The 72,089-nt window shown below is 38.2% G+C and overlaps 1 pseudogene; it reads left to right on the top strand.

Moving 5' to 3' along the window:
* The first annotated feature begins 40,346 nt into the window (after positions 1-40,346).
* LOC128050000 (peroxiredoxin-6-like) lies at positions 40,347-55,247 on the top strand (annotated as a pseudogene).
* The last annotated feature ends 16,842 nt before the right edge of the window (positions 55,248-72,089 follow it).

Raw genomic sequence — 72,089 nt, 5'->3', positions numbered from 1 at the left:
TTTGTCATGTGCCATGTTATTGCTGCAGACTTTGATTTAAAAATGGGAGATGGGGGATAAGATCGGGAGGAAGCTTATGAAAGGAAACACATACACCAGGCTTAGAACGCATATAATCTGAAAAATGGTGCAGGGGAATGTGGAATAGATGCAAGCAGTGAGGAAAACAAGAATGTCTGTAAGGTACAGAAAATAGCTGGTATTTCACTTTAGTTCTTCAGTCTTCAACAAGAATCTTTATCATGGACCCTGCAACCTGGAGATACATTGGAAAGGAATTCTGGAAAAGCTAGTTTAGCTCCTCCAAGGTGACATACTATGAAGTCATCATAGAGAAACTGTTTTGAGTACTAGTCTCAATAGAAAACCTGTCTTATGATAAAATTACAGAAACACAAAATACAATCTTATGAAATAAAGATTAAAATTTCTCTGTATCTTCATTCAATTTCCATAAAGATAACTGAACTCTACCTCTTCTTTTGTTCTTTGTCATTTGGCTAACAATTCATATTCCAAGAGAGTGAGGCCCTATGGGACACTTCCTGGTGTTCTTGTTTCTTGGGTCTCTGGACCTGATATACAAAATGCCTTCAAATTACAGAGTTGAGTCAACTATTTAATAACTCAGACTAAAGGCAAATATTTTCCTCTTTCTAACAGCACCACAATTTCCTTTGGAAACTCAAGTTTTCTCTATTAGTTAACATTTATCACATAATCTTGAGCATGCAGCTCCAGGAAGGTCAATCACAATAATACAATAATTCAAAATATAACCAATCATGAAGGCAATTGCTATATTAATTTTAATAATAGTTAATAAAAGAACCATAATATTACTTAATATTAAAAGAAGTCTTCATAAAAACCAGGCCTTCATATAACATTGTTATATGTATTAACTGGTACTCTATAGTTTATTTTTGTACTGTCAATTCTAGAATTGTAACAGATAACAAGGAGTCAATGCTGAAAGAAAATTATGGCTGGCACAGTAAATGAGCCTGAAAGAATAAATCCAGTGTAGCATAAAACATTGCCATAGACTTAGACAGCAATCAATACCAGTCCAATCTGGTCAAGAAGCTGAAAACACATGCTGTTTATATTTAATTCCATTCCACAAGTTTAATCTTCTGCCAAATATTGTTGCTTTGTTTGCAGATATAGAATTTGATAGTTATTTAGAGTTAGAGAAATTAACAATAGTGTATAGGAAAAATACTTTCAGAAACTATTTTTATTGGACTATACTTTGGAGAAAATGAAATAGAATATAATGATCTTACAAAGCAGTAATTTTCAAACTGTATCCATCCAATTGCTTGGGGGCCAAACACTTTTAGTGGGTCCATGAGATCAATACCCTTTCATAATAACATTAGGAAAAATAAATATTAACATTAGGAAAAATAGAATATTGAAATATAAAAGTATCTTTAAAAAATTCTTCAAACAGGTTTATCAGTTTTATTCCATATTTATATTCTATATCTATATATATTCCATATCTATAGTAAAGTCCATATCCATAGTAAAGTCAGTTCTTCAATTCTGGTAAGCCTTATTTTTATCCAATTTTATATGACTTATCACATCTCTCAACACTGTCACTTCAAACGTTTCCAGGTTTTTATAGTTCCCATCCACATATACCTACACATGCTTTATAGTAGACACCTACCCAGAGTAAAGTCTGAATTGTGGGAAACTGATCAGTCCTGGAAGTAGAAATGGGAGAATTGTCTTTTTAGTGACTGATTTCTTACTTCATAAGGATGAATATATTTTTAATTAAAGAAGTGGGTAAATACTGGGAAGCAAGTCCAAAATCTTCTAACTGGGTAGTAAAACAAAAAAGCAGTATGAAAAATTTAAAAAAAAAAAATCAGAAAGGATTGACTAAAAATCTAAGATATTGAGAAATAAGAGAGATGCAGTTTCAAATAGAATAGAAAGTTTACATGATCAAATGCTACAGAAAATTTGAAGAGGAATATAGATCTACTTATTTAGATTTTTCATTGTCATTAATTATACAAATTCTCCAACGTGGTAGTAAAATCTTTGTAGGAAACATGGTTGTCTAAAAGTATGAAAAATCTTGAGCTGGAAGAAGAGTTTTTATTTAACTCTTGCTCTTCTACTCAACTTTTAACAAACGGTGCAATATTTTTTGATGTTTCCTGCATATTCAAAATTTATAAAATAAACCTACTTTATTTATCAATTTGTGAAAAGTAAATTAATGTTATATTAAATATACTTTGTAAAAGATCATGTAATTTTAAGTAGATGTTTGTTTACAACACTATAACATTTTTGGCTTATTGGCTTCCTTTTCTTCCAATTTTCTATCCCCAGCCCATCTAGTACATCTTTAATTCAATTTTCCAAAGATGACAATGGCATAATCTTGTATCTTCAAGAGTTTATCAGAAATTTATAATTTTTAAAATGTCATCAGGATTACAAAAATGTAATTTACATCTATATAAGGAAATTGTACTAAAGCAACCTTCTGAAATCTTGAAACTGGAACAAAGAATGGGAAGTTAGAAGACAAGATGACATAAAAAAAAAAAACTATCAAAATCAGTGATAATTTATCAATCAGAACTTGACAAAAGATATATTTGACTGCAATGTAAATAATTTGTTTCGATTTGTCAGCTGCAACTTTTACCCTGTTAAGATTTTCAAAATCCTACTCATAAACACAGAGCATAAATTTTTGTCAACATTTTTTCTAAATGGTTATGAAAAATATTTCTAAGTGTCATTTGATATAACTTTCAGTTAAACAAAATATTACTGTTTATTGTCAATAATATATTTTGGAAGTAAATCTGAATAATTAATTGTTCTTATTAAATCAACATTTGGCACTGATTAAGAGAAAGTTAGCTTTAGGATTATCAGCCATTGTATGTATCTCTATATAATTTCCCAGACCCCTTCTCTATCACAGGGATTTTAAGGGCATAAATAAATCAATAGGTATCTATTTGGTGTAATGTTGACACACCCACACATTATATGCATAGCACATTTTGTGTGTTTAAAATCCTGCTTTTTCTAACTTCCCTTTCTCATGTTAGCCTCAGGCCTTCACAGTTGCTCTTCCTTTAACCTGTAATGCTCTTGATCATCAAATCTTTATGTGGTTCTCTGCATCACATGATTTAAGTCTCTGATAAAATATTACTTTCTCAAAACTTTCTCTCCTTACTCTCTCTATCAAAAACTTAAGTAGGGAGTACAGAACAAGTCAGCTTTTGCATAACAATTATTCATATGGTTAAAGCCAGCCAAGAGCTTTCTCTTGTACAAGATATATATGTTTAATTTCATTGCTCAATATTTGATGAATTTTAATATCCCCACCATTCCATTGCTCCCTGAATTATATTATATTTCTTAAGATAAATCTATTGTTGTTGTTTAGTCACTAAGTTGTGTCTGATTCTTTGTGACCCCATGGACAGTAGCACACCATGCTCTTCTGTCCTCCACTATCTCACCTCCACCAAAGTTTGCTAAAATTCATGTCCATTGAATCAATGATGCTATCTAACCATCTCTCCTTTAGTACCACCTTATTCTCTTGCCCTCAGTCTTCCCCAACATCAGGGTATTTTCCAATGAGTCTGTTCTTTGCATCAGGTGGTCAAAGTACTGAAGCTTCAGGAATGGTCTTTCCAGTGAATTCAGGGTTGATTCCCTTTAGGACTGACTGTTTTGATCTCCTTTAGTCCAAATCTCTCAAGTTTTTCCAGCACCGCCATTCAAAAACATCAACTCTTCAACGGTCAGCCATTTTTATGGCCCACTCTCACATCCATACATGACTACCGGAAAAACTATAGCTTTGAGTATACAGGCCTTTGTTGGCAAAGTGATGTATCTGCTTTTTAATATGCTGTTTAGGTTTGTCATAGAATTCCTTCCAAGGAGCTAGTGTCTTTTAATTTCAAAGCTGTAGCCACCATCCACAGTGATTTTGGAGCCCGAGAAAATAAAATCTATCACTGCTTCCACTTTTTCCCCTTCTATTTGCCATGAAATGATGGGACTGGATGCCATGATCTTATTTTTTTCAATGTTGAGGTTTAATCCAGCTTTTTCATTCTCCTCTTTCACCCTCATCTAAAGGATCTTTAGTTCTTCCCTTTCTATCATTAGAGTGATATCTTCTGCATATCTTAAGTTCTCCCAGCAATATTTATTCCAGTGTAGAATTCATCAAGCCTGATATTTTGTATGATACACTCTGCATGGAAGTTAAATAAGCAGGGACAATATATAGCCTTGTTGTACTCCTTTCCCAATTTGGAAACAGTCCATTATTCCATGTCTAGTTCTAACTGTTGCTCCTTGATTCTACAAGTTTCAAGAAACTTGACCATACATGTTTCTTGGGAGACAAGTAAGATGTTCTGGTACTGCCATTTTTAAAAGAATGTTCTATAGTTTGTTGTGATCCACAGAGTCAAACGTTTTAATGGAATAAATGAAGCAGAAGTAAATGTTTCTCTGGAATTGTCTTGCATTTTCTATGTTCCAATAGATGTTGTCAATTTGATCTCTGCTTGCAATGCCTTTTCTAAATCTGGCTTGTATATCTTGAAGTTCTTGGTTCATGTGCTACTGAAGCCAGCACTTGAAGGATTTTGAGTATTACCTTGCTAACATATAAAATGAGGACAACTGTATGGTAGTTTGAACATTCTTTGGCATTGCCCTTTTTTGAGATTGGAATGAAAATTGATCTTTTCCAGTTCTGTGGCCACGCCTATGTTTTCCAAATTTCCTGGCATATTGAGTGCAGCACTTTAACAGTATCATCTTTTAAGATTTAAAACAGCTCAGCTGGACTTTTAGGTTGTTTCTATGTCTTTGATATTGGAAATATTTGGTTTGACTATATTTATTTTTAATATTACTTAATATGTATAGAGTGAAATAACAGTATATAAATCAATATCAAATTAGCAAGCAACATTAAGTTTAACAGAATAACTACCAATCCATATCATATTTATTATCTCTTATTTCTCTGTAAATAAATTTCCTGATGTGTGTTTTCTCACATCCTCTTACCAAAACAATGCTTTGAATCCCAATTAATACAATAAATTTGTTATAAACACTAGAATTGCACTAAAGAAATGTATCTCAAATTATTTTGTAGTAATAGAGTAACCCTAAAATTTTAGTTACCGTTGCTATTTATAGTTGAGAAATGCTATTAATTCAGATGTTGAAATAATGCGTTTTGCATCCCCAAAAGTTCAGCATGGAGTTTGCCGATATAGAGGAACAAAATTATAAAATTATCTTTCAAGCATTTAGAATTGTTAAAGATTACAGAGTCATAGTCTTTTTAGAATCATGAAGCTGCTCAAGCAGAAGTAACAGGGTAAAGTATGATTGGTATTTTTCCATATTGCATATTCTGATGTGCTTTCCCTAACAATTTTTGTTTCAATTTTGAAAAAAGCATCAAAAAATAAGCAAAATCATATGATTTAATTGTTCAGAAACATTTAAGTTCTGAATTTTCAAAAAGAAAATATAACTTTTAAGTATTTTACATTAATTCATTTTAATTTATTTTTTGTTGAAGAAGCTATATTCTGATATATGAACTCAGGCAAATAGTTACATTAGTATTGCCTTGCAGAAAAGACATTCCACTTCTTCACTGGCCATCTTCGTTCCAGCCCTCCTGTGTATTCCCAATCAGTCTTTCCTCTTTTCTGAAGTCTGTTTGTTTCTTGCCGCACTTTCACAGATAATCGGAGATGACAAAGGGTTTTATTATTCACAGCACAGGAGCCAGCATAAGTTTCATGTTTACATCTTGTCCCTATGGCCTCAAGTCCCAGGAGGGTGATGGATAGCCACACCCAGTCAAATGTTGTATACACAGTGAAAAAATTCAAGCTTGGGAAACCCCAGTCTTAAAAAGTGACTGCTAGAAAATCTACACAACCTTTGCATAGAAGGAGATATTACTTTTATTTTTCCTGTTCAGGAAACAAAGTATTCTGCTCCAGATTGGACCACAATCTATATTGTACAGCTGTTTCCTATATAAACACCCTTGAAAAGTAGTCAGGAACAAATCAGATGCAAGACTTGAAAAACCCTGAGAGAACAATTATTAATACAAATTGTATCTGACATTCTCAAGAGGTAACACCTAGCCAAACATCTGAATGGCAGAGTCACTAATAATCATGGGCAAATATCTTAGGCAGTGAACACAACCACTGCAAATATTCTAAGTAAAAGAAGAATGTGGCAATTTAGGGCTGGGAGAGAAAGGGTAGAAGAAAGCCATTATAAGCCATGGGTGAAGTCTAATAAGTAAGGTCAGCTAGATAGGCAAGAGTCGGATTACATAGATTAAGGCTTCTCAGACTTTAATGTGCTCACAAATTACATGAGGGTGCATCTTGTTAAAATAGAGATTTTGATTAAGCAGATCTGAAATTCTGAATTTCTAACCTGCTTCCAGGAAATGTCTACCAGTGTTGTCAATCTGAGCAAGGTTATAAGTGAAAAGTGAAATTGTCAGCCAGTCAGTCATATCCAACTCTTCGTGATCCTGTGGACTGTATCTTGTCAGGCTCCTCTGTCCATGGGATTTTCCAGGCAAGAATACTGGAGTGGGTTATCATTTCCTTGGTTAGGGTTTGGGAAGACCCCCCGGGGGATCTTTCAAACCCGAGGGTTATCCAGGGTCTCTTGCATTGCAGCCTGATACTTTACTATCTGAGCCACCAGGGAATCCCAAGGGTATAAGAGCCTTTTGCAATGTTCAAATGAGAAATGATTGTAGTATGGAACAGTTTGGCTGTCAGAGGTAAAGAAAATTGGACCAATTTAGCATACATTATGATAATGGTGATCCTGATGGAATGGATATAGAGTGTAAAGGAAAGAGAGCTAAGACTTTTGAGCACTCAGTTCTGATGTACATGTGTGGAACTTGGGTGTTTCCCAATAAAAACAAGCATTGCTCTGATACTGATATCATGTCCTACAGTATAACTCAATTCTGACACTATCTACTTGAAGATAATGTCCTAATGTTACAGGTTAAGAGCTCAGTCGTACAAGACGACTCACCTTTCAGATGTAGATTGCAAAGTCAGGTTAACATTTGTGCTTTTGATGAACCCCTACTTCGGCTCAATTAATTTTCTAGAGGGGCTCAAAGAATTCACAGAAACATTTTACTTACTGGATAACCAGTTTATTATAGATGTATATAGCCCAGGAACAGCCAGATGGAATAGATGCACAGGGCAACATACCCTCTCTGAGCATGCCTCTCTTCACATGTTTCCATGTGTTCCCTGCCTGTAGGTTTTTCAATCTCTCTCCTTTGAGGGTTTTGTGGAGGCTTGGTTACCTAGGTATGGTTGATTAACCAAAGCATTGGCCTGTGGTGACTATACTCAGTCTCCAGATCATTTCTCCTTCCTAAAGGTTTTGGTTGGGGGGAAATTGGGACTATAAATTCCAGTCCCCACTTTTACATGGGTTCCAAGAGCCACTTCATTAACATGGCAAAAGATATCTTTTATGACTATCATCACTTAGAAAATTCCAGTGGCTTTGGAACTCTCTCTGATATAGGTACAAAGCCAAAATATAAATATTTTATTATAAATCACAAGCACTAGATATTTTTGGTTTACAGTCTATATAGATTGCAGCATAACTCTTTGAGGGAAAATAAAAGTGTACATAGGTGAAAGTGGGAATTAAGTATTCTAAGAATAAGTGTGAACTTACAAGGTGACTTCCCAGGTGGCACAAGTAGTAAAGAACAGGTTTGCCAATGCTGGAGACATAAGAGATGCAGGTTCAATCCCTGGGTTGGAAAGATCCCCTAAATGAGGGCATGGCAACTACTCCAGTATTCTGGCCCAGAGAATCCCATAGACAGAGGAGCCTGGTGGGCTACAGTCCATAAGATCACAAAGAGTCAGACACTACTGAGGTGACTTAGCACAGCACAGTATATGAACTTTCAAGACATGCAGGTATATATTAGTTAGGTAGCATAAAACTCAGGAGTGACAATGAGATGTCGTTAGCTTATAGCTGTTATATAAAACATAGAATTAGATTCCTCACCACCTAGGGAATTAAAAAGCAAATGGTGATTAATAACAAACTTAGGGGAGGTACATGAATGCAGATAACAGAAGATAGGGGTTTTTCCTTAAGTTCATTCAGAAAGATAATTATAAAAAAGAGTTGTAGTTAAATGGAGGAATAGTGAAAATGGAGAGTTTATTTTCTCCTGTTTCATAGGAGAAGACACTAAAACACATTGATGTGTAAGAGGATTGATCAAGTAACATGAGTGAAATTGATACTCTACAGAGTATTACAGAGACAATTAGAGATAAGTCCCCCAAATAGCAGAAGAAATCGGGATGTACAAATGCCCAAGAATTTGAAAGCAGGGGCAAATTGTTCATTCATAACAGGAAGGAAGGCAGCACTTATTTGCTATTAGTAAGCTGAGACATTGGTTTCTTATGATTTATCTTTTCTCATTCAAATATACAGCAGTGCCATTGTTTGAAGGAAAGAGTAGGAGACTCTTGAGGGTAAGAGGAAATGTGACCAGTTGCCCTGGAGAACAAGGAGGCAAATGGGAGGGAAATGTGGAGCATTACTGGGCAGTGTTGATTGATTTGACGTTTCTAGCCATTCATTTAAAGTAAGTCTGATCAATATTCCATGCTGTTGCTCTTTTTTATTGTTTTCCTAGGTATTTACTTGCGTACCTGGAGAAGAAAGTCAATTAGGTTTCCGCCAGGGATTAAAGTGAAGTAGGGAGAGAAAAGCAAAGGAATTAAAATGCTCACAAGATTTATACTTTATAATAGGATAGATTACCAACTCCAAATGGGATGAATAGAGAAGTTAGGACTTAAGGGGATTGGATTTACTGAGTGTACAAATTGAAGAAATTTAAATCAATGGAAGTTTAGTCAGGTAACTTATATTTCTTTTCTGACTATCTCCAGTCATGACACTTAACACTAGACTGTTACCAGAAAAAGCTGTAGCTACTTTTTACATGACTTCTGCCAAGATTTAAGTTAAAAGTCATTTTTTTCTTAGGTAATTTAGAACTAGTGAAAATCATGGAGTTACCATGAGGAATTAGCATAACATTCAAAAAATAATGTGAAATATATGGATTACTTACTTTGGTTACCACATTTCCATCCCAACAAGAGAGGGAGGTCTAGAAATTTTGAGGGGACATTTCACAAACACAAACAGAAAATACATTTATTAAAGAACACACAGGAGCCTCATTCACAGTCTAGCACTCAGCACTTATCAGAGAACCATCTATAAATCTGAACTACACCTTTCAGGTCATTAGGAAACAGTGCTCCATACAAGACAAAAGCCCTATGACCTCAAAATGAAATACAACTGCATCTGAAAACCATGAAATTTACATATTGTATTCCTGCCAATGTTAGAGATAGATACTGATACAGAATGTATGTAGGATTTGAGTGATGGATGTGCTTAGATAAGAGGAAAGGCAAATTAATTAACCTGTCAAATCCTTCTTCTCAAACAGCAAGAATGCAATAGATTCTTGCATAATTAAGTATTGATTCCCTATGTACTAAACATCTGTTTTCTTATCTTGATGTTCCCATTTGTGATTTCAGAGGAACTCATGAATTATAAATGATTTTTGCAAAGGTGGCAAATGGAGGCTGATGTACATTTGAAATATTAAACAATTCATCTTACTCTTAAAATTGTGCATATGATGGAAACAGAACATTCATGAAGTGTATCACATTTTTTACATTATCAACTAGATAACTTTTAGGCACAGAATTGGAAGTGGGTCTAAATTTATGACATCTTTAATGACATTTAATTAAACATATAAAATAAAAATAGTTTTATATAAAAATTTTGGCATACTAATATTGTATCATATCATTTAATATTAAGATAATTTTATGTAAAAACATGACAATTAAAATTACAAAAAATAATTGTCATAAAAATTTTCGTTTACTTAAATTTTCATTTTTATAAAAATACACTCATAATTCAACTATTGAATACATGTTTTACTTTTAAGCCTTTATGTCATGATAGAACAATGCTTATGATAGAAACATAATATGGAATTTGAATTCACAGGGGAAAATAAGCTTACGTGAACTAGTGAAGTAATCTATAAAAATCAAGATGCACATAAAATTTGTGAACTGAATCAATAGTTAAGTTCATGAGAATATATGTGAGCTCTCGCTTGGAGCTTTTGCCGTGAGTCTTAACAAATGTTAGAGGCCAGCCCAAGTTCCATTTTCCTCAGACTGTACATGGGGTCAGTTCTCCACAGGAAAACAACCTAGTCTCCTTGGCCCCGGAGCCAATTAAGATCCAGAGCCAAATGCATTAACCATTAAAGAGTTATTAACATTATATACATCCTGAAATTAGCATTTCTAATTCCTGACCTAAGTCAATGATTGTTATCTATGTATAAATATTAAAGTTGCAGAGAGAAGATAGTGGTTTGGGAAGGAAAAGAGTTGAACATAAGTCTAATAAAAGAGACTGGCTTCTGAAGGAGGTGGTCCCAAGATGACAGAGAAATAGGACATGGAGACCACTTTTTCCCCCACAAATTCATCAAAATATGATTTGAATGTGGAACAACTTCAACAAAAAAGCTTCTGAACACTAGCAGAGGACACCAGGAACCCAAAAAGGCAGACCATTATCTTTTAAAGGAGGTAGGACAAAATATAAAAGACAAAAAGAATGACAAAACAGTTAGGGATGGAGACCCATCCTGGGGAGGGAGTTGTGAAGGAGGAGAAGTTTCCACACAGCAGGAAACCCTTTCATAAGCAGGTCTGTGGGGAGTTTTGGAATCTCAGAGGTCAACAGAATAGGGAGAAAAGAAAAAACAAAACAAAACAGAATACACGCCTAACCACAACGGCCAGTGGAGAAGTAGCACAGATGCTCACATCTGCCACCAGCCAGCGGGGGCTGGGCAGGGAAACGTGGGCTGCATAATCAATGTTTAGAATAAGGACCAGGCCTGAATGCCCTGAGGACAATCTGAGGGAGCTAACGTGAGCTAACCCAAACTATGGGATTACCAGAGACAGAAAAAATAGAGAGAGAACTTTCCTGCAAAAGACTAACATGCAGCCTGGCCCACTCACAGAACAAAGGATTAAGCAAATACCAAAGGACAGCTAGCCAGCTGCATACAGGCCCCTCTCCTGCCCCCAAGGCTGAGAGGCAGGCATGCAACAGCCAGGGAGAAGGCAAGGAACAGCTGCAATATCAGCCCGAGAGATGGCATCTTCCACCAAACTGTGAACAGGCTCCCAGTTACTAACCTCGTCTTCCTGAGATCCTGGATGGTTGACATCTGCCAGGAGGGTTGCAGCCAGAGATCAGCTCCCCAGAGGAGACACATGGCACATCTGAGACGATGCTCTTGTAGTACACTCGGGAACCCAAGCAGCCGGGACCAGGGAGGTGATTGAAACACACAGCCCACCTGGGACAGTGTGCTCACCAAGCACCTGGTCACCTGAGCTGCTTGGACCTGGGAAGGGCACAAAATGCATGTCCAACAGAGTGTGTGCCCTTGTGGAGTACCCCTGAACCTGAGCAGCTTAGAACTGGGAAGTACACGAAATGCAGGGTCCACTTCTAACAGTCCCCTTGTAGAGCATCCTGGAGCCTGAGCAGTGTAGACCTGGGAAGCACATGCTGCCTTAAGCTGTGGCAAATCCAGTGTGGTCCATACACTGCAAGCACTCCCCACACATGCCAGTAATATTTGTTTGCAGTGTCCCTCCCTCCCCACCACACAACTGAACAAGTAAGCCTAAATTAGTGACCACCTTCACCCCCTTGTGTCAGGGCAAAAATTAGACACAGAAGACACTTGCGAAAAGAGAAAGCCAAAATAAACAAAGAGGAGGGAACTGCTCTGTGAGTGACAGATAAAACAGATTAAAACCCTGTAGTTAAAACTGACTAAGCATTGGAGGGGGCCTATAGACCTTGAGAACAAGTACAAGACGGAGCAAGGAACCATCTGAAACTGAACTGACCCCACACTGACCATAACAGCTCCAGAAAAATTCCTAGATATATTTTTACTATTATCACTCTTTAATTTTTTAAAAAAAATTAAGTTATTTATTGCTCCTTTGATTTTCACTTTATAGCCTACTATTACCTTGCAAAAAAAAAAAAAACTTTTTTAAAGCAAATTTCATATACACATATATATATATATACTAAATTTTGTAATTGATTTCATTTTGTATTTTTAATTATATTTTTGAGAGACTAACCTCTATTGTAGATTTTTAATCTTTGCTTTCTGGTATTTGTTTTCAGTTTTGTACCCTTAAGAATCTAATCTACAGTATCAATTTTCACTCAGTGATTTGATTACTGGCTTGATTGCTCTCTCCCCTTTTCTCCCTCAGGTCACGTCTATCTTCTTCCTCCTCTTTCTCTTCTCTACTTAACTCTGTGACTGTCTCTGGAGAACACTTAGGAAACTGATTACTGGCTAGATTGCCCTCTTCTCTTTTGATTCCCCTCTTCTCCTGGTCACTTCTATCTCCCTTGTCTCTGGCTCTATGTAATTCTGTGAACCTCTCTGGGTGGTCCCTCGCTGTGGAGAATTGTTTCACCATTAACCTAACTGTTTTTACCATCTGTACTGTATGGATGGAGAAGTCTTGAGGTTACTGTAAGAGAAAGACTGGAAACCAGAGGCAGGAGGCTTAACTCCAAAACTTGAGAACATCAGAGAACTTCTGATTCAAGGGAACATTTATAAATAAGAGCTCACCCAAAAGTTTCCATACCTACACTGAAACCAAGCTCCACCCAGAGAGTCCCAAACAGGATAAACCCAAGGCAAAACACCTCAAGACACATATTATTCAAACTAATGAAGATCAAACAAAAGAATAAATATTAAAAGCAGCAAGAGAAAAGCGACAAATAACACTCAAAAGAATTCGCATAAGGATAACAGCTGATCTTTCAATAGCAACTCTTCAGGCCAGAAGGGAATGGCAGGACATACTTGAAGTGATGAAAGAGAAAAACCTACAACCCAGATTACTATACTCAGCAAGGATATCATTCAGATATGAAGGAGAAATCAAAAGCTTTACAGACAAACAAAACCTGAGAGAATTCAACACCACCAAACCAGCTCTCCAACAAATGCTAAAGGATCTTCTCTAGACAGGAAACACAGAGAGGTTTATAAAATCGAACCCCAACCAACAAAGTAAATGGCAACGAGATCATACTTATCAATAATTACCTTAAATGTAGATGTGTTGAATGCCCCAACCAAAAGTCAAAGCCTGGCTGAGTGGATAAAAAAAATAAGACCCTTATATATTCTCACCCACCGCAAGCCAAGGGACACATACAGACTGAAAGTGAAGAATTGGAAAAGATAGGTCATGAAAATGGAGACCAAAAGAAAGCAGGAGTAGCAATATTCATATTAGATAGAATAGACTTTGAAATAAAGACCATGAAAAGAGACAAAGAAGGACACTACCTAATGATCAAAGATCAATCCAAGAAGAAGATACAACAATTATAAATATATATGCCCCCAACTGCTGAGTTTTCCAAATTTGCTGGCATATTGAGTGCAAAACTTTCACAGCATCATCTTTCAGGATTTGAAATAGCTCAACTGGAATTCCATCACCTCCACTAGCTTTGTTCATAGTGATGCTTTCTAAGGCCCACTTAACTTCACATTCCAGAATGTCTTGCTCTAGATGAGTGATCCCACCATCGTGATTATCTGGGTCATGAAGATCTATTTTATAAAGTTCTTCTGTGTATTCTTGCCACCTTTTCTTAATATCTTCTCCTTCTCTTAGGTCCATACCATTTCTGTCCTTTATCAAGCCCATCTTTGCATGAAATGTTCCCTTGGTATCTCTAATTTTCTTGAAGAGATCTCTAGTCTTTCCCATTCTGTTGTTTTCCTCTATTTCCTTGCATTGATCCCTGAGGAAGGCTTTCTTATCTCTTCTTGCTATTCTTTGGAACTCTGCATTCACATGCTTATATCTTTCCTTTTCTCCTTTGCTTTTTGCTTCTCTTCTTTTCACAGCTATTTGTAAGGCCTCCCCAGACAGCCATTTTGCTTTTTTCATTTCTTTTCCATGGATCACAATAAACTGTGAAAAATTCTGAAAGAGATGGAAATACCAGACCATCTCACCTCCCTCTTGAGAAATCTGTATGCAGATCAGGAAGCAACAGTTAGAACTGGACATGGAATAACAGACTGGTTCCAAATAGGAAAAGGAGTACGTCAAAGCTGTATATTGTCACTCTGCTTATTTAACTTATATGCAGAGTACATCATGAGAAACGCTGGACTGGAAGAAACACAAGCTGGAATCAAGATTGCCGGCAAAAATATCAATAACCTTAGATATGCAGATGACACCACCCTTATGGCAGAAAGTGAAGAGGAACTAAAAAGCCTCTTGATGAAAGTGAAAGAGGAGAGCGAAAAAGTTGGCTTAAAGCTCAACATTCAGAAAACGAAGATCGTGTCATCCGGTCCAACCACTTCATGGGAAATAGATGGGGAAAAAGTGGAAACAGTGTCAGACTTTAGTTTGGGGGGCTCCAAAATCACTGCAGATGGTGATTGCAACCATGAAATTAAAAGACGGTTACTCCTTGGAAGAAAAGTTATGACCAACCTAGATAGCATATTGAAAAGCAAAGACATTACTTTTCCGACTAAGGTCCGTCTAGTCAAAGCTATAGTTTTTCCTGTGGTCATGTATGGATGTGAGAGTTGGACTGTGAAGAAGGCTGAGTGCCAAAGAATTGATGGTTTTGAACTGTGGTGTTGGAGAAGACTCTTGAGAGTCCCTTGGACTGTAAGGAGATTGAACAAATCCATTCTGAAGGAGATCAGCCTTGGGAATTCTTTGGAAGGAATGATGCTAAAGCTGAAACTCCAGTACTTTGGCCACCTCATGGGAAGAGTTGACTCATTGGAAAAGACTCTGATGCTGGGAGGGATTGGGGGCAAGAGGAGAAGGGGATGACAGAGGATGAGATGGCTGGATGGAATCACTGACTCAATGGACGTGAGTCTGGGAGTTGGTGATGGACAGAGAGGCCTGGCATGCTGTGATTCATGGGGTTGCAAAGAATCGGACAGGACTGAATGACTGAACTGAACTGATGCACCCAACATAGAAGCAACTCAATAGATAAGGCAAATGCTAACAAGTATGAAAGGGGAAATTAACAGCAACACAATAATAGTGGGAGACTTAATACCCCTGTTCTCACCTGTGGATAGATCAACCAAACAATGTTAGCAAGAAAACACAAGCTTTAAATGATACAATATACCAGTTAGACCTAATTGATATCTATAGGACATTTCACCCCAAATCAATGAATTTCACCTTTTTCTCAAGTGCACAGGGAACACTGTCCAGGATAGATCACATCCTAGGCCATAAGTGTAGCCTTGGTAAATTCAGAAAAAAAAAAAAAATTTGAAATCATCTCAAGCAACTTTTCTGATCACAGTGCAGTAAGATTATATGTCAACTACAAGAAAAAACTATTAAAAACACAAACATATGGGGGCTAAACAACTCTCTTCTGAATAACCAACAAAGCATGGAAGAAATCAAAAAGGAAATCAAAATGTACATAGAAATAAATAAAAATGAAAACACAACAACCTAAAACATATAGGACTCAGTAAAAACAGTGCTAAGAGGAAGGTTCATGGCAATGCAAGTCTATCTCAAGAAACAATAGAAATATTAAATAAATAACCTAACTTTATACATAAAGCAACTAGACAAAGAAGAAATTAAGAACTCAATAGTTAATAGAAGGGAAGATGTAACAAAAATCAGAGTAGAAAGAAGTGAAAAAGAAACAAAGGAGACGATAGCAAAAATCAACAAAGCTAAAAGCTGGTTATTTGAGAAGATAAATAAAATAAACAAACCATTAGCCAGACTCATCAAGAAGAAAAAAAATGGAGAAGAATCAAATCAACAAAATTAGAAATTAAAATGGAGATATCAACAACAACACAGAAATACAAAGGATCATAAAAGACTACTGTCAGGGACTATATGCCAATAAAATGGACAACTTGGAAGACATGAACGAATTCTTAGAAAAGTATAACCTTCCAAAACTGAACCAGGAAGAAATAGAAAATTTTAACAGACCCATCACAAGCACAGAAATTGAAACTGTAATCAAAAATCTTCCAACAAACAAAACTCCAAGACCAGATGGCTTCATTTGTGAATTCTACCAAAAATTTAGATAAGAGATAACACCTATCCTACTCAAATTCTTCCAGAAAATTGCAGAGGAAGGTAAACTCCCAAACTCATTCTATGAGGCCACCATCACCCTAATACCAAAACCAGACAAAGATGACACAAAAAAAGAAAACTACAGGCCAATATTGCTGGTGAACATAGATGCAAAAATCCTCAAGAAAATCCTAGCAAACAGAATCCAACAAATATTTAAAAATATCCTACATTATGACCAAGTGGGCTTTATCCCACAGATGCAAGGATTCTTCAATATTTCCAAATCAATCAATGTGATACATCACATTAATAAATTGAAGGATAAAAACCATATGATTATCTCAATAGATGCAGAGAAAGCCTTTGACAAAATTCAACATCCACTTATGATTAAAAAAAAAAACTCTCCAGAAAGCAGGCATAGAAGGAAAATACCTCAATATAATAAAAGCCATATATGATAAACCCACAACAAACATTATCCTCAATGGCAAAAAATTGAAGAATTTCCCCTGAAGTCAGGAAGAAGACAAGGGTGCCCACTCTCACCACTACTATTCAACATAGTTTTGAAAGTTCTAGGTATAGCAATCAAAGAAGAAAAATAAATAAAAGGAATCCAGATTGGAAAAGAAGAAGTAAACCTCTCACTGTTTGCAGATGACATGACCCTCTACACAGAAAAGCCTAAAGACACCACCAGAAAATTGCTAAAGCTAATCAATGAATATAGTAAAGTTTCAGGATATAAAATTAATACACAGAAATCCTTCATATCCCTATGCACTAACAATGAGAAACAAAAAGAGAAATTCAGGGAAAAATCCCATTGACCATTGCAATGAAAAGAATAAAATACTTAGGAATAAATTTACCCAAGGAAACAAAAGACCTACATATAGAAAACTATAAAACACTGATGAAATAAATAAAAATGACACAAATAGATAGAGAAATATACTTTGTTCATGGATCAGAAGAATCAATATAGTGAAAATGAGTATACTACCCAAAGCAATCTATAGATTGAATGCAATCCCTACCAAGTTATCAACAGTATTTCACAGAACTAAAACAAATAATTTCACAATTTGTATGGAAACACAAAAAAACTCAAATAGCCAAAGCAATCTTGAGAAACAAAAATGGAAACAGAGGAATCAACCTCCCTGACTTCAGACTATACTACAAAGCTAGTCATCAAGACAGTATGATACTGTCACAAAGAGAAAAATATAGATCAATGAAACAAAATAGAAAGTCCAGAGATTAATCCATGCACCTATGGATACCTTATCCTCTGGTTATGGATGTTTACGTTGCTTCCATGTTCTGGCTATCATAAATAGTGCTGCAATGAACATTGGGGTGCATGCATTCTTTGGATTATGGTTTTCTCAGGATATATGACCAGTAGTGATATTTCTGTATTATTTTTAAGGAACCTCCATACTGATTTCCATAGTGGTTTTACCAATTTACATTCCCCCCAACAGTGTAGGAGAGTAACACTTTCTCCACGAACAGTGTAGGAGTAACATCATTTTTAAGGAAACTCCATACTGTTTTCCATAGTGGTTTTACCAATTTACATTCCCACCAACAGTGTAGGAGAGTAATATTTTCTCCAGCATTTATTTTTTGTAGACTTTTTGATGATGGACATTCTGACTGGTATGAAGTGGTGTCTCATTGTAGTGTTGATTTGCATTTCTCTAATAATTAGTGACATTGAGCATCTTTTCATGTGCTTTTTGACAATATGTAAGACATTAGCGACTGAACTGAACTGAACTGAACTGATGTCTTCTTCAGAGAAATGTCTCTTTAGATCTTCTGCCCACTTTTTGATTGAGTTGTTTGATTTTTGACCTAGAGCTGTGTGAGTTGTTTGTATATTTTGAAGGTTAATCTCTTGTTGGTCACTTCATTTGCAGATATTTTTTCCCATTCTGCGCATCATCTTTTCACTTTGTTGATGGTTTTCTTTGCTGTGCAAAGGCTTTTAAGTTTAATTAAATCCCATTTATTTTTGCTTTTATTTTCATTATTATAGGAGGTAGATCAGAAAAAAAAAATTACTGCAATTTATGTCAAAGAGAGCAAATACAACTTAATATTTGACTTGATGTTTTCAATATTAGTTTGGTTATAGGTATATAACAGCAAAAATGCATACATTACTATAGCATATTTGCCATGTTATTAATAAAGACATGTCATCTTGTGTACAACCTCTGTACTCACAGCCTTTAGCTTCTACAACACTTACCAGAAAATGTAGCCTGGGATGATTATAGAGTCACTACAACTGCACTGGAATATGTTGTTCAGTTCCATCAAAACATTTCTCATTGAAGTAAAAATGACCAGTTACATATAGAATTGGGTAAAGATAAAGGTACTTATAGTTATCCCTGAAAAGTGAAATTAGCATTGCTGATCCAGGTAAACTAACTCTCCTGAGGAAAAACTAAAGAAACAATGAAGAAAATAGGATTTTTTTTTTTTTTTTTTTTTTAATGTACAGTGTCTAGCATGCTGTATTTTTTCACTGGTGTCTCGGAGGTAAAGAATCTGCCTGCAATGCAGGAGTCACAGGAGACACGAATTTGATCCCTGGGCCAGAAAGATCACCTGAAGGAGGGCATGGCAACCCACTGCAGTATTCTGGCCTGCAAAATCCCATGGATGGAGGAGTCTGGCAGGTTACAGCCCATTGGGTCACAAAGATTTAGATATGACTGAAGTTACTTAGCACACAGTTTTAAAATATCAGGTAGATTTTATTACCCTCTCTTAGAAGCTTTCAAAAATTTTATCGTACATTATTCAGTTTTGGACAAAGGAAATATTTATTATAGTTTCAGTCATGTTTTACCCTACTTCCTAAATGAAAGCTTTTAACATTTAACGTTGTTCTATTTAGAATTAACTATCTCCTAAGACAACATTCTATTGATTATATCTTACAGGAAGTACCACATATGGATAAAGATAAATACCTTTTCATTTGTTCTTATTTTCAAATATAATTTGCCACCCATGCTGAAATAAGCACGTTTGGGTAGCTAGAAACTATATCTGGGAAGATACTATTAAATAATGCCACTTATAACAATGTTACTTTTAGGTTGAGACTTCTCAGCTCCCCAAAGTAATCAGTCCCTAGTGGCAACACAGAGTCTGGAAGCTGCTTCTCTGCTTTTTTGTTACACAGATTGTATTGACTGCCAGTAGTTCCTACTTTGAAACAATTTGTCTTCCTCTTGAATATTTATTCAATCATACGTTGTTGTGGTATTGACCTTACACCATGAGGAAGCAGTGAATAATGACAAACTCCCCCAGGTCCTGACAGATGGTCTTAGTATTTGGCTTTCCTATCCACTCTGAACCTCAATATGTGGGAAACAAAGGAACAGAGTACAGAGTAAACGTCTGCATTGAGTCAAGTGAGCATTTGCAGACAAGAAGTATGCTAACTCCTCCATTTTAATAGGGATATATTTTCATCTAAAAACTAAGTTTTCAAGGCTAAACATGAAAAGAAAGGTTAGTATGTGTATTGCTGATCTTATCTGCCAGACTGAAGCATATGTAAGGTTAAAGACACACATAATTACAAGTTTGAATATTGCAAATAAGCCATAATTTTAGTATCTATATATTTTTGAAGTATATATCATAGATATTATTTTTATCTTGTCACTCATTCAACACTTAACAGTTGTTAATGTAAAGTCAATTGACAATAAATTGTAAATACTTGAAATTAGATTCTAAAATATGATTTATCAATAGCACATGCTTTTATAAGCAACAGGTAGATAGATGTCTTATATTGATATAATCATTTCAGTTACAAACTTGAATTAACTTTCAAGCAAATAACATTGGGTTTTTTTGGTTTAATATTCTATTCTCACTTCAACTGTTTCTCAATAACGTTATACTATGGGAATTACGATTAGTATTTTCATTTTTCTCAGGTGACTCTTTCTTCTCTCTCCAATTAATTCTTCATATATTTGTCAGAATTTTCCTCCCTAATACAGATGGGATTTTCTCATTTACCTTTCTGAATATCCCATATGGTTCTCAACTATTTAGAAAACAGACATGAAGGTTCTTAGAAAAAAATTCAAGACCTTCCACAATTCGAATGTGATTAAATTTTTTTAGTATCACAGCCAATTCTTGCCTCAAATACTGTATTTAAACTACCCTGAGTCCTCTGAACTGAACTGAATCCTCTGAAAATACTATGCTTTTTCAATCTCTACATTATTCATACCATTATTTAATCCTTCCCACATTTCTCAGCCTAAAGATGCATTATTCCTGATTCAACTTTGCATTGACAAGTTATATCCAACACAAGGGCTTCCTTGGCCCTACCATTTAGATCAAATTTCCTTCTGCTGTACTTTGATTTAAATACCTTACATTTTAACCTCTGATTTGTTTTGCTTTTTAAATTGTCCCCTCACTCATAGGCATGCAGGTTTACTAATGCAGAACCCACAAACAGATAAAAATATTAGATTATTATATTCTTCAGCAAAGTAACTTAATTTTATTTCTTATTTTCTCCCTGGACCCAAACATAGTTCTCAGCCATGTCTCCTGCAGTGCATATATCTGAATCACTTGAATAGGGAGCAGAAGGTAGAGGCTCAAAATAATCATAGAAGTAGAGAAGTCACTTTATACTCTATTTTTTCCCATTCACTTCTGATATTCTTATAATAAAAATAACATGAAATTTTTAAAAAACAACTTATTATAATTTAAGAATTTTAATTCATCTATTTAAATGTGTTTGATTTTTTATTTAATAAAACCACAGATTTAAAATGAAAGATTTCTGTATTCAGAAATAAAAACTTTATGGCTTAGATAAAAAATATCTATTTATTTAACTTTATTTTTCTATAACATCTTTGAAAAAATATTTCTATAATATTTTGGAAAATAATATCTATACTATGTAGCCAATCAAATAGCATCATTGTCATTTGAATAACAGACTCATGTAAAATTATATATACGTCTCATTCCAGAAAGGAAAGATAATAATCTTCTTAAAGATTTTCATTAAGCCAGATATTTTAGAATTAAAAGCAGAGCTGGAAGCAAGGCATGGCCTTTTAAATTTAAATGTCATCAGACATATTACACTTTTAATGTTGAAGTGCTTAATTGGGCAACTATATCTTTTCTTCTTTTTTCAATTAGTCTTTAAACTATTTTATCTTCACAATAAAATCATGAATATTGCATGAATAAGACTTTTTACTTGTATATAATATTTGAATAGTCCTAAGGAAATGTCAGTTGTATTAATCAATAAGCATACTTGTTTACTAAAAATTGAAAACAATTTTTTATAGCTCAGTTGGTAAAGAATCCACCTGCAACGTAGGAGACCCTGGTTTAATTTCTGGATCAGGAAGATCCCCTGGAGAAGGAATAGGTTACCCACTCCAGTATGCTTGGGCTTCCCTTGTGCCCCAGCTGGTAAAGAATCTGCCTACAATGTAGGAGACCTGGGTTTGATTCCTGGGTTGGGAGGATTCCCTGGAGAAGGGAAAGGTTTCCCACTGCAATATTCTGGCCTGGAGAATCCCATGAACTGTATAGTCCATGGGGTTGCAAAGTGTTGGACATGACTGAGTGACTGTCACTTTTAGAACCATAATGTTTATGATAGAATCAGTCCTATGCTTAGTATCAGAGCTTAATTTCAAGTCTGGATTCTAGCTACCACTATTATCTTTCATTCTTCTCAGGCTTTCTTTATTCAACAGAGTATAACAATTATCCTTCAGATTCTATGGTTGTATTTTAGCAGAGTAAATATTTAAACATTTTTTAAAACTCTAAACTATTTTAAGGAGCTTAGGTCAGCATTTATACTATTGTTTTCAGTGTAAATGGAGAAATAGAACAAACATAATAGTATCTTACAGTCTCTGCAAAAATTTCCCATTTCTAGCCAATAACTAAAATTCCGCTTGTTGTAATAAAACAAATAGATAAATTATAAAAGTGTTTAAATTGTAGAGAATCATTAAGAACAACCACCTATTTTTATAAGTGAAAAAACTGAGATATAGGCTGCACAAATGACTTCCCCAGAATCCTATATCTGTTATCAGACTTTTAATATTTTGCCTGTCTCTCCCATAGTTGGCCTCATATGGCAAAGTCCAACCCAGGATATTCCAAGAATCTATCTTTTCCTATTGTGCATAAGGACAGATAAATCTCTGTAGATAATCTTACAAGTGTGACAACTGATTCCACTCTAAAGTCATGTCAGCACAATGGAGGAAGGGATAAGACCACTGTTCAGAAGAGGAGACTTTGTTATCCTTACAGTGTATGGTGAAGGAAGTTACTGAAGAACAGTTGAAGGAAAATTAAGAGGTATCCCTTGGAGTTGTGTTGGCATGACTTTAGAGTGGAATCAGTTCTCAGAGAAGGCAATGGCACCCCACTCCAGTACTCTTGCCTGGAAAATCCCATGGACGGAGGAGCCTGGTGGGCTGCAGTCCATGGGGTCGCTAACAGTCGGACATGACTGAGCGACTTCACTTTCACTTTTCACTTTCATGCACTGGAGAAGGAAATGTCAACACACTCCAATGTTCTTGCCTGGAGAGTCCCAGGGATGGGGGAGCCTGGTGGGCTGCCGTCTAAGGGGTTGCACAGTGTCGGACATGACTGAACTGACTTAACAGTAACAGTAGTATCCCTTCCTCATCGTATTTACTTGTTTTGTATCTGACTGATGTAGAAAAGTAATTTAAACACTCACACAATGAAATGGGGTGTTCAAGTTGGTTGAGCAGTCATTCAATTTCCTTGTGATTCAGGTGAGTATTTGAGGCTTGTTTACAATCCTTGTTAATACAAGTCTCATTGAATTTTCACTATAGACCAGATTAGTTCTACTATCAAGGTGGTGCCCCTGCTTGAGTCTACTGAATCACAATCATTCAACAAAAACTGTCCATTTGTGCTATGGAATTTTAGAATCAGCTAGATACACATGGGGCTTCCCAGGTGGTCCTAGTGGTAAAGAACACACCTGCCAATGAAGGAGACATAAGAGACAGGGTTTGGGAAGATCCCCTGGATGAGAGAATGGCAACACATTCCAGTATTTTTGCCTGGAGAATCCCATGGACAGAGGAGTCTGGGGGGCTAGAGTTCATAGGATTGCACAAAGTAGGGCATGACTTAAGTGACTTAACACACAAGCAGGCAGGTATACATGAGCTGCTTCGTCCCCCTTGTCATTCTTTTCCTGGCCTCTTCAATTTCACCCTATGCCTATGTGACTATAGTCAATATCATCCTCTAGGGGATAATACACAGGTTTCTTGAGCTCTTTCTCTGCCTAGCATCTTCCTCTCCAGTGAGTGTCCCCACAGATTTCCGCTGACTCAGCAACCTGGAACTATCTCTGGTTCCTTAACTCTACAGAATTACTTGGCTTTGTTTGATTTTCTCTGTGAAGAATGTTTTGCAAACTCAACAGTGATAGTATGGTTAACCTTACTGTTTTCTTTTAAGGCAGGGTAACTGTCCTGCTCTGCTTTTTTTCCTTTTACTGAAAAGGGTCATTTTATACATTTTGTCTAGTTTCCTCTGTTTACTCTGCAGTTTTAGCACTTACTCATGCCTAAAAGTTTTGGAGAAGGCAATGGCACCCCACTGCAGTACTCTTGCCTGGAAAATCCCATGGAGGGAGGAGCCTAATAGGCTGCAGTCCATGGGGTCTCTAAGAGTCGGACACGACTGAGCAACTTCACTTTTGCTTTTCACTTTCATGGGTTGGAGAAGGAAATGGCAACCCACTCCAGTGTTCTTGCCTGGAGAATCCCAGGGACGGGGGAGCCTGGTAGGCTGCCATCTAAGGGGTTGCACAGAGTTGGACACGACTGAAGCGACTTAGCAGCAGCAGCATGCCTGGAAGTAGAAGCCCTACTTGAACTGTAATTATTGTCAGTTTCGCAGACATAGGACTAATTGCATAGTGGGATACAATACATTATCTTATAATGTATTAAAAGATTATGTATTAAGATATAAGATAATGTATTAAAACTTATTTATTGAAAATAAACTGTTAAGTAGAATAATAAACTTTTATCTTCAAAAGTGTTAAACATACTCTTACATGTATATTATTCTTTCTCAGATAGGGATCAATAAACTGCTAAAGTAAGCATTTTGTTATAGAATGTGCTCTGTAGGTGCCAATATTTGCAGAGTTTTGACATTTTTGTTTGTCTTATGGGACTGATGAAGATAACATTTAATGCAAATTTAAATTTTCAATTTTAGTCTACATATAATGTGACATACAAATTTAAGTTTATATATGAGAAGCTTATAAGTTTATAAGTGAGAAGTTTAGACTAAGTCAGAAGTTTATAAGTGAGAAGTTTAGACTAAGATCAGTATTGATGTGGAGGATCAAAACAAAGGAAAAGATATGTTAAAGAAGCTTTTCTTAAAAAAAAAAAAAACAGTAAAAAGTAATTTTTTCAAAGTCTGGAGAATTTAAACCGTTTCTAAACATCTTTCTGTTCTGCACTGTTATGAAGGAAGCTTGGTGCTTTGCATTTTGATATGTGACTTTCAGAAAAAAAAAATCTATTATGCTTGCATGGGTGGTGTCCTAAGTTCTGTCAAAATAGTGCCAAATGCAATTATAAATGAAAATTCAGAAATCACATCCATATTTTTAATATCCTACATGGTCCAAACAATGACACTAACCCAGTTTCATGCTGTCTAGATGGTATGATGAGTGACGGATTCTCCATTTGAGGTAGACATTTACTTCCTGGATAAGCTCTGGAGAATTCCTAGAGGCTCGGCTCCTCTCTAACTGGGGCATCATACTTGGTTTCCTCTAGACTACTCTCAGTAAATTTGATTTTTCTTCTAGGTCTTGCTGCCCTAATTATGTGCCTCTATTTAAAATTCATCACTGATTTAATTAACCTCAAATGCCATTCATAATCCAGCTGTCAGAGCCAAGAACTGAGTAGCAGCTGGGAATACAAAACAAAGCAAAGCAGACAGTGCAGTAGAGCATTAAAAGGAGTGGAGTGACAAATGGGGAATACCACCAGGAATAGAGAATTACCTTAGGAGAACAACTCAAAAGCACTTTGCATGATCAAATTCCACATGTACTTGTTTGGATGCTCTGGGAAATGCAGGCAGCTCTGTCTGCTGTTCATAGCAAGTTGTTCAGTGTCTAAAAGATAATTAGGCTAGTTGGAGTACTATGCTGTTTTTCAGCACATGTTATGCTGAAACACTGTGATAATAAGGCAATTTTATATAAGTTTAGCCTTTAAATTATGCTCAACTTCTTTTTCCTGAAATGAATACCCTAAACTTCAAACCATGATTCTACCACTAATTATTATAGCTTCATGAGACATACAAGAATGAAAAAAATTGCCCCAGGTTCAAAGAGAAATTTGAAAATAGACACTGCATTTTAATTAACAAGGCCATTAGCATTTTTAAGAAAAAGCTGTCTATAATGTGTGGAGTTTAAAAAGTGATCTATAAAGCCATGCTAATGAAATAAGCATGTGATTTTTATCTGCCAGAATGAAAAATTTTGATTTTGCTGCTCACAACAAAACTGTTTACCATCTACCAATCAATCATGGAAATTAGAAATATTGACTACACAATAGTATTTTGGTGAGGAATTAGTCTTCTAATAAGAGAATTGTTTTCCTAAAATGCTATGTTGCTGTTTTCATAAAATACATCTAGACATAATTGACTTCTAATAGCAACCATATAGCACAATAGTTAAGAGCACCTTCTCAGTCATTTGCTTGATGTGTTATTTTCAGCAGTTACATGTGTGCCTCAGCTCCCTGTTCTGTTAAAAAAAAAAAGTAAATTATAATGGTATCTAATGCATAAGGTTTTTCACATAAGTAGTTAAATGGTAAAATGCCTAGAAAAGCACCAAGTAAAGAGTAAATACTGAGTATTTACTATAATTATTATTATCACTGTCGTTGTTTTGTTACTATTACTGTCATTTCAGTGAAGAATAAACCAATTTTGATTCTTCACATCTTAATTATTAATGAAACAATTTTATGAATACTTTATTAATTATAAATTATTAATGGAAACAAGTATTTTTTCCACAGATGTTACTTTATTAATATTCTCCAGATTCCTTCTGAAGTAGTTACAGAGTTGAATGCAAATGGAAATGTACTAAGTATTTACATACTTTAGAAATTTTTGCTTACCATAATTATCCTAGTAACCCATTATTTGTATATTAATTTTATTATCAAATGAGAATTCTGAGTTTAATAAAATTAAGTAATCCAGGAAAAAAGCATGAATAATCATGACTCCAAATCTGACTATTCCCTTTAATTTGTCACTCTTGTGTAGTCCCTAAGTCATGTCTGACTCTTTTGCATCCCTATGTACTGTAGCCCACCAGGCTCTTCTGACCATGGATTTCCCAGACAAGAATACTGGAGTGGGTTGCCATTTCCTTCTTAGGGGCTCTTCCCAACCCAGGGATTAGACACATGCCTGCCAATTTGGTAGGTAGATTCTTAACCACTGAACCACTCTGCCTGCCAGTGCAAGAGACGTGGATTCGATCTCTGGGTCAGGTAGATCCCCTGTTGAAGGAAATTGTAACCCACTCAAGTATTCTTGCCAGGAAATCCCATGGACAGAGGAGCCTGGCAGGCTATAGTCTATGGGGTTGCAAAAGAGTTGGACAGGGCTTAGCAATTAAAACAATGTTCCCTTTACTTAGACAATAGTAAATTCTCAAGAATACACAGAGATCCTGGTCTTCAACAGGTAGTGACACCAGATTTCCCTTTCTTTGCAAAAGAAAAGGAGAATATGCTGGAAAACAAAATAGTTAAAAAATAGAAATATAAAAAAATAAGATGTGTAATTCAGTATATTTTTCTTAGTTTGATTCAATGATTCTTATTTAAGTGCCAGATTTATTTCAGACACTGTTTTTAAGTTTTCAGAAGGGTAAAGGTTTACATAAAATATGTATGTTCTCAGAAAGGAATGGGGACAAAATAATGTAAAATAATGATTATATATAGCTTCACTAAAATTCAATTCAGATTGTATAGCCAAAAGTCTGTCACTTTCAAAAAACTTTTATTTTCAGAGCTTTTTGGATTCTAAAATAACAAGAATAATTTACTTGATTTTATTCATCATATCCATTGAATTGATTTTCTAATTAGGAGTGATTTTTCTTTGCCTTAGTCATTCACTTATTGAAAAATTCCTACAACTACATACTTTACCTATGATATACATACATTTCTAGGCCTTTGTATATTCAAGATATTTAAAAATATATAAATCAACTATTTTGTCCTTATTATCCCCAGATTTCACTAACTGATTAACAAAGCCAGATTAATGTAACAAAATACCAAAAAGAGCAAAAATGACAGACACTGACATCCAATGTCTATTAATCATCTTCTTATCTACCTGTTTATCTTTTTTAGTTAAATGATGACATTCCATATAGAAGTTCTAAAACTTAAGTTCCAGTCATTCTCCATTTGGATATATGCAGTCTGAAGAATTTGCAAACATCTTGGAAGAGCATGATAAATGTGCATTTTTAAAAAAGTATGGCTTTCTTAGACCAAATCAGATCCTCAAAACGATCCATAAATCAAATTTAAAATTACAAAAACAAGTTTCAAATATCATAGAATTGAACTTTCTGATAAGAATTTTTATCTCAGAAGTACATCATCACTGTATCCCCCAGAATATTTTTAAGAATAAAATTATGTGAATATCCTGTGAAATATCCTGTATGCATCTGCTCCACAGGCCCTTCTGGTGCCTTGTCCTTGATGCTAGCACAATCTATATCAGTATGCCTGGAGACAAACTGGGAACAAAGTATAAGCCATACATACAGCCCAGGGAACTTCTGTTGACTTTACCCGAGTTGACGTTGAGTCCAATTGTGGTCATTCTTTATTTGGTAGAAATTACTTGACCTTACATTTTACAAAACTCATGCCAGTACTAAAAATGTCTTTTCCTGCCAGTTTGCTCCTTTCTTTATAGCAGAGAAAGTATGGGGTTCCCCATGTTAACATTCTTGATATGTTCCCAGATATCATGTATATGAAGGTAGAATAGAAACATTCTTCCTCTGAAGGTTTTATTTTGGCAGCTTTCTTTCAAGTATTACTGAATACTTGCCCTTACACAGGGTTTTTATTTAAAAATGATCTAAGTAAATACTAGTGTCTTAACCTTTGCCAATTTTGTGTGGTCATTATTCCCCTGAGAGCAGTCAGAACCAAAGTGAGTTTTGAAGACAGGAGCTTTTTGTCTCTGGTCAAAACCATTGAAAATGCAGCAAAAAATAAGAATGGCTCCTAATATTCCATGTAAAAGTGTGTCATTAACAGGAAAAAATATTGAATTTACATTCATTACGTAAAATAGAAGAATTAAACTAACAACTGGTTCAGTTCAGTTCAGTTCAGTTGCTCAGTCATGTCCAACTCTTTGTGACCCCATGAATCGCAGAACACCAGGCCTCCCTGTCCATCACCAATTCCTGGAGTTTACCCAAACTCTTGTCCATTGAGTCAGTGATGCCATCCAGCCATCTCCTCCTCTGTCATCCCCTTTTCCTCCTGCCCCCAATCCCTCCCAACATCAGAGTCTTTCCAATGAGTCAACTCTTCACATGAGGTGGCTAAAGTTTTGGAGTTTCAGCTTTAGCATCAGTCCTTCCAATGAACCCCAGGACTGATCTCCTTTAGAATGGACAGGTTGGATCTCCTTGCAGTCCAAGGGAGTCTCAAGAGTCTTCTCCAACACCACAGTTCAAAAGCATCAATTATTCAGCAATCAGCTTTCTTCACAGTCCAACTCTCACTTCTGTACATGACCACTGGAAGTATCAAATAAGCACTGACATATATGAAACACTGAAGATAAATAACATCAGTTATGGAAACGTTTTATATCATTCATTATAAATTTCAAATTCCTCATGCACTCAAACAATTTTCACTGTTGAGAGACCATGCCCTCTTATATGTTTCTACAGCGAGAAATTCATCCCTGGAAACTCAGTTAAATAACAATTGAAAAGGTCTCTGTTGGAAAGATATTAAAATGATTTTTTTTTTATTTTTATACCTATAATTCTTGCTTTAAGCTATAATTTTAAAACATCAACTACTATTACTGAAAACACTGTGATAGGAAGCCCACACAATTTTTTTTTTCTAAAATATACTGTAATACTTTAAAAGAACCATGTTGTTCTAATGTTTCCGTCTTTTTTGTTCATAATCTGGATGCACCATGAATGCCTAAAAAAAAGTGTGTTAAAATAAAAAAGAGTCACTTATAACTACCATTTTAATAATCATGACTATTAAGTGTGGTATAAAATATTAAATAATAAAATGTTATTTCAATAATGTCTAAACCATTTAAATAGAGTTTTAAAAATATCTGAATAGCTGACTCTAATTAGGGCATGGTGGTGGCTGGTGGTTTAGTGGATAAATCCTACTGACTCCTGTGACCCCATGGATTATAACTCGTCAGTCTCCTCTATCCATGGGATTCTCCAGGCAAGAATACTGGAGTGGGTGGCCATTTCATTCTCCAGGGAATGTTTCCAACCTAGGGATCGATCTTGAGTCTCCTACGTTGCAGGCAGATTCTTTACCACTGAGCCACCAGGGAAGTTATATAGAAATATTTGCAAGAATTAGAGAGAGAGAATCTAAGTAGAACCATAATGTTTGCATGAAGCTTCCCAAAGTTTGCTCAGATCTTTAGGCAAGAGCTTAGAAGCATAAGAAAAGTGCAAAAGTACAATACAGTTTTCATCACATGATATCATACTAGGAGCATGACTTACTGTAGATCCTGACCTTAATCACTGACTAAAGTAGTGCTTTACAGACTTCTCCACTAAAAGTACATCTTTTTTTTTCTCTTTCGGTACTGTACTCTTTGCAAGGAAGTCATTCTTCACAGCTCACTCTTAAATAGTAAAGAGTTAACGCTTCATGCAGAGAAGGCGATGGCACCCCACTCCAGTACTCCTGCCTGGAAAATCCCATGGACGGAGGAGCCTGGTGGGCTGCAGTCCACGGGGTCGCTGAGGGTCAGACACGACTGAGCGACTTCACTTTCACTTTTCACTTTCATGCATTGGAGAAGGAAATGGCAACCCACTCCAGTGTTCTTGCCTGGAGGATCCCAGGGACGGGGGAGCCTGGTGGGCTGTCCTCTATGGGTCCCACAGAGTAAGACATGACTGAAGCGACTTAGCAGTAGCAGCAGCAACGCTTCATTACCTTGAGAGTGGACTATCTTATTATTTACAATTCTTCTGTACAAGAGTTTTGTGTTATTTCTCTTATTTATTTATATGTCATACATTCATTTATGGTTCATGTATTTATTTACATTAGTATGGACTTATGATTATTAATGCATGCATTGGATTTTAATGTAATGCTGAATACTCTACATTTTTGCTCAAACAGTTCCAGGTTTGGCCACTGGGAGCTCTTTCAGTTTGCTCCTGTATCCCTTTGACAGATATTTCATCCTGGGTGAGCTATTTGTTGTTTTAATTTTTGAACACTTCCTAGTTTTCTGATACCACAAGATGCTGCAGTCATTTTTAAGTATTTCCTACCCCAGTAATTGTGTATATATTAATATCTTCAAAATAGTTTATGCCTTTCCATAAAACTAACATAAAATCTGTATTGGAAAACAAAATCTATATACCCAAGACTTAACTAGTTCTTCAGAAAAGCGAATCTATGTGTTCAGCATTGTCACCTTGTGAGTCTCCAGCAGCAATATAGAATGAGGAGGTAGTGCAGTGGAACAGCTAGGGTCCCTGTCCTCCAGGACAATCAGTTGTATAGGTGAAAGAGTAAAGGTGGAAATGGCCCAAACCCTTGCTCAAGGGCAATATCATGTGGACTGGTAGCAGAATGGGAATCACAATGGAAAGAACTTCTCAGACTTTTTTGTGAGGACATGTGTTATAAGATACTCAGAAGAAGAGGGAAACAAAAAGGCTGATGACTCCTCAGGTCACACTGGTGGGGAATTAAACTGTTTATGAAATTTCTGCAAGTATTGTGCGTCCTTAAGCTGACAGGCCTGGGGAAAAAAAGAAAAACAGTTAATTCACTAAGTTGTATCACGAAGAAATAATTTTGAAAAATACAGAAAATGTGTAAAATCAACCAAAATGTAGTTGCCATGGTTTAATGTACAATTACTTTAAAGTTATTGTCAACGTGAAAGTATTTTAAAGTAGGAATGGAATCACAGACATCCTTACACATTTTGTGTGAAATATCAGGAAAGCTGTCTGAATTATCAAGAAATCTGTCCTAGATTCTCTTGATAGAAACATCTTTTTATTATATTATTTTATTTACTTGCTTCAGTATGACACTTATGTGAATAACTAAGCCTTTCAATAGTTCCCTCATCTGAGTCATTTTTTGGAATTTAATATTGTTAATGCAATGCAGGTGTTCCCAGTTTTCATCTTTAGAGAGAAGAAACTGTCCCTGGGTCAAGGAAAAGTGTTAAATAGTAATTGGTTTTGGCAGGGAGATCTATCTTCATGTCCTAGCACCTTCTCCACTGGGGCGCTACTGTCACCATGACCTCCACCTCTTTCAGCAGCATTCCAAATGTGCAGTGCTGTGGGCCAGAAGGTGTATCTTGTGATGTTCCCGTAGGTAGGTTTTGCTTCCTGGGGAAATACTACTGATTCACATCCGTTTTCAAGGTTGTTGAGGAGAAAAACACCTTGTTTTCCAGTGCCTAAGTGAGACACAGCATTGTGCCTTTTCTTTAGCAGAAGACGGTACTCATTTGTTTTTCCTTCAAATAACGACATGAACTGCCTAATAACACTTTGTTCTTAACTATACTCCAAAGGTGGATAATTGGTACAAAATTGTCTTACATAAAATGGTACCCTCAATATTGACTGAAAACTAACTTAAACTAATTGCTCTAAGTTCAAAGCACTAAAATAGCAGGAAAGAAAGCTTGGTCTTTAAGTTGGCTCCGTGTATTTATGCTTCTAAAAATGACTGTACCATATTGGAAAATTTATAATCTGTCTTTCTATGATCATATCAAACTTCATAACCATTTCTTCTGTTACTAATAATTTTATTTTTAAACTAAAGATTTAACTACCTCTGCATAATTATTATAAAAACTTTAAATTGCTGAAATTATTACATTTTCTCCATTCACTATTTAATTTCTGATCAACATTCACTTAGCCTAAGAAAGGATTGGAAAGGAAAAGAAATCATATAAAATTTAGATGCTATATAAGGCATTACTGAAGAAATAATCTACATTATAAATATTTATGAGATAAAATTATCCACACATAATTAAATTAATAATTTATTTTCACTTCAACTATTGATATACATATATTTTATTAAATAATAGAGCTATAGTGTTGTAACATAAATTTTTATGTTTGAAGATATCAGAAAATATCCATTAAATTTAAGTGATATTAAAATGATGATATGTGGACATTTAAGTCAGTTTAATCATTATAATACCACCCATTTCCCCCAATATATCAGACATTCATGGATATTCAAGGTAGTTTTGATTCTGACTTTTACCTTCTGCAAATGGCTATCATTGAAGTATCACCATATTGTTTTAAATTATGTGTTTGCTTCTTCTCTTTTTATCATGTGAACTATTAGTGACTAGTGGCTATTTGTCTACATATTTAGGATAGTACAGACCACATGAGAGAATTTCAATGTTTGTTATATAACTGAATGTAAATGAATATGTTTATTCATAAAATGCTTGCTTATTTTTCAAATTGAATGCCTGATTCTCATTTATCATGGAAATGACACTGTTGACAGCCAAGGAAGGAGGCTTAATAGGAGTTTGGAAAGAAGCATTAGAGAATTATTTGTTTGTCCTCGAATTACTTCATACAAAAATTATTCCCAGTATTATGTATTTGACAAAGGTAAATAGCTTACCGTTCATCATTTTCCATGAGTTTATACCTTGCATGGCCAACATTAAACAATAAGCTACTCGAGGGAGGCAAGTTAGCACTTCACTATACATCCAACATCACTATAGTACCTAGTGTATTACCTGCTTCAAAATAGGACTCAAATCATGTATTAACTATGCCTGCTCTAAAGAAGCAGCAAATACTATTTGTTAAATCCAACACTACACTCAGCCTTGCATATTAAAGTTTAAAAGACAGTTCCTTCTGTGTTTATAAACTAGTAGAGAAAGAATAGTTATCAAGGAATGAAAATGCATGGTGATAAACAGTGTGTTTGTGAAACAGAACCAGGTTTGGTTTAAGGAAGTTTTCACAGAACTCATGTCGATGTTATGAACTAAAGAACAGTAGAGTAAAGTAGAGTAGATACTCAACAGTAAAATAAACTAGATCTAGTAAAGTACGTACTTTAAAAAGTTGTGAGAGATTTCTAGGAAAAGTGGGAGGCACATGAACAACTGTTTTAGCAAAATAATAGCATGATAACATTTGTATTTAAGAAAATACCATTGCCTGTGTTTTGGAAAATGATTTGGTGAGAGTCAGACAAAATTGCTTCATACAACTCCACAAAAGAGTTATGTTGTCTTGATAATGTAGCATCACTGAGAATGGAGAGAATAGGACAGATTCAGACACTAGTAACATGATAGTCTTAACAGGACTTAGTCTTTCTCTGATTTCTTAAAATCTATTTTTAATTAAAGGATAGTGGTTTTACAATATTGTGTTGGTTTTTGCCATACATCAACATGGTTAGTCTTGGATATACATATGTCCTCTACCTCTTGAGCTTGGCTTTTGTAAATAGGAATGCTATGAATATGGAGGTGTGTGTATCTTTTTTAATTAATATTTTTTTCTTTGTCCATGTAGAATACACACTCAGGAGTGAAATTATTGGATCATATGGTACTTCTATTTTTAGTATTTTTGTTGTAGAATCTGAAGTCACAAAATACTTCTCAGAGGACACTCAAGACAGTGGAGTATAGTTCATTAAGCTATTGTAAGAAATGCCGTGGGAAGAAGGAACCACCCCTATGGACCGTTGAACAGGGCCTTTTATTGGGCGGTCGCTCTCGGGCAGAACTCCCGGGGGTGGGTAAGCAGGGGAGCGAGGGGGGTCTGGGAAGCAAAGGGAGTCTGCGGGGTAAAGGGAGTCTGTGGAGTCTGCGAGGTGTGAGGGGTGGGGAAGGGGTTTTATAACCCGGGCCAGGGCTCCCATATAAGGAAGAAAATGCGGGCTCAGCGGTGATTGGTGTTCAAGGGCTCCGTGTTGGTTCCTGATTGGACGGCGAGAGCTTCATGTCGGCTCCTGATTGGTCGGCTTGGTTGCCGGCCCGTCTCCGGGGTGTGTCTGCAGTGCCCTCTGCTGGGGCATGTCCCGACATGCCCGGGCATGCCTGACCTTGCCCTGACCTTCATCCTGACCTCGCCCTGACCTTTCATCCCGGCCTTTTTGATATAGGACAAGGGGCGCCGACTCTGTCTGGCTACTTCCTGCTGAACGGGGACGACGTGGGGTAGGGTACGGCCGGGATGGGGTAGGGTACGGTCGGGATGACAGGGGGTGTCTGCCGTTAATCTTGCCACGGAGTGCTCGTTGGAAGCCCTTGGTACTGTTGTCGCAGCACCATCAGCTGGACCGTGTCGAGCCTCTGTTTGATAAAGGCCGAAAGCTTGTTCAGGATACAGGGCCCGAAAGTCAGGAGTAGTAGGAGAATGATGATTGGTCCCACTAGGGAGGATAGCAAAGTTGTCAGCCAAGGGGAGCTCTGGAACCAGAACTCGAACCAGCCCTGCTGAGCTTCCCTCTCTCTCCTCCTGCGTTCTAATCCCTCTCTTACTTTAGCCATGGACTCACGAACCACCCCAGTATGATCAGCGTAAAACAGCATTCTTCTCTGAGGGCCACACAGAGGCCCCCCTGCTGCAAAAAGACCAGGTCTAGTCCTCTGCGGTTTTGTAATACCACTTCGGAAAGGGAAGTCAGGGACTTCTCTAGGGCCGTCATGGACTTCTCTATGCGGGCGATGTCTTCGTCAATTGCGGCCCTCAGGGTGATGAAGCCCTGATGTTGTGTGGTCAGGGAAGCGATGCCCGTGCCTGTCCCAGCTGCTCCCAGGGCGAACAGCATTGCCAGGGTAATGGCTGTAACAGGCTCCCTCTTATGTCTAGGAGCTGGGGTGTTTTGGTCCCAAAAGTTGTAGAGAACCTCTTCTGGATGGTATGTAATCTTGGGCACTACCGCTACCATGACACAGAATTCGCTGCTCTGGTTGAAGACAGCCAAGTGGAGACAGGGCGTTAGCCCAGTCTGTGAGCACACCCACTATCCCCCAGTGTCAGGTATGACGTAGGTCTTATTGGCGAAGTTGGTATCATCGCCAGTCTGGGCGCACAAGGTTTGTTTGTCCATAGGGACCGTACCTAAGCAGGTCCCCGAACCCCATACTTCTTTCATGGTAAGGACCACCTTGCAGTCTCCCCAAGAGCACTGTGGTGGGTTGGACAGAATGGATAAGTTGTAGGTAGCATTTAAGCCCACAGCCTCATAGTAAGGTGGATGTAGGGTGTAGCAGAGCCAGCAGGATTGGGTCGCGTTAGGATTGGAGTGGTTGAGGGCCTTGTAAGTTTCTTTGACCAAGGCCCACAGGGGTTCCTGGGTCTCTGGTGGGTCAGTCCGGGTCAGCTGAAGGGAGGGTGTGATGGTAGGCGAGGTCACAACATTTGTGGCATTTGTCCCCCGTGGTGAGGGGCGGGGAGGTGCAATAACCTGGTTGGGACCCACAGCATGGGCCTGAACAGGTTCTATTGTCTGACTAACAACCAGAATTCCCCCTGGCTTTGCTTCAAACCACTCAGCATAGAGTTGGAAGCCCCATGATAGCCCAGATACCCAAGACCTCTCCAGTTTAGCCGCTTCCTGGTTGAACATTACTTTCACCTGAGCAATCCCGCGATAGGGTCAGACAAACGAGAGATTGACTAGGTCCCGGTTCCCGACCTCCCGTCTCCATCTCCCATCATTGGAGGTGATACAGCTCCAGGACCAACAGAAATAATGTTGCAGCCCTCCACAAATCTCCCAATTATGTGTCTTTAGGTGTCCGGGACATGCCCAGAACCCAAAGTTTCTGGTCTGGGTCGCTGACCAAGAAGTCTTTATAAGGTCTTTGAGGTTGAAATACAAATCTGGCCACCACGTATTAGGGGGGTGAATTCCAGTGGTCAAAATGAGTACCTCGCGAGTCAGTCCGTTCTGGAGTGTCCAAGTGATCTGAAAGGACTGGTGGGGGTTTTGGTTGGTGTGTCCCCCTTCCTCCAGGGCCCCCAGTACCCCCAGAACAACCCAGAGTAGAGAGCCCCGCATTGTTCTGGGGTTGGGGTGAAAAGGGGTGCAGTGGATAACCAGCCTCGGGGGTCCCGTGAGGATGGAGCTGGTAACCAGGTCAGGGTGTCCCAAGGGAATAGCACCCCAGGAGTAGGAAGCAGGTGGTCAGATATGTGAGGGCTAGGGACAGTCAAAGAGTGGGGGACCAATCCTTCGGTTTCTCTCCGTCTCTCTCTTTTTCCTTCGATTCTCTCTCTCTTTTCTCCTTCTCTGCCTTGCTCTTTCCTTTCCCTTCTGTCACACTCTCTAATTCCTTTCTGTCTCTCGTCTCTCACTCTTTCAGTTTCAGTCTTTATCCTTCTTCCTTCCTTCCCGTCTCCGGCACTCTCTCTTTCCTACTTTCTTTTGCCTTCTCTTCTTTTCGCTCTTCAACTCTTCTCTTTCCTTCTCTGACTTTCTTTTGCTTTCTCTCACTGCCTCTCTACTCTTGCTCTCTTCCCCCTTGTTCTTTCCTTCCCTCGTCTCCCTTCCTCTCTGTCCTACTCCTTCTGTCCTCTCTCTCGGTTGCTCTCCCTAATGTCTTCCCGGGGCCACCCCTGTCTCCGGGAGACCCAGGGGAGCTCGTCTAAGTCGGGTCGGGTGATACCAGGGCTCGTGTACCAGGAGTTTGGCGGCTGTAGGAGTGGGGAGGATTACAATATGGGGTCCCGTCCAGAGAGGCTGTAGTGGGCGGGGACTCAGGGTTTTCAGCAGTACCTGATCTCCTGGTGCCAGAGGCCGGGTGGGTCCTGCGTCGTCTGTTGGTTGTGGCAGGACCCGGTCTGCGTATTCCCTCAGCAAGGATCGTAGGAGGGAGAAGAGGGGGAGGTACCCCGCGAGTGGGGGAGCCTCTCCCTCGGGGAGGCGAGTCAGGAGAGAGGGCCTGCCGTAGAGCAGTTCAAAAGGGGTCAAACCTGTTTTGGAGTGTGGTGTGGTGCGAATGCGAGTGAGTGCCAGAGGAAGGAGGTCGACCCAAGATAGGCTTGCCTCAGAACTGCGGCTGTCTTGGTCAGATGTGTCTTGATGATGCCGTTCACCCGCTCTACCTTGCCTGACGACTGGGGCCGATAGGGGATGTGAAGATGCCAGCCGATACCTAGGGCCACAGCCACCTGCTGAGAGGTCTGCAAGATAAATGCAGGCCCATTGTCAGACTGGAGAGAGTATGGCAACCCAAATCTGGGAATGAGATGGGCCGCCAAGACCTCCGCCATTGCCGCTGCCGTCTGCCGGGCTGTGGGGAAGGCCTCGACCCATCCTGAAAAGGTGTCCACCAAGACCAGCAGATAGCGGTAGGCTCGATGTCTGGGCATGTGGGTGAAGTGGGATGGTAAAAAGGCATCCCTGTGAAATGGGAGGTCTGAGGAGGTATGGGAGAAAGGAGGGTGTAGGGGTTAGGGACAAGTGGATGGGCAGGGATCACCGCCGCGTTGATCAGGCGGAGATCCTGCACTAGCCGGTAGTCTCCTGAAGCCTTCTGAACAGGGAGGATAGGCGTGTTACAGGGGGAGGTCGTGGGGATCAGGAGACCCTGTCCCATGAGACGGTCAATGATGGGCTTTAGCCCTCTGAGGTTGCGAGTAGATAAAGGAAACTGGGACCGGGCTGGGAAACAGGTGGGGTCCCTTAGCCGGATGAGGACCGGAGAGTGGTGTCGAGCCACCACCGGGACTCGGGTGTCCCAGACCTCAGGATTAACAGAAGAGGTTGGAGGGTCAACCAATAGCATTAGGAAGGCCCCTGACGTGGGAGCCAACCCTGGAGCTGGCTGAAGAGTGGCCTTCAGCTTAGCAAGTATATCTCTTCCCAAGAGAGGAGTAGGGCAGGAGGGGATGACCAGAAAGGAGTGGGTAAATAGACAGGAATCTAACTGACAGGATAGTGGTTGGGTTTGGAGTGGACACGAGGGTTGGCCGTCAATGCCCATAACCGAAACCTGGGAAGGACGTAAAGTGCCTCTGAAAGAGGAAAGGACCGAATAGGTAGGAAATTGATGGACTTACCCGCTACCTGGAGCGTTACCCTGGGCTCGGCTTGGGTTATTGGGGTCCCCGAGTCTGGGCAGCGTCAGTCACCATTGAAGTTCAGCAGCTCCAAAGCCGAAGGAGGACAGGAGGTCTCCCTGGGGCGCTCTGGTCCCTGGCCCCTAGAGGCCGAGGCCCGAGAGGCCTGGGGACAGTTACTGGCCCAGTGTCCTCGTCGTTTGCACAACGGGCATGGCTTGGAAGGAGGTCGTTGATTGGGGCACATCCTGGCCCAGTGCCCTTCTTGGCCGCACTTGAAGCAGGCCCCCAGAGGGGGGTTTTGGGGCCCCAAGCCCGCCGCCGGCCGCAGGGCCGCTACCAAGGCCTGGGTTTGCTGGTTTAGGAGGCTTGCCTGAAATTCGGGCTTTTGCTTGAGCCTTGCCTTTCGGCTGGCCTCAGCAGTTTCCTCGCGGGCATGGTAGACCTTAAAAGCCATTTTCACCAGGTCTCGGATAGGAGTCTGAGGGCCATCCTCGGCCTTGGCCAACTTTTTCCGAATATCGGGGACAGACTGGGAGATAAAACGATTGGCCAAGGTGGCCGCCCCGATGGGGGACTCAGGTGACAGCCTGGTGTATTGGATGAGGGCTTCGGTCAGCCGATTAAGGAACATGTCTGGGTTTTCGTCGGGCCCCTGGGTCACCTCGTCTAGTTTGAGGAGGTTTACAACCTTATGAGAGGACGTTTCCATCCCGTCGAGGATACACTCGACCATATAGCGTACTCGCAGCTGGCCACCACCCCTCTCCTGGTAGTTCCAATCAGGGTCAGTGTCGGGAACCACCTGAGCCCCTGGGGGGCGCTTGGGGGAGGGGTTGGCATATTGCCGCTGGTCGACCTGAGCCTTGGCTGCCGTCCAGATGGCCTGCCTCTCCTCGGGGGTGGTGGTAGACTCCAGGATGACATATATGTCCTGCCATGTCAAGGCGTAGGAGTGGGTCAGACCAGTAAACTGCTTAATGTACTGAGTGGGGTTGGAGGAGAAGGAACCCAGTTTGGCCTCAATCTGTGCTAAGTCTTGGAGAGAGAAGGGGAGATGGACTTGGACTAGACCCTCAACTCCAGCTACTTGTCGGAGAGGGAATAGCTGGGCTAGGGGAGGGGAAAGGGAGGCTCCCGGAGGGTTGCTGTGGGAGCGAGTGTGGGAGCTAACCGGGGAAGGGGAGGGAGTGACGGGGGGAAGAGGAGGATACAAGATAGGGTTAAGGGCTGGAGGATCCAGGACCGGTGGTGGAGCCTCGGGGGCAGGAGCGGAGGTAGGAGAGTCCAGAGGGGAAGGGGAGGTAGCAGAAACCGGAGTGGAAGGGGTAAGGGCCATGGGAGAGGTATAGGGAGGAGGGGCCACCAGATCTTCTGGGGGAACAGAGAAGGCAGAGGACTCAGGGACGGGAGGAGCTGGTTTGGCCCGGGAGGGTGGAAAAGGGGGAGCCAGGATAAGCAGGATTTGGCGGGGAGTGCACGTGGTGCACAGGGTGGGGCGAGAGCGCAACGCCCAAAAGGCCTGAACATAGGGGGCCTCAGACTATTTTCCCGTTCTCCTGCAGTAGTTATCTAAATCACGGAGGACGTCAAAGTCAAATGTCCCTGGGGCTGGCCACTGTGAACCAATATGGCAGACGTATCCCTTTAATCTTAGGGTCCGCAGGTTAGCCAGCAGGCACCCTAAGGGGGTGGAATATTGGGGATCGGGTTTGGAGGCCGTCGATCCCATGGCGATCACCAAACGGAGACTAACCCCCGCTGCCCGAACGTCTTCGGGTTCCAAGGGAAGCCGGGGGTCCGCACAGCCATTCGGAACTTCTTCCTCCCGTACTGGGGGACCGAGGAAGGCCGAAGCCAGAGGACCTTCACAGCCGTTCGGGACGTCTCCCTCCTGAGCTGGGGACCGAGGAAGGCCGAAGCCGGAGGTCTACACAGCTGTTCGGGACGTCTCCCTCACAAGCTGGTGACCGGGAGGACCCAGTAAGTGCGCACCCGTTACTGGGTCCTAGGAAGTGGTCGCCAGGGACGGCGGGCTCCAAAGCTGAAGGGACTTACCCCGTATCCTGCCGTCTGGGGGGTTGGTCAGCCACCTGGGTCCGGGGGGCTACTGCGGTGGTGGAGCTCGAGGGGGTCTCGAGCCCCACGTTGAGCGCCAGAAGTAAGAAACGCCGCGGGAAGAAGGAACCACCCCTATGGACCGTTGAACAGGGCCTTTTATTGGGCGGTCGCTCTCAGGCAGAACTCCCGGGGGTGGGTAAGCAGGGGAGCGAGGGGGGTCTGCGAAGCAAAGGGAGTCTGCGAGGTGTGAGGGGTGGGGAAGGGGTTTTATAACCCGGGCCAGGGCTCCCATATAAGGAAGAAAACGCGGGCTCAGCGGTGATTGGTGTTCAAGGGCTCCGTGTCGGCTCCTGATTGGTCGGCTTGGTTGCCGGCCTGTCTCCGGGGTGTGTCTGCAGCGCCCTCTGCTGGGGCATGTCCCGACATGCCCGGGCATGCCTGACCTTGCCCTGACCTTCATCCTGACCTCGCCCTGACCTTTCAGCTATCAGGTCCAAGGAAGGGGAATTCGTTCCCAACAAGGACCCCAATGATACAGGAGGACTCAGTTTTATACCTTTTGCTACATGGCTGGTTGCTGCTGCTACTGCTGCTGCTAAGTCGCTTCAATCGTGTCTGACTCTGTTCAACCCCATAGACGGCAGCCCATCAGGCTCTCCCATCCCTAGGATTCTCCAGGCAAGAATACTGGAGTGGGTTGCCATTTCCTTCTCCAATGCGTGAAAGTGAAAATTGAAAGTGAAGTCGTTCAGTCGTGTCCAACTCTTAGAGACCCCATGGACTGCAGCTCACCAGGCTCCTCGATGGGAGGAGGAGCCCTCCATGTCATCCCTCCATGGGATTTTCCAGGCAAGAGTACTGGAGGGGTGCCGTTGCCTTCTCCGTTACAACATGTAGGTGAGGAAGAATTAACAATTACAACATGAAGGTGCAGGTGCTATCATTAATCTAACTGAGACAACCTGACCGTTACTTCCAATCTTTGTTTGCCTTCTGTGAGGAGGGGTTTCCTGGTTTTTCTTTAAGGATGGTTAACAGAGTTCAGACCCAGTTCACATCCTGCCTTGAGATGGCTGACAGTCTTCAGGATGAAATCCCTCTTGCCCTCCCCCCAACATTCTGAGAAACTTCTATACCGGATTCCACAGTGGCTGAACCAATTTATATTCCCATCATCAGCATTCCAGGGTTCTCTTTCTTTTCTCCACAACCTCATCAACGTTTGTAATTGTACATTTTGATGATAGCCATTCTGCCAGGTGTGGGGTGATATCTCATTGTTATTTTGATTTTCAATTCTATCATAATTAATGATAGTGAGCATCTTTTTATGTGGCTATTATCCACCTGTATAGCTTCCTTTGAAAAATACCTATTCAAGTCTTTGCCCATTTTTTGATTGAGTTGGTTGGTTTATTTTGTTTTTTGTTTTTTTTTGTTTTTTTTTTGAGATTGTCTTTAATGAGCTGTTTAGATATTTTGGATATCAACACTTTCTCAGTCTTATTGTTTGTAAATATTTTATCCCATTCCCTGGTTTGACTTCTTGTTTTGTCAGTGGTTTCCTTTGCTGTGCAAAAGCTTCTGTTTTGTTAAGTCCCATTTCTTTATTTTTGCTTTTGTTTCTCATTGCTTTTGATGTGGCTTGGCTCTGAATCCCATTAACCATAATTAAAGAAAAACTAGGAAACCCCCACCTCACAGATGGCAAACAAAGATTTGAAAGTAAAGGTCAAGTTGTCTCAGATTAATGATATCGCCTGTACCTGCATGCTGTAATTGTTAATTCTTCTGCACCTGCATGTTGTAAAACTAATTACTAACATGTAACCAGCCAGAGCCAAAAAATATTGCCATGTTTTATGCCAAAAAGTGTTCTGCCTATGTTCCCTTCTAAGAGTTTTATGGTTTGGGCCTTACATTTAGGTTTTTCATCTATTTTGAGTTTATTTCTGTATATGGTATTATAAGAAACAGTTGTAATCTTTTTCGTTGACATGTTGCTGTCCAGTTTTCCCAGCAGCACTTATTGACAAGACTGTCTTAACTTACATATTTTGTCTCTTTTGTTGTGTTGATTGACCATAGGTATGTGAGTTTATTTCCAGGCTTTCTATTCTGTTCCATTGATCTATGTGTCTGTTTTGTGCCAGTACACATTGTTTTGACCACCTGAGCTTCATAGGATTGTCTGGGAAGGTCGTATCTTCAACTTTGTTATTTTGTTTCAAGATTGCTTTGGCAATTCAGCATCTTTTCTGTTTCCATATGAATTTTAGGATAATTTGTCCTAGTTCTGTGAAAATGTCATGGGTATTTCCACAGAGATTGTATTATATCTGTACATTGCTTTGGGTAGTACAGACATTTTAACAATATTACATCCAAACCAAGAGCATAGGCTATCTTTCCATTTCTTTTTATCAACTTCAGTTTCCTTCATCAGTAGTCTATAGCTTCCAGATTATGAGTCTTTCATTACTTTGGTTAAGTTTACTCCTAGGTATTTTAAGTTTTGATGAAATTTTAAACAGCACTTCTTTACTTTCTCCTTCTGATATTTAATTACTAGTGTATGATGCTAAAGCTGAAACTCCAGTACTTTGGCCACCTCATGCAAAGAGCTGACTCATTGGAAAAGACTCTGATGCTGGGAGGGATTGAGGGCAGGAGGAGAAGGGGACAACAGAGGATGCGATGGCTGAATGGCATCACCGACTCGATGGACGGGAGTTTGAGTGAACTCCAGGAGTTAATGATGGACAGGGAGGCCTGACGTGCTGTAATTCATGGGGTCACAAAGAGTCGGACACGACTGAGTGACTGAACTAAACTGAACTGAAAGAAGCAGCAGATTTCTGCATGTTAATCTTGTATACTGCACCTTTACTGAATTCATAATGATTTATTTAATACTTTTTTGGTGGAGATATCAGAGTTTTCTATATAAAGTTCACTTAAACTGCTAATAGCGACAGTTTTACTCATTTCTTTGTAATTTGAATTTTTTTTATTTCTTTTCTTTTCTTTCTTTCTTTCTTTTTTTTTTTTTTTTTTTGTCTATTGTGGCTAGGATTCCAATACTATGCTAAATAAACATGCCAATAGTAAGCGATTTTGACTTGTTCCTGAATTTAGAGGAAAGGCTTTCAGTTTTTCAGCATTGCATATTACATTGGCTATAGGTTTTTTGTAAATGGCCTTTATTATGTTGAGATATGTTTGTTCCCTCCATCCCTACTTTGGTTTGGTTTTTTGTTTTTCTTTTAATCAAGAATGGATGTTGACTTTTGTCAAATGATTTTTCTGCACCTATTGAGATGAACATGTGGCTTTTTTCTGACCTTTTGTTAATTTGTTGTATTACGTTGATTGATTTGTGGATATCAAGTCATCTTTGAATCCTTGAAATAAAGCTAATTTGATCATGATGTATGATATTGGATATATATCGGATTTTGGAAATAACACCCTATGAAAGTGTTTGTTGTTCAGTCATGTATGACTTTTTGGGACCCTGTGTACTGTAACCTGCCAGGTTCCTCTGTCCATGGGATTCCCCAGGCAAAAAGGCTGTGGTGGGAAGCCATTTCCTTCCCCAGGGGATCATCCTGATCCAGGGATAGAACCCATGTCTTCTGCATTGCAGGCAGATTCTTTACCACCTGTCTGAGTCATCAGGGAAGCCCCTAGTACTGGAGAGAGTTGCCATGCCCTCCTCCAGGGGATCTTCCCAACCCAAGGATCGGACCCAGATCTCCTGCATTGCAGGGAGATTCTTTACCAACTGAGATACCTAGGTACCTATTGAGTTCAACTGGCCATTTTAATCTCTCATTGGATTCTGTTTGCTAATATTTTTCAGGATTTTTGTATCTATATTTATCAAAGATATTGGCCTGTGATTTTCTCTTTTTGTACTGTGTGTTTGTTTTTGGTATCAGGGTAATTGTGGCCTCATGGAATACATTCGGAAATGTTATAAACTCTTCAATTTTTTGACATAGTTTGATAAGGTTAGATATTAATTCTTCTTTATATATTTGATAGAATTTCCCTGTGAAGCCATATAGTCCAAGACTTTTGTTGGCTGGAAGTTTTATAGGTTAGTGTTTCACTACTAGTGTTCAGTTTGTTCAAATTGTCTTTGTTCTTGCTTCATTTCTTGGCAGGTTGTATGTTTCCAGAAATCTGTCCATTTCTTTTGGATGTCCACTACATTGATGTATAACTACTCATAGTATTCTTTTCTGATTTTGTTTCTATCTCTTGGTTGTGGTTGTTATTTATCCACTTTCATTTCTTATAATTTTTATTTGGTACTTTGTTTCCTTCTTAGTAAAACTGGCTAATGATTTATCAATTTTATTTTTTCAAAAACCTCCATCTTGTGTTCATTTATCTTTCATATTATATTTTTTATTTTCTATTTATTTTCTTTCTCTTTATTAATTCTTTAATTCTGCTTATTTTAAGCTTTGTTCTTCTTTTCCTAACCTTTTAGGTGGTAGGTTAGGTTGTTAACTTGAAATTTTTCTTGTTTCTTGAGGAATGTGTGTATTACTATGAACTTCTCTCTTAAAATTGCTTTTGGTAAATCCCATGGACTTTGGAAAGCTGTGTTTCTATTTTCTTTCATCTTGAGGTATTTTATGAATTCTTCTTTGATATCATCATTGACCCATCATTTTTATAGTAGCTTTTTATTTAGTGTTGAGAGGGTAACAGGCAGGAAGGCTAGGGGGCCCCAAACGGAAGAAATAGACTGCAAGTGTTAGACAGTTTTTCTCTGTCTCTTCAGCAGCAAGAGGAAACAAACTATAAGTGCCAGATTTTTTTCCCTTCTCTATACAAAGTTAAAAGATTTCTTTTAAAATTCTGTGTTCCATGACAACACCTGGTTCCACCTGAATTTAACTTTTCTCAACCCTTGAGCTTTTCTTATGGAAATATTTTTCTTAAGCTGTGTTAATGAACTATGTATTTAGCTTAGACTCTGTCTTTCATCAAGTCTGTTTCACCTAAGACTCAGAACCAACTGGACAAACCAGTGTATTTTAACCAACAAACCAGTATATTTTTCTTATGCAAGTGTTCACCTAACCTATGCTGATGAGACTGTATTTGTTTAGAAACCTGCCTTTCTTCAAGATTCATATCAATTATTTTATGGCCCAGGATGACTAACCTTGTGCCAATGTTATCTCAGAATCCATGTTATGTTGTGAGGGGCCTGGTGCCACTCTGTGAGTTTTAGGACATTTCCTTTTTCTAATTAGCAGCCTGCTGGTACATATATAACTTCCTGCTAAAGACTAGCAGGGGGGCACTCTTTCTGACCCCTTCTGATGTCTGTTGTCAGAAGTACTCTCTATCTTTTATACTTTAATAAAACTTTATTACACAAAAGCTCTGAGTGATCAAGCCTCATCACTGGCCCCAGATTAAATTCCTCTCCTCCAGAGGCCAAGAATCCCAGTGTCTTTCATGGCTCAGCAACAACCTTTCAGTATTTGCATACCTGTTTTTTTCCCATTTTTATTTATGTCATTTGGTTTCTAGTTTCATACCATTTTGGTCAGTCAAAGTCCTTGATATAGTTTCTATCCTCTTAAATTTATTGAGACTTGTACTGTGGCCTAGCATGTAATCTATCTTGAAGAGCAATTTATGGGCACTTGAAAAGAACATGTATTCTTCTGTTTTTGGATATAATGTCCTATAGGTACTTATTGAGTTCAACTGGCCTATTGTTTCATTTCATACCACTGTTTAAGAAAATTTAAAAGAAAACCTTTTAACTTTCTATCTAGATGATCTGTCCATTAATATAAGATTTTTTTGTCAAACCCAGGGAAATAAACATAAAATAACACAAGCATACTGCTAAGGAAAATCAAACCACAAGGGAAGAAGCAAAAAGGAGAAATAAGCAGAGAAAAACTCAAAAAATAATTAGAAAACAAGTAATAAAATGTCAATAAGAGCATATCTATCAATAATTACTTTAAATGTCAGTGAATGATCCAATCAAAGACACAGAGTAGGTGGTTGGATTTTAAAAATCCAATTATTTCTACTTACTTACTTCAAGGTATCACTTCAGATCCAAAGACACACACAGACTAAAAATGAGGAAATGGAAAAAGATATTTCGTGCAAATAGATATGATAAGAAAGAGGGGATAACAACATATTTCTTTTAAGCAAATTCTAGAACAAAAATGATGAAAGCCATTATATAATGATAATGGATACAAGAGACAATCAATACAAAGGAAGGATATAAAATCTGTTCACATGTATGCACCAAATATTAGGCACGCCAAAACATATAAAACAAATACTAAAAGACATAAAGGGAGAAATGGCAATAATACAATAATAGTAGGAGACTTTAAAATCACGGTTATATTAAAGAGCAGATCATCTGTTCATTATATCTAATATAGGTTTTTTGATTTTTATTACCAAGGGGTTCATATATGATAAGTTACTTGTTTTTCCTTTGTTTCTAAATAATAATCTTGCTAGGTAGAGCATCCTAGATTATAGATTTACCCTTCCAGCACTTTGGATATATCATACCATCTCTCTTCTGGTCTGTAAATATTCCTTAAGTCAGCTGATAGCTGAACAGAAATTTCCCTTGTATATGACTCTTCTGTTTTCTCTCTTCTTTTTAGAATCTCTTTTTATCTTTAACTTTTGCAGTTTTACTTGTGATATTTCTTGATGTGGTTTCTAGGGGTTAGTCTTGTTTGGAATGCTCTCTGCTTTCTAAACCTTGATATCTGTCTTTCTTCAGGTTCATGTAGTTTTTAGCCATAATTCCCTCAAACACATTTTTGATTTCTTCTATTTCTTTTCTCTGGGACCCCATTTTATGTTTAATGTTATCACAGAGATCTCTTAAACTGTTTTCATTTTTTGTGTTTCTTTTTGCTATTATAATTGGGTGATTTAAATGTATATTTTTGATAAGAAAAACATTTTATGAAGTAAAATAGCTATATTTGAAAGATATTCAAAATACATATAAAATGAATTATTAAAAATGTAAAAAATATTGTATTTTGTATTTAAGCTGTCAAGTTTAATGAGTGATCACAATTAATTGACATACCTAAAATATTCATCATGTTTCATAAAAAACATACATAATATCATTAAGGAACTTGTGTCTTAAATACACTTTTATTTTATAAAGTGAAAATACTCCTTATTTTTAACTCCATGAAATCTACAATTTGCTGTTCTTGGAAAGAAAGAAAAGATCCACAGACTTCCTCTGTATATGCTTGATCAACTTTCCTAATACAAGGGAAAATACCAGGCATCTGCCCACATCAGGAATAGTGCTTTGTGAGTGCCTCTGCCTGGAATTCTCCCTTCCTTAAAATACATGGATATTTATCCCTTATCTCTTTATGTTGACTTTTAAATGTCAATTTCTCTTTTCCTGATCACCTTAAAGATAAAATTTCACGTCTACTATCAAGGTTGCTTTTTATTTTTTATCTACACTGCTTACTTTCCTTATTTTGCTTCATAGTAGCAACCACATCAAACATAATACATATTGTCTTTATTTGTTCATGGTCAAGCTTCCCCCTCTAATATGTGATCCTTTTAGATTACAGATTTTATTGACTGCTTTGGTCACTGCTATATCCCTAAAGATCAGGACAGCTGCATGTTAAATAGTAAATGCCCAATGCATGCATATTAGTGGGAAATGATGTTGTTTTATTTCTAATACTCAAATTTATTGACTAAAAAAGTAAGTGAAGAATTCCCATTAGCAATAGGCTTAAAAATTCTGTCTTGAGATAAGAAATGTTAACTAGCTTATTCATATTTCATAAATATTGTATCACTTTTAGTGTAGTAAAATATATTATTGGAACATATAAATTAGAAAAATCAAATCTTAATAACTTTATATTCCAAGAAATATGTCTTTGTTAATTGAGGGATGCCTTGGAAACCAATACTGTTCTCCAATATCATTAATATCTTTCCCCAAACAAATAATATCTTACAAAAGCACTTTCTGTTTAAAATCCTCAGTGTGACAAAATGTCATTAAGAGGAATGGTTAAAGGCATAAACTCTGAAGCAGAAAGCCTCAGGTTAAAGCCCAGCTCTTCCATTTATTAGCTATACAGCCTTGAAAGAGACCCTTAATCTCGCTGTCTAGTTCCCGCACCTGCAAAATAAGAATAAAATGAATCATTTAACTATTACTACCTCATATGATTGCTATGTGAATTTAATTAATCAATGCAGGTAAAAGCCTATAGAACAAAGTCTAGTGAATAGTATGCAAATACATGCACAGAATATTATTTTTTAGGATTTTTTTTTTAAACATTCTACTTCCCTATATCTCCCCTCCCTTCAAATTTAAACATTTGCTTCCCAGACAGAAACTGATTTTTGGAGTCATGTATCAAAGGGCATATGAAGATAGAAGTGTGAAAAAGTAAATGAGTGGATTCAAAAGAGATTGCATGAAGCTGGACAATCTATTTAATCTCAGTTTATGCATGACAATGATATATTTTTTAAAAAGAATATATCATAATATCACAAGCTATGAATTTGAACCCCTGTTTTTCTTCTTGTGTCTCTTTGGGAAATTGATTTTCCTGTGCTCAACAATAAAATGGAGACAATTATACTTGCATTAAATAGCTTGAGTAAATTTCTGCAAGGATAACATATATTGCTACTAGTGAAAAGCAGTTTATGGTGATGGTAACCCACATGCCTTTCTCTCCAGGGCTTTCTATTGGAGTTCAGCTTCAAAGAAGTTCATGATTTATAGAACTGCCCACTTCACCGGGAATGATTGTTTATATATTGTAAAGTTGATCAGTTCAGTTCAGTCACTCAGTCCTGTCTGACTCTTTGCAACCCCATAGACTGCAACACGCCAGGCCTCCCTGTCCGTCACCAACTCCCAGAGCTTACTCAAACTTATGTCCACTGAGTTGGTGATGCCATCCAACCATCTCACCCTCTGTTGTCCTCTTCTTCTCCTGGCTTCAATCTTTCCCAGCATCAGGTTATTTTCAAATGAACCAGTTATTTGCATCAGGTTGCCAAAGTCGGAGTTTCAGCTTCAGCACCAATCCTTCCAATGAATGTTCAGGACTGATTTCCTTTAGGACGGACTGGTTGGATCTCCTTGCAGTCCAAGGGACTCTCAAGAGTCTTCAACCCCACAGTTCAAAAGCATCAATTCTTCAATGCTCAGCTTTCTTTGTAGTCCAAATCTCACATCCATACATGACTATGGGAAAAACCATAGCCTTGATTAGATGGACCTTTGTTGGCAAAGTAATGTTTCTGCTTTTTAATATGCTGTCTTTGTTGGTCATAACTTTTCTTCCAAGGAGTAAGTGCCTTTTAATTCATGGCTGCAGTCACCATCTGCAGTGATTTTGAAGCCCCAAAACATAAAGTCTGCCAGTGTTTTCTCTGTTGGAACATACATAATTAACTGACAAGTCTATGTGGTTCACAAAAGACATATCTAAAATGGAAGGGTCCAGGCAAGAAGAAGGTTAAGAATCAAAAAAGTTATAACATGCAAATTCTAAATTAAACAAAAATAAAAAGTGCTTGTAGCTATATTACTATCCAAGAAAATAGACTTTAAGGATAAAACAAAGTGAAGCTGACTAAAATTGTGGTCATTTTATAATGACCATAATTATTTCAGAAGGAAAATATAGAATTTTAATTTAGCTTACACTTGAGAATGTAGCTGCAAATTTTCTGTTTAAGTGCTGGTTCTGTCATTTTCAGCTTGAGAAACAAACTCTATCTCAAATAAGAGAAACATGTAGGAAAGCTACTAATTAGCTCCTAAGGCTGGCAGAAAGTTTACAAAATTAGATACACAGAAAGAAAAAAAGCAATGCTAAGTTTCAGCTACTGCATCATGATTATAATGCAAAGGGCAGTCAGGTTACAATGTCACGTGGACACAGCTGGAGCAGCTGACACCAACACTATAGCTGGATATAGCTGCTGACACCACTGGATTTCCTAGGCAATTCTGGAGAATCTACATGGGTGAGTTAATCCTAGACCTTTCTTATCACTTGAAAAAAGGATCCCAAGAATCCTAATCATCAAATCCTTTCAGGCTAGAAATTGATAGATACATACAAACATATATAATTTTTTTCTAAATGGGTAGTCATTGAGAAAATTCAAAAAAAAAACACAAATAAAAATTTGCTTTTGCAAATAACAGAACAAACATGACCTCTACAACTACAACTAGAGCACAAGGCTAAAATATTCAACTTTTCATGGAAATTGCTACCCTGGTGGATTTCAACTTCTTTATTCATGGCTAACTTGAATGAATTCCTGACTTATTCATTCATCAGTAGGGAAGGTGGCAAAAATATCATTAAATAATTCAAAGTGCAAAATCCAATCTCCAAAACAATTAATAGACTGTCTCAACTTTCTTCCAGTTTTATCAGGCCACTATCGATATAGAGTTCTGTGATCCTTCGGCCTGAAATAATCACCGTAGCAGAGCTTGCAATTTGACAGGACAAAAGACAACTTGACAGCCATTCCTCAAACAAGCATAGACTGCCCTTCCAGTGCTAAGCTGAATTTGACATTTTAATTTAAAAGGTATTTTAACATAGATACACACACATACACACACACTCATGTACATGCACACACACACACACACACACATACTCTGCTATTGCAGAATCAGTGTTATCTTACCTTAACCAAAAAGAAAAAAATCTGATATCCAAAAGGCAGATTTTTTGTAAGAAATATATTATGGCTCTATATTCATGAATCCTGATAAATTAAAAAATAATATATTATAATTAGTTTACTATTGTAATGTATGTCATCACTACAGAAAATAATAATAACTAGTAAGAATCAAGAAGGAATTACTATAAGTACAGAATTCAAATTCCTGTTGCTATAATTACTTACCAACTTAAGTGAAAGGATGTGTAAGTGTGCATGTGCATGACTGTTATAACACATTAATGAACAGGAATCAAAAATATATCAAAAAGTATTGCACTAGTTTTATTTTTAAGGAGGAAAACCTTAATTTGCTAATGAGAATTATTTAGAGAAATATAAATAGCATTATATTTGGTTTTACAGAACAACTAGCACATAAATTTTGAACAGAACATATTTAATAAGTAAAATAAAATTTAGTGTCACTATATGACCTATTCAATCAAATAAGGCAGAGGCATAATCTAAAAGCATCAAATTGACTAAAATAGCAATTTTCAGTATATCCTGCACCATCTTGCCCATGAAATCAGCCATTTGACATCCAGAGTCAGCCAACAGCTGGTCTTGTCCCAGTTGGTTGAATCATGAATGTGGAACTGACTAAGGAATCCAAGCATCTCAGGTTTACTATGGGGGCCTTGTGGGGAGATTTGAGGGAGGAGTATAACCAATCCCTCTTGGATGCCTAGGAATTATTGTACTTCTTTTCAATATACTGTCTTACCATATTGCATTTTGTTAGAAAATAAAAAGAAAAATTTCATTAATTCCAAATTAGTTACATTTTTAGAAACTATGCTAAAATTGGAGTCGTTGAAGGAGAAAGACAACCAAATACATTAACTGTAATTTTTACTACATCTTTGCTATATGAGAACAGTTTAAAATATAAAAAAGATGCCTCTGTGAAAACAGGAAACAAAAATTTATAAGATAGATTGGGAAAAGTTACTAGAGTTTGGTATGACTTGATTCTAAACATTGTTGAAAAATCTGTTGAAATTTTTGGCCAGCATGGAGAAACTGAGGTTGCCTTAATTATAGGACTGGATGCAGCATAATTAAGACTGGGGCTGTAATTAAGCCCATGATGAATAATTGAATGTTTGTTGAATGAGTGAATAGCCACTGGCTGGCCAATTTGGATTTAGCAAGAGTTCAGGAAACAGAAGTTGAGAGCTAAGACATTGGTAGTGTCACTGGAAATTTTTCAGTCTATCAGAATCTTTTACCGAATACAATTCTATTTTTTTCTTTCCTTCCATGTTATTAATTTCAGTAAAGTTTCAGGAATACAAAAGCAACATTGAAGTATCAGTTGCATTTCTATACATTAAGCATAAACTCTCAGAAAAAAAAAAGAAATTAAGAAAACAATCATTTTTATAATAACGTCAAAAAGAATAAAATACTTGAGGATTAATTTAACCAAGGAAGTTAAAGACTTTTACATTGAAAACTACAAGAAATTAAGGGAAGAAATTGAAGAAAATACACATGAATGGAAAAATAGTATATGTTCAAGTATTGCTATTGTTGTTTGTCTAAGTCATGTCTGACTCTTTTTTGACTCTGTAGCCCACCAAGCTCCTCTGTCCATGGGATTTCCCAAGCAAAAATACTGGAGTGGGTTGCCATTTCCTTCTCCAGATCGATTCTTCATCTCCTGCATTGGCAGGCAGTTTCTTTACTTCTGAGCCAATAGGGAAGGTCTGTTTGAAGAATTAGTATTGTTAAAACATCTGTTGGAGAAGGAAATGGCAACCTATTCCAGTATTCTTGCCTGGAGAATCCCATGGATGGAGGAGCCTGGTCGGCTACAGTCCACAGGGTTGCAAAGAGTCAGACACGACTGAGTGACTTCACCATCACCAAATATCTGTACTAGAAAAAGTAATTTACAGATTTAATAAAATCCATGGCAAAATGTCAATGGCATTTTTCACAAATGTTGGAAAAATAATCCTAAGAATCAAATGGAACCACAAAGATTCAAAATAGCTAAAACAATCTTGTGAAAGAAGAAAAAAAGTCATAGGCATCATACTTTTAATTTTCTATTTGTACTACAAAGCAATAATATAACAATCAAAACAGTATGATACTGGCATATAAAGAAACACATAGACCAACAGAACAGAATGAATACCCTCAAATAAACCCACACATGTATAATCAAATGATCTTTAACAAAGGTGCCAAGAATATAAGGTGGGGAAAAAATAACTTCTTCAATGAATACTGTTGAGAAAATTGCATATTCATATACAAAAGAATGAAATTGGACACTTATCTTACACCATGTACAGAAATCAACTTTAATTAAAAACTTAGACTTTAAATTGTAAAACTCCTAGATTAAAAAAATAAAAATAATTTCTACCTTGGTCTTTACAATGAATTTTTTATATGATATAAAAGCACAGGCAACTAAGAAAAATGAACTAAGGAAGTAATCAATAAAATTTCCTATGGAATGGGAGAAAATATTTGTAAACCATATGCCTGATAAAGGATTAATATCCAAAGTATATAAGAAAATTCCATCACTCAATAACGAAAACTAAGCACATTAAAAATGAGCAACTGGAGAAACTAGAACCATAGGCTAGTGGCGGGCAGTCCTGCACTTCCTCCTATGTCCCTATCACCATTGCCGCCACGCGTGGAGGTTTCCTTCTGCGGGATGAGGTTCCCAGCTTCGAGGCAAGTACTACCATCAGCTTCATCCGTTTCCATGACTATCTGGGAGACTCATAGGTAATTCTCTTCTCGCACCCTCGGGATTTTACCCCAGTGTGTACCACAGAACTCGGCAGAGAAGCAAAGCTGGCACCAGAATTTGCCAAGAGAAAAATTAAGATGATTGCTCTTTCCATAGACAGCGTGAAAGAGTATCTTGCATGGAGCAAGGATATCAACACTTACAATGGTGAAGAGCCACAGAAAAGTTATGCTTTCCCATCACTGATGATAAGAATGGGGACCTTGCCATCCAGCTGGGCATGCTGGACCCAGCAGAGAATGACAAAAAGGGCATGCCTGTGACCGCTCATGTGGCGTTTGTTTTTGGTCCTGATAATAAACCAAAACTGTGCATCCTCTACTCAGCTACCACTGGCAGGAACTTTGATGAGATTCTCTTTCCAGCTGAGAGCAGAGAAGAAGGAGGTCACCCTGGTTGAATGGAAGAACGGGGACAGCATGATGGTCCTTCCAACCATTCCTGAAGAGGAAGCCAAAAAACTTTTCCCTAAAGGAGTCTTCTCACCAAAGAGCTCCCATCTGGCAAGAAATACCTCTACTACACCCCTAGCCATAGGCCCGCTATGGAGTTGGTGCTGGAGCTGCGCTCCTAACACTGTGAGCCAGAGGACGGCAGCTGTCCATCATGTTTCCCTGCAGCAAGCCATTAAAAATATTCTGGTGTGATGACAGCCAAAGTCTTTAGGTTGCTACTCTGGCTTATTAAATGAAAATGGTTCTAAAAATCCCTTGGGGTCCTTTGTGCCTTCAGCAGCTTTCTCCTCTGTTCATATATCTTTGCACTCTCTGCTGACTCTCTTTGAAATTTGAGACTCATCTTGAATCTCTGCAGGGTTTATGACCAAGAGATGGTATCAGTTTATGGTTGAAAAAGCCTGCTTTGCTCCATCATAGTGTCAGCCGAAATGCTCATTTCACTTTTTAAAACCTGAATGGAAAAAACAGGGCAGGGTGGGGGGCGGGGCGGTCCTAAGATGGCAGAGGAATAGGACAGGGAGACCACTTTCTCCCCAACAAATTCATCAAAAGAACATTTGAACGCTGAGTAAATTCCACAAAACAACTTCTGAATGCCGGCAGAGGACATCAGGCACCCAGAAAAGCAGACCATTGTCTTTGAAAGGAGGCAGGAAAAAATATAAAAGATAAAAAGAGAGACAAAAGAGGTAGGGATGGAGATCTGGGAAGGGAGTCTTAAAAAAAAGAGAAGTTTCCAGACACTAGGAAACACTCTTACTGGCGAGTCTGTGGTGAGCCTTGGAACCTCAGAGGGCAACATAACAGGGAGGTAAAATAAATAAATAATTAAACCCCATAGATTACATGCCCAACGGTAACTCCCATCAGAGAAGCAGTACAGACGCCCACATCCACCACTAGCAAGCGGGGGCTGAGTAGGGAGGCACGGCCTGTATTGCTTAGAGTAAGGAACGGACCTGAATGCCCCAAGGGAAATCTGAGGAACTAACTTGCGATAGCAAACCAGACTGTGGGATAGCTACCCTGCATAAAGCCCTAACCTAAGACACTGCCAGGCCCGCTCATAGAACAAAGGACTGAGCAGAGCTAGCCAGCTGTGGACCAGCCCATTTCCCACTGGAGACAGGCAGGCGAGGGCAGCCAGAGCTGGAAGGGGGCAATCACAGCCCCACAGAGGCATCATCTACCAAACTGCAAGCAGGCTTTGTTGCTAACCAAGACTTTCTGGGATTCTGGATGGTCAACATCTGTCTGAGAAGGTGTGCCAGTTGTACACCCAGAAAACTGAGTGGCAGGGACATGGGAGGCGATAAGTTGCAGCAACTGTGCTCGCCAAACACCAGGTCACCTGAGCTGCTTAGACCTGGAAAGGGCACAAACACAGGCCCAACTGAGTCTGCGTTTCTGTGGAGTACCCGAGAACCTGACCCTGAGCGGCTTAGACCTGGGAAGTGCATACAACCCAGGGCCACCCTCAGACGGTTCCCAGCAGAGTAACCTAGAGCCTAAGCAGTGTAGACAGGGAAGGCACACACGCCGTGAGTGGGGGCAAACTCAGTGTGGCCGAGACACTGCAAACACTCCCCACAGACACCAGTGTTATTTGTTTGCAGTGTTCCTCCCTCCCCACAGTACAACTGAACAAGTGAGCCTAAAAAAAGTGTCAACCACCGCCCCCTTGTGTCAGGGCGGAAATTAGACACTGAAGAGACCAGCAAACAGAAGAAGCAAAACAGAGGGAACCACCTTGGAAGTGACAGGTGCAACAGATTAAAACCCTGTAGTTAGCACCGACTACATAGGAAGGGGCCTACAGATCTTGAGAATTATAAGCTGGATCAAGGAACTATCTGAAAATGAACTGACCTTACACTGTCCACAACAACACCAGAGAAAGTCCTAGATATATTTTTACTATTATCATTCTTTAAATTAAAAAAATGATATATATATATTTTTAAGTCCTCTATTACTTCTTTAATTTTCATTTTTATAACCTACTATTACTTTGCAAAAAAAGACCCCTTTTTAAAAGCAAACTTCTTATATATACATATATATATTTATATATATATTTCTTTAATATTGTATTTTTGAAAATCCAAACTCTACTCTAGATTTTTAATCTTTGCTTTTTGGTGTTTGTTATCAATTTTGTACCTTTAAGAACCCAATCTTCAGTACCCATTTTTACTTGGGAGTGAGATTACTGGCTTGACTTCTTTGACTTCTCTCTCCCCCTTTGGACTCTCCTTTTTCCCCGTCAGTTCACCTCTATCTGCTCCCTCGCCCTTCTCTTCTCTACAGAACTTTGTGAATCTCTTTGTGTGTTCCAGACTGTGGAGAACACTTAGGGAACTGATTGCTGGCTAGATCTGTCTCTCCCCTTTTGGTTCCCCCTTTTATCCTCTTGGCCACCTCTGTCTCCTTCCTCCCTCTTCTCTTCTTTGTGTAACTCTGTGAACATCTCGGAGGGATCCAGTCTGTGGAGAACACATAGGGAAGTGTTTATTGGCTAGCTTGTTCTCTTCCCTCTTGATTCCCCCTCTTCTCCTCCTGAGAAGAAGGCAATGGCAACCCACTCCAGTACTCTTGCCTGGAAAATCCCATGGACGGAAGAACCTGGTAGGCTGCAGTCCATGGAGTTGCACAGAGTCAGACATGACTGAAGCGACTTAGCTTCTCCTCCTGTCACCTCTATCTCACTCCTCTCTCTTCTCTTCTCCCTGTAACTCTGTGCACCTCTCTGGGTGTCCCTCACTGTGGAGAAACTTTTCATCTTTAACCTACATGTTTTATCATAAGTGCTGTATAGATGGAGAGGTCTTGAGGCTACTGTAAGAATAAGACTGAAAACCAGGGGCAGGAGGCTTTAGTCAAAATCCTGAGAACACCAGAGAACTCTTGACTTCAGGGAACATTAATCAATAGGTGCCCATCAAATGCCTCCATACCTACACTGAAACCAAGCACCACCCAAGGGCCACCAAGTTCCAGAGCAAGACATACCATACAAATTCTCCAGCAACACAGCAACATAGCCTTGAGCTTCAATATACAGGGTGCCCAAAGTCACTCCAAATCCACTGACATCTCATCACTCATTACTGGACACTTCATTGCACTCCAGAGAGAAGAAATCCAGCTCCACCAGAACACCGACACAAGCTTCCCTGATCAGGAAACCTTGACAAGCCACCTGTCCAACCCCACCCACAGCAAGGAAACTCCACAAAAAAGAGAACTCCACAAACTGCCAAAATACAGAAAGGCCACCCAAAACACAGCAATATAAACAAGATGAAGAGGCAGAGAAATACCCAGCAGGTAAAGGAACAGGATAAATGCCCACCAAACCAAACAAAATAAGAAGAGACAAGGAATCTACTTGATAAATAATTCCAAATAATGATAGTGAAATGATCCAGTCTTGAAAATGAAATGGAGTTACAGATAAATAGCCTGGAGACAAGGATTGAGAAGATGCAAGAAAGGTTTAACAAGGACCTACAAGAAATAAAAAGAATCAATATATAACGAATAATACAATAACTGAGATCAAAAACACTCTGGGAGGGAACCAACAGTAGAATAACAGAGGCAGAAGAGATGATAAGTGACGTAGAAGATAGAATGGTAGAAATAAATGAATCAGAGAGGAAAAATGAAAAACGAATTGAAAGAAGTGAGGACACTCTCAGAGACCTTTGGGACAATGTTAAATGCCCCAACATTCAAATCATAGGAGTCCCAGAAGAAGAAGACAGAAAGACCATGAGAAAATACTTGATGATAATAGTTTAAAACATCCCTAAAATGGGTAAGGAAATAATCACCCAAGTCTAAGAAACCCAGAGAGTCCCAAACAGGATAAACCCAAGGCAAAACACCCCAATACACATATTAATCAAATTAACAAAGATCAAACACAAAGAACAAATATTCAAAGCAGCAAGGGAAAAACAACAAATAATGCACAAGGGGATTCCCATAAGGATAACAGCTGATCTTTCAATTGAAACTCTTCGGGCCAAGACATACTTAAAGTGATGAGAGAAAATAACCTACAGCCCAGATTACTATACCCAGCAAGGATCTCATTCAAACATGAAGGAGAGATCATAAGTTTTATAGACAAGCAAAAGCTGAGAGAATTCAGCACCACCAAACCAGTTCTCCAACAAATGCTAAAGGATCTTCTCTAGACAGGAAACACAGAAAGGGTATATAAACTTGAACCCCAAACAATAAATAAATGGCAATGGGATCACACTTATCAATAATTACCTTAAATGTAAATGGATTGAATGCCCCAACCAAAAGACAAAGACTGGCTGAATGGATGCATAGGTTGTCTACAAGAGACCCACCTCAAAACAAGGGACACATACAGACAGAAAGTGAAGGATTGGAAAAAGATATTCCACACAAATAGAGACCAAAGAAAGCAGAAGTAGCAATACTCATATCAGATAAAATAAACTTTAAAACAAAGGCTGTGAAAAGAGACAAAGAAGGACACTACATAATGATCAAAGGATCAATATAGTAGAAGATATAATAATTATAAATGCATATGCACCCATCATAGGAGCACCTCAATATGTAAGACTAATGCTAAAAAAATAGTGGGAGACTTTAATACCCAACTCACACTAACGGATAGATCAACTAAACAAAAAATTAACAGGGAAACACAAACTTTAAATGATACAATAGACCAGTTAGACTTAAGTGATATCTATAGGACATTTGACCCCAAAACAATGAATTTCAACTTTTTATCAAGTGCACACGGAACCTTCTCCAGGATAGATCACATCCTGGGCCATAAATCTAGCCTTGGTAAATTCAAAAAAATTGAAATCATTTCAAGCATCTTTTGTGACCACAATGCAGTAAGATTAGATGTCAATTATAGGAGAAAATTTATTAAAAATTCCAACATATGGAGGCTGAACAACACGCTGCTGAATAACCAACAAATCACAGAAGAAATAAAAAAAGAAATCAAAATATGCATAGAAACGAATGAAAATGAAAACACAACAACCCAAAACCTGTGAGACACTGGAAAAGCACTGCTAAGGGGAAGGTTCATAGCAATACAGGGATACCTCAAGAAACAAGAAAAAAATCAAATAAATAACCTAACTCTACACGTAAAACAACTAGAAAAAGGAAGAAAAGAAGAACCCCAGGGTTAGTAGAAGGAAAGAAATATTAAAAATTAGGGCAGAAATAAATGCAAAAGAAACAAAAGAGACCATAGCAAAAATCAACAAAGCCAAAAGCTGGTTCTTTGAGAAGATAAATAAAATGGACAAGCCATTAGCCAGACTCATCAAGAAACAAAGGGAAAAAAATCAAATCAATAAAATTAGAAATGAAAATGGAAAGATCACAACAGACAATACAGAAACACAAAGGATCATGCGACTACTGTCAGCAACTATATGCCAATAAAATGGATAACCTGGAAGAAATGGACAAATTCTTAGAAAAGTACAAATTTCCAAAACTGAACCAGGAAGAAATAGAAAATCTTAACAGATCCATCACAAGCACGGAAATTGAAACTGTAAGCAGAAATCTTTCGGCAAACAAAAGCCCAGGTCCAGATGGCTTCACAGCTGAATTCTACCAAAAATTTCGAGAAGAGCTAACTACTCAAACTCTTCCAGAAAATTGTGGAGAAAGGTAAACTTCCAAACTAATTCTATGAGGCCACCATCACCCTAATACCAAAACCTGACAAAGATGCCACAAAAAAAGAAACTACAGGGCAATATCACTGATGAACATAGATGCAAAAATCCTCAACAAAATTCTAGCAATCAGAATCCAACAACACATTAAAAAGATCATACACCATGACCAGGTGGGCTTTATTCCAGGGATGCAAGGATTCTTCAATATCTGCAAATCAATCAATGTAATACACCACATTAACAAATTGAAAAATAAACACCATATAATTATCTCAATAGATACAGAGAATGCCTTTGACAAAATTCAACATCCATTTATGATAAAAACCCTCCAGAAAGCAGGAATAGAAGGACTATACCTCAACATAATAAAAGCTATGCATGACAAACCCACAGCAAACATTATCTTCAATGGTGAAAAGTGGAAAGCATTTCCCCTAGAGTCAGGAACAAGACAAGTGTGTCCACCCTAACAAGCACTGTTCAACATAGTTTTGGAAGTTTTGGCCACAGCAATATGAGCAGAAAAAGAAATAAAAGGAATCCAAATTGGAAAAGAAGAAGTAAAACTATCACTGTTTGCAGAGGACATGATCCGCTACATAGAAAACCCTAACGACTCCACCAGAAAATTACTAGAGCTAATCAATGAATATAGTAAAGTTGCAGGATATAAAATCAACACACAGAAATCCTTTGAATTCCTATATATTAATAATGAGAAAATAAAGGGAAATTAAGGAAACAATTCCATTCACCATTGCAATGAAAAGAATAAAATACTTAGGAATATATCTACCTAAAGAAACGAAAGACCTATATATAGAAAACTATAAAACACTGGTGAAAGAAATCAAAGAGGACACTAATAGATGGAGAAATATACTGTATTCATGAGTCAGAAGAATCATTATAGTGAAAATGAGTATACTACCCACAGCAATCTATAGATTCAATGCAATCCCTATCAAGCTACCAATGGTATTTTTCACAGAGCTAGAACAAATAATTTCACAATTTGTATGGAAATACAAAAAACTTTGAATAGCCAAAGCAATCTTGAGAAAGAATAATGGAACTGAAGGAATCAACCTGCCTAACTTAAGGCTCTACTGTGAAGCCACAGTCATCAAGACAGTATGGTACTGGCACAAAGACAGAAATATATATCAATGGAAGAAAAGAGAAAGCACAGAGATATATCCATGCACCGATGGATACCTTATCTTTGACAGAGGCAAGAATATACAATGGAGAAAAGACAATCTCTTTTACAAGTGGTTCTGGTAAAACTGGTCAACCACTTGTAAAAGTATGGAACTAGAACACTTTCTAACACGATAAACAAAAATAAACTCAAAATGGATTAAAGAACAGAAACTATAAAACTCCTAGAGGAGAACATAGACAAAACACTCTCTGACATAAATCACAGCAGGACCCTCTTGACCCACCTCCCAGAATATTGTAAATAAAAGCAAAAATAAACAAGTAGAACCTAATTAAACTTAAAAGCTTCTGCACAACAAAGGAAACTATAAGCAAGGTAAAAAGATAGCCTTAAGAATGGAAGGAAATAATAGCAAATGAAGCAAGTGACAAGGAATTAATCTCAAAAATATACAAGCAACTCCTGCAGCTCAATTTCAGCAAAATAAATGACCCAATCAAAAAATGGGTCTAGAAACTAAGTAGACATTTCTCCAAAGAAGACATACAGATGGCTAATGAACACATGAAAAGATGCTCAACATCACTCATTATCAGAGAAATGCAAATCAAAACCACAATGAGGTACCATTTCACGCCTGTCAGAATGGCTGTGATCCAAAAGTCTACAAGCAATAAATGCTGGAGAGGGTGTGGAGAAAAGGGAATCCTTTTACACTGTTGGTGGGAATGCAAACTAGTACAGTCACTATGGAGAACAGTGTGGAGATTCCTTAAAAAACTGGAGATAGAACTGCCATATGGCCCAGCAATTGCACTGCTGGGCATACACACTGAGGAAACCAGAATTGAAAGAGACACGTGTACCCCAATGTTCATCGCAGCACTGTTTATAATAGCCAGGACATGGAAACAACCTAGATGTCCATCAGCAGACAAACGGATAAGAAAGCTGTGGTACATATACACAATGGAGTATTACCCAGCTATTAAAAAGAATACATTTGAATCAGTTCTAATGAGGTGGATGGAACTGGTGCCGATTATACAGAGTGAAGTAAGCCAGAAAGAAAAACACCAATACAGTATACTAACACATATAATGGAATTTAGAAAGATGGTAATGATAACCCTGTATGCGAGACTGCAAAAGAGACACAGATGTATAGAACAGTCTTTTGTTCTCTGTGGGAGAGGGCAAGGGTGGGATGATTTGCGAGAATGGCGTTGAAACATGTACATTATCATATAAGAAACAAATTGCCAGTCCAGGTTTGATGCATGATACAGGATGTTCGGGGCTGGTGCACTGGGATGACCCAGAGGGATGGGATGGGGAGGAAGGTGGGAGGGGGTTCAGGATGGAGAACACATATACACCTATGCTGGATTCATGTCAATATATGGCAAAACCAATACAATATTGTAAAGTAATCAGCCTCCAATTAAAATAAAAAAATTTATACTAAAACAAAAACAAAGCAAAACAAAAAACTAAATGAAAAACTAATGGGCCAACCCGATAGAATGACTATCAGGGGTTTGTTTTTTGGGATGTGTGTGTGTGTGTTTTTAGCTATTCTAATAAAATCCTCTGTTATCCATTTTGGGAAGGAATACAACTTGGGTTTCAACTTCCTCTGTACATATCTACATGTGTATCCCAAGAATTTAAGAGTAATCTGGAAGTTTTTCAGTATTCCATGTTTTGATCACAACTGGGGAGAAACTTTTTTTTTTTTTTCAATTCAGTACTTTGCTAGTAGATAAATGAAAGATGAGCCTAGGGAGAGAATCTTTAAATGTTTTGCTATCAAGAAAATTTTTCAGTAAATTTCAACTGAAAGCAAGAAGCTACAGAAAAGTTTCCACCTGCCTGCCAGGGAGGAGTAGCAGAACGCATGAGTAACATGACCATGCCAGGTGCCTTTCTGACAATTTCTGGATGTCAGTCTGCTCTATGATAATGTGCACATGGAAGGGCCCACCATTGGAAGAGGGGAGAGGAGGATGGAAAATGTTTTATTATAGCTTTATTCTTGCAGCGGGGGGAGAGATGTTTTTCTGAATTCTGCTTCTTAGGGATCAGCAAATAAAGCCTTTGTCAAAAGCATGGGGGGGAAATGAGCAACTGAATAGACATTTCTTCAAAAAAGACATGTGCTCTTTGGTGGACACGTGCTCACCATTACCAATCACCAGAGAAATGCAAACCAAAACAACTGAGATATCACCTCAGGCATCTTAGAATGGCTATTATTAAAAGGTCAAAAAGATAAAAAATGTTGGTGAGAAAGTGGAGCATAGGAAATTCTGGTATACCGTTGGCAAGAATATAAATTGACACAGCAATTCTGGAACACAGTATGGAAGGTTCTCAAAAAAATAAACAGCAGTACTATGCAATCCAGTAATCTCCCTTCTGGGTATATAACCAAAGGAACTGTCATCAGGATCTCAAAAGATACCTGCACTCCTGTGTTCACTGCACCTTTAGTTATCACAATAGTCAAAATATAGAAATAAACTAAATGTCTATCAATGGATGAGTGAATAAAGAAAATTTAGTCTACATGTACAAGGGAATATCACTCAAACTTTTTTAAAAAAGAAGGAAATCAAGCAGTTTACAACAACAGTATACTAGGTGAAAAATAAACCAGACACAAAGACAAATACTGCATTATCTCATTTCTGTGTGGAATCTAAGGTAGTGATATGCAGAAGCAGAGAGTAGAATATTTGTTTCCAGGGGACTCACAAAGAGAGAAATGAGGTAATGGTCAGAGGGTACAGAGTTTCAGTTATGTAAGATAAATAAATTCTCAAGATCTGCTATACAGCATGGTGCTTATAGCTAACAATGCTGATTTGTATACTTAAAATTTGTTGAGGCAATCGTGTCTTGCCACACATAAAAAATATTAATAAAAGAAACTTTGTGAGGTTCTGAATATGTTTATGATCTTGATTGTATTGAAGGGTAGCAGAATATGCTGTACAAAATTTGACTGTAGGTATTTAGAACATGCCAAGCCCAAATATGCTGTTTTGGTATATTGATTATTTTGATCTATATGTATTTGAAAAACACCTAATTCAGGGAGAAGCTTTCTCTGAACTCTCTGCATCTGCCTAAAGACAGATCCTTTAAAATAACTCAGCTATCATAAATTTCCTTTCTGGGAGTTTCATCAACCAGGGAAGATTGACTCATCACAGGAAAGGAGACTAGACGTGGATACCACAGCCAGACAAACTTTGTCACAAACCATCATACTTCCCATCTATTATTCTGAATATCCATTCATCTCTCCAAAAAAATTCTTTTACTCTCTTCTAAGATGCCTCATCTTTTGTCCCTTTTCCCTATGAAAATAGTATATAATCCTGAATTCTAAGTCACCACTTTGAATTACCCATTTTCCCTGGATATCTCCCAAAATGCATAAGGCATACATATTAATAAACTACAGTTTGCTTTTCTCTTGTTAATCTCTTTTATTATAGAGATATCTGATAAGAATTCAGAGGGTAGAGGAAAATTATTTTTTATCCCCTGTAGTGGTGATGGTTTCATAGTAGTTAATATGTATGCATACATAGTGGCTAACTCATGTCTGACTCTTTGCAACTGCATAGACCATAACCCACCAGGCTCCTCTGTCCATGGGATTTCCCCAATAAGAATACTGGAGTGGCTAGCCATTCTCTTCTACAGAGGATATTCCCAACCCAGTGATCAAACCCATGTCTCCTGCATTGGAATACAGATTCTTTACCACCGAGCCACCTGGAAAGCCTTCATTCTTTACCACCGAGCCACCTGGAAAGCTTTCATAGATGTACACAAACTCAGCAATGTCTATACACTGAATTTGTATAGCTTTTTTCATATCAATCATACTTCAGTATATTTTTTAAAGTTCCTATCAGTATAGTTGGTTTTAAGAGCTTTTACATGTATATGACCTTAAACCTATTCCCCAATTAGAGAAAAATTATTACCTTTTGGCTGAGAGGTAAGTTTTAAAATTTGTTTTATGAATAGAAGAAAAAAATAGAGAGCTACACATACTCATGCTCCATTTCTGAAAACTGAGGCCTATCTGAATGATGCAAAGCTATCATTTCCTTGCTGTCTGAGGACGATAGTTTGAAGGCCAAGATCAAACCTTAATCATCAATATAATTCCCCCTCAAGAGTGCTCATTCATAATTTATGGCATAGTATTTTCCCTCAAGTAATTTTTCTGTAAATATTTGCAAATAAATTATTAAAATTTAAATTCAAGAAGAAGGAGAAAATGATGAAAGATACCTTGGGTAGAATGTCAAAATGGGTAAATAGCTAAACTTAAATAAAAGACACCCACTCACAGATTTTCCCAGATAGTCCATAGAAGTGAAAAGAGATGCATACTTTTTTTTTTTTTTTCCAGTGAAAAGGAGGCCAAGAATAGGTCTTCTTTTTATGGTAGCATGTAAACTCACACATACTCATCTGCATGTTTAAATTGTACACATTGTTTCTCATGTGACAGAATCAATCCACGTGTATTAATTTGATGCTTGTAATTAATTTCTATAGGAGGTAGAGCCCACCCCTTATATAATCACATCCTACTAAACAATCCATTTCTTCAATGAAGCCTGTTTTTCATTCCAAATCAAATTGCTCCCTCCCTTCATTTGACATCGTTTCTCAGTACTTTCCTAGTCAAGTCACAAAATAACTTTATCATCGGGGTTTCCCTGGTGGCTCAGATGGTAAAGAATCTGCCTACAATGTAGGAGACCCAGGTTCAGTCCTTGGGCCAGGAAGATCTCCTGGAGAAGGGGATGGCAATGCCTCACCCCAGTATTCTTGCCTGGATAATTCCATGGACAGAGGAGCCTGGTGAAGATCACAAAGAATTGAACACGAATGGATGATTAACACTTCATTTGACCTTACAATATATTACAGAGATTTTAATAATAGCAATTTAAACATTTTATTTAACTTAGTTTTCAATTACATGTCTTTACACTATTTGTTCCTTGGATACAAAGATGAGCTTTGAAAGCGTTTATATTAACATTATAGTTCATTGCATGTTGAATGAATGATGAATTTTTGTTGAATAAATGAATGGGAAAATTATTTTTTCTCTTTTAGGTTTAAGGTAAAAATTTTAGCCTATAGTTAGCCGAACAGATGTGAACATCAAAAAATAAGGTGGCTTAGGTAGAATGTTCTATTTTCATAAGCTAAATTGAGAAATATATAGACAATGATTAATTTAGACAAGTATAACAAAGAATATGTGTTATCACTCCTAGTGTGTGTTAGACAACATGCTTAGTCTATTAATACTTCTTTACAGACCCCATGAAATCTTAGCCTTCAGTAGAATTCAAGAAATATTTTGCTTTATACCTGGTAGGTGAAAAGAGATTTGGATAGAAGCAAACATTTGAGGAAAAAGGAGAAAAAAGAAGGTAGTGTGTCTCTTTTCTTTATCTCACATGGATCAAATTTGAGCATCTTGGATTGAGGAAGGAGGGCCTCAAACTTTTAGAGTTATAGAAATACTTTGAGTCTCTGAAAGTTGAAAGTGTTTATCATTCAGTTGTGTCCGATTCTGTGCCCCTATGAATTGTAGCTCTCCAGGCTTCCCTGTCCATGGAATTCTCCAGGCAAGAGAATGGAGTGAGTAGCCATTCTCTTCTCCAGGTGATCTTCCCAACCCATGGTTCAAACCTGGGTCTCCTACCTTGCAGGCAGATTCTTTACCACCTGAGCCACCAGGGAAGTAGTATTTAAATAATGCCATGTGGCATCAGGTTGGCAAGAACCCCTTTTCCTCCATTGAAAACTCTGCATCATTCTGACCCTCCAAGTAAGAAATGTCCTCAAAACATTGGGAGACAGCTCCCCTGCTGGCATTTCAGGATAGCAAGCTGCTGTGCGGTAAAGCTTTCCATAAGCCAGGGAAGCAGGTGTGGGCAAGTGGACGCTGAAGTAAGAGAGTAATGCCAGAGTAACACAACATGAGGACTGCCGCTTATAAATTCACAAATGGGTATACGTGAAGAATTTGTCTAATAGGACACTGGGGAAGAGAGCTTGCCCACACCATCATATAGGTCAGAGCCATCAAACCAAGAGTCATTTGAGTGGAAAAGAGATAGAATTGCCAAGCAATTTTGCACATTCAGCTAAAATTGGAAACTGTAAATCTGCCCCATCTGACCAAGTTATGTAGTTTGTTTTTTTTTTTTTTTCCCAGCAAAGCTCAGGAGTGGGGAAAAGTTTTTGATTAGAGAGATCCAGTTTGGGAGTGTGTTTATATGAAAGCAGCAAAGCAGGAGAAGGGAACTGAAGAGAAGCATGACCTGAATGTCCAATCGTGATGATGCATTTAGTTTGGAAAATAAAACCAAGAAGCAAATTATAATCTAAAAATATATGAAGGGATTTAAACACTGAAGTGAATGAAAAAATATACTTAGTGGAACAAGTTTGCTATCAGATAGAGGGATTTGAAATTAATGATTTAGAATATAGTTCCGTTCAGGGAAATAATAAATCCTGACTGTGGCCTCAGGTGTTTACTGAAGAAAAATAAAGTGAAAGTTATTGCTACAGAAAAGATTAAGAAACTGTGAAAACAATTGAAGTTATCCAGGATAAGGCAAGGATGGGAATAAAATAAAACAAAGTAAGTCACATGAATATTCTTCCCAGAAGACAGAAATTTGTCCACATTTTTTAAAAAATGTATTGATGAAGAAAAATTAACCTTGTTTAAAATAATTCAAAAGTCCCATTCATTAAATCAATGAAACATTTTTTCTTTACAGAATGATACTATTGGGTATATGGGCTTCCCAGGTGGTGCCATGGTAAAGAACCTGCCTGCCAATGCAGGAGACATAAGAGATGTGTGTTCTATCCCTGGGTCAGGAAGATCTTCTGGATAAAGGAATGGTAACCCACTGCAGTATTCTTGCCTAGAGAATACCATGGAGAGAGGAGCCTAGCGGGCTATAGTCCATAGGGTCACACAGAGTTTGAAATGACTAAAACAACTTAGCGTGCATGCACACACACACACACAGACACACACACACTATTGGGTATATAGTAGACCAACTTCAGGGCAACATAGATATCTGGGATCCTTTCTAGTCCTTGAACTATTGACAGGATTTTGCTGCATCTGACTGGCAGATGGAGTGAGAAAGAGTGAGGAGGTTAGGTTGAGATGAAGGTGGTATATTTCAAGTCTGTTTACGTTTTTGGCTGGAATTCAGTTGGTTCTATGTAATTTCAAGAGAGTTGGGAAACTTAACATCGTTGTGTACTGGAAAGAAAACAATCTTATATGTCTCCTTTACTGTCAATAGTTCATTTTTGGTTGTCAAATATGTGGGGATTTTCCTCACACCAAGGAATTCTGAGACTGCAGTTCTTGCCCTACAGTTCAGTTCTGATATGACACTATTTTCCTGGAGTTAGCATCACCTGTAGGTTAAGGATTCAATCAACCTTATCACTCCATTTCAGAACTCATTTTCTAGACCAGGTTGTTATCTTTGTTTCTGAGCTGCAGATTTTCAATTGGAGGACCCTCTTCTCAGGTTCTGTTTCTTTGCTAGAAGGTCTGGCATAACCCAGTACTTTCTAGAAAGAGTTAACTTACTAAGTAACTGGCTTAGAAAACGTGTTAAATGCAAGACCAGCCAGGTGGAAGAGTAGCATAGAGTAAGGTATGTGGAAATGGGCTCTGAGTTCCCATACCCTCTCCCAGTACCTTCATATGGAGCTTCCATCCATCCTGTTGAGTTTTTATGAATACAATAGCTGCAATTGATTAAATCATTGGTTATCAGTGACTGAACTCAATATCAAGCTCCTCTGCTCTTCCCAAAGATGAAGGTAGTGGTGGTACTGAAACTTTCAACCCTCTAATCATGTGGTTGGTTTAGCTTGCAACCAGCCCTTATCCTTAAGGACATTACAAAAGTCACTTCATTAACAAACTCAGATATGGTTAAAGGAACTTGTCATGTATAATGAGAGATGATTATTATAATTATCAACAGTTATTCAACTTTATAAAATAAAATAAACATTTAAAATTTTGACCCAGATGATTTGATTTTTAATAACTGTAAACCAGGCACAATTATTATTATCAATATCATGATGCTTAATTTTATTTTTGGTGATTATTTTTATTTTAATTAAAGTAGATTTACAATGTATTAATTTCTGCTGTATAGCAAAGTGATTTGGTTATACATGTATATACATTCTTTTACATTATGATCTGTCACAGGATACTGAATATAATTCTCTGAGCTATGCAGTTGGACCTTGTTGCCTATATATCCCATATATTTCATAGCTTATATGTGCAAATCCCAACCTCCCACTCCATCCCTCTGCCCCCCTATACCCCTCGACAGCCACAGTTCTGTTCTTTATGTCCGTGAGTCTGTTTCTGTTTTGTAGACAGGTTCGTTTGTGTAGGTTTACTGGAACTTCCCTGGTGTCTCAGTCAGTAAAGACTCCACCTGCAATGCAAGAGATCTGGGTCTGGAAGAACCCCTGGAATAAGAAATGGCAACCCCCTCCAGTATTCTTGCCTGAGAAATCCAATGGACAGAGGAGTCTGGCAGGGTACAGTTCACAGGGTCACAGAAGAGTTGCACAAGTCTTATCAACGAAATAACAAACCTGTATTCTGTCACCTTTCTATAATCACTTATTAATTCTTGTTTTTTGTTTTTTTGTTGTTGTTGTTGTTGTTGCTGTTGTTGATTCTGTGGAATTTCATACATAGATAACCATGACCCCTGAGAACAAAGACAATTTTATTTCATCCTTCCTGATGTATATACCTTTTATTCCCTTTTTTTGTCTTATGTTTCTATTGTGAGGATTTTTTTTTTCAGTTTTTCTTCATGGCTTATCAGGTTAAATTGTATTAAAATTACTTGTTTTAGAGTTAAACACAAATCTTCAGCAACTTAAAAAAAATCTTTGACTAAATAATCTGGATTAGCTGAGTCAGAGGCTCATGTGTCATGTCTGGTTATGGCATTGTGGGATTGCTATAGAGACCATTCCTGCTGTGGACTCCACTCACAAGTGGAAGTGGTTTGGCTTACCTGGTAAATGGATCAGTGTAATACACTCAGATAGGGCCTATTTTTGCCTTCCACATCTAAACATTTTCACCAAAATTTGCAGCAGCTTATTTTGTCTCATCATGCTTTAGACTCCTGGAACCCCCAAAACTTCACTGAGGTAAAAGGCTTCTGAATGTTTTGCCTTCATCTCCTACATGCTAGTCATAAGAAAGCATTTAAAATGCTTGCAAAACTTTACCCATCAGGTCCAATTATCTTAATGTCATCAGTGTTATAGGCTAGGCTGATGCTCTGTGAAGTGCTAGGGTGATGTTTTGTGGAACATCATGATAGTTAAGATCTTTGTAGCTCTTCATGTGACATAGAGCAGGACTGACCATGGAGATGGGCTACTATTTGCCAAGTAGAAGTAAATGAATTCTGCTAGGGCTTCACATAAAGAGAAAGAACTTACCAGTTCCATATTGAACACCCATTGTGAAAGTCTTTGTTCAATTACTTTCTAGAACTGTAACTGGAGTCACCATGCGAATAAGTTGCATAGCTCATAGCTACTTTTCAAAGCCAGCCTTCTTTCTAGAGAGGCCAAAAACACATTAAATGGGGATATGCTAAAGCTGAAACTCCAGTACTTTGGCCACCTCATGCGAAGAGTTGACTCAATGGAAAAGTCTCTGATGCTGGGAGGGATTGGGGGCAGGAGGAGAAGGGGACGACCGAGGATGAGATGGCTGGATGGCATCACGGACTTGATGGACGTGACTCTGAGTGAACTCTGGGAGTTGGTGATGGACAGGGAGGCCTGGCGTGCTGCAATTCGTGGGGTCACAAAAAGTCGAACACGACTGAGGGACTGAACTGAACTGAACTGAACTGATGATAGTCGTGACCAGCCCTGAATCTTTAAAGTCTTTGATGATAGCGTGA

This window comes from Budorcas taxicolor, chromosome 6, assembly GCF_023091745.1.
Source record: "Budorcas taxicolor isolate Tak-1 chromosome 6, Takin1.1, whole genome shotgun sequence".
NCBI classification, from domain to species: domain Eukaryota; kingdom Metazoa; phylum Chordata; class Mammalia; order Artiodactyla; family Bovidae; genus Budorcas; species Budorcas taxicolor.
The sequence above is the reverse complement of the archived record's forward strand: the minus strand, read 5'-3'. Positions and strand labels throughout refer to the sequence as shown.